Source organism: Pseudopipra pipra, chromosome 3, assembly GCF_036250125.1.
Source record: "Pseudopipra pipra isolate bDixPip1 chromosome 3, bDixPip1.hap1, whole genome shotgun sequence".
NCBI lineage: Eukaryota > Metazoa > Chordata > Aves > Passeriformes > Pipridae > Pseudopipra > Pseudopipra pipra.
Genome location: NC_087551.1, coordinates 57,737,749 through 57,809,837, shown reverse-complemented (window position 1 = coordinate 57,809,837; position 72,089 = coordinate 57,737,749). Strand labels below are relative to the sequence as shown.

General features: G+C 40.9%; 2 protein-coding genes across 4 annotated transcripts; both read right to left on the bottom strand.

The window, feature by feature from the left end:
• Nucleotides 1–18,178: 18,178 nt before the first annotated feature.
• On the bottom strand, nucleotides 18,179–23,963 carry IL22RA2 (interleukin 22 receptor subunit alpha 2). The gene is given in 7 exon segments (XM_064649374.1): nucleotides 18,179–18,607; nucleotides 19,685–19,863; nucleotides 20,298–20,467; nucleotides 21,735–21,913; nucleotides 22,742–22,892; nucleotides 23,848–23,923; nucleotides 23,925–23,963. Coding segments are annotated over 6 exon segments (771 nt in total). The 3' UTR covers nucleotides 18,179–18,607; nucleotides 19,685–19,707.
• A 6,427-nt stretch (nucleotides 23,964–30,390) lies between these two features.
• IFNGR1 (interferon gamma receptor 1) lies at nucleotides 30,391–55,857 on the bottom strand. 3 transcript variants are annotated; one of them, XR_010429222.1, is made up of 8 exons: nucleotides 55,655–55,813; nucleotides 45,989–46,103; nucleotides 45,416–45,600; nucleotides 43,848–43,996; nucleotides 42,964–43,135; nucleotides 41,815–41,927; nucleotides 32,337–36,103; nucleotides 30,391–30,813 (listed from the first exon to the last, which is right to left on the bottom strand). XR_010429222.1 is itself a non-coding variant. In XM_064649372.1 (7 exons), exons 1-7 carry the CDS (start codon nucleotides 55,740–55,742, stop codon nucleotides 35,600–35,602), a joined length of 1,314 nt encoding a protein of 437 aa, XP_064505442.1. In that variant the 5' UTR covers nucleotides 55,743–55,857; the 3' UTR covers nucleotides 30,391–35,599. The 3 variants fall into 3 exon arrangements, 2 of the variants coding, with proteins under 2 accessions (XP_064505442.1, XP_064505441.1); XM_064649372.1 differs by having other exon boundaries at nucleotides 30,391–36,103; nucleotides 45,416–45,588; nucleotides 55,655–55,857; XM_064649371.1 differs by having other exon boundaries at nucleotides 30,391–36,103.
• Between the last annotated feature and the right edge of the window lie 16,232 nt (nucleotides 55,858–72,089).

Here is a 72,089-nt window from a genome sequence, read left to right as displayed (position 1 = left end):
TCCAAGTGGAGCAGGAGCATGCACAGCTGATATGACATGGTACTTCCCATCAGCTGGTTCAAGCTGTGGCACGCACCTGAGATATGGTTGTTGGCATTGAAGGGCGGCTGGATGCTGATTGACAGAGAAGGTGCCATGGTTGGCTGCTGCACAGCACCTTAGTTGAGTCAGGGGGGTTTGCTGGTTTGTGGTAAATTTCTGAGTCTCTACTGAGACTCAGTAGAGGCAGAAGACCTTTGGCACTGCAATGTTGAGGGCTGCTGTACCACAGTGAACAGTTCAGGAGGGTGAACTTCCCCTTGGATCATTTTCCCTGAGTCACAGAATCACAGAATCGGTCAGGTTGGAAGGGACGACAGACGTCATCTGATCCAGCCTCCCTGCTCAAGCAGGGTCATCCCAGAGCACATTGCACAGGATTGCAAGATAGTTTTTGAATATGTCCTGTGAGGGAGGCTCCACAACCTCTCTGGGCAATCTGTTCCAGTAAAAAGTTCTTCCTCATATGCAGGTGGAACTTTCTGTGCATCAGTTTCTGCCTGTTGCCTCTTGACACTACCAAGAAGAACCTGGCTCCATCCACTTGACACTTTCCCTGAACAGTCCCAGCTCCCTCAGCCTTTCCTCATAAGAGATGCTCCAGTCCCCTCATCATCTTTGTTGCTCTCTGCTGAACCCTCTCCAGGAGTTTAATGCCTTCCTTGTGCCGGGGAGCCCAGAACTGGACACAGCACTCCAAGTGAGGCCTCACTAGGCCTGAGTAGAGGGGCAGGATCAGCTCCCTGGGTCTGCTGCAATGCTCTTCCTAATGCACCCCAGGGTACCGTTGGCCCTCTTGGCCACAAGGACACACAGCTGGCTCATGGACAACTGCTTGTCCACCAGGACCTCCAGGTCCTTCTCCACAGAGCTGCTTTCCAGCAGGTCAGCCCTCAGCCTGTACTGGTGTAGGGGGTTATTATTCCCAAAAAATAATACATTAATAGTAATTCTTCCCAACTACTACTACTACTACTACTACTACCACCAATTCCTAATTCTAATTTGTCCTCTCTGAAAGAGTGGCAGCATGACAAGTACCCAAACTGAGGTTCACAGCAGCTTGAGAGGGCCGCAGGAGCTGGGCCGATGGGTTTGCCTCTCTCAGGGTTAGGGGTGAACTGTGCATCTCCACTCTGCAGGTACAGTGAGGTGAGAACCTCTGGGATAATGGTTGATAAAACATTGACCATTGAAACATACATATCCTGCTGACGACCTTTCACACCTCCACAGACATTCCTTTCTGGATCAAGGAATTTAAGTCCCCCATGTCTTAACTGAATACGGTCCTTCTAGGATCAAGTAGTAAAGGTGGTTGTTGTCACCATTTCCATTTTTAATTGAACTCATCAAGGAGTGTCACAGAAACAGAAGGCTTAGTTGAAAGAGTTAGATCATAGAATCATAAAATCATTTAGGTTGGGAAAAACCCTTAAGATCATTGAATCCAACTATTAACCTAACACTATCAAGTCCACCACTAAATTATGTCATCAAGGCTCCTGCCTTGGCACGGTCCAGTCTCCCAGGTTTGGCATGGTTTGAACACACTTTGTTGCCTCCTGAGACTCCTGCTGAGAATACATTCCCAGTAGTCTTGGGTGAGAAATATGTGCTTGGGCATCACCTGTCAGCAAAGGCAGAGGTAGAACTGGACAGCTTCAAATGTCTCATCGTCTTGTACAGGTCAGACTCACTTGTTTTCCTGGCTGTGTACTGCTCCTTGGTTGCCAGGTGGAAGGTCTGGCTGACCTGTGGACAGCTGCAGTTGTAAGTAAGTACTAATCAACATGCACAGAGGAAATTGGGGTAGGTCGTTCATGAGGACAGCAGTAAAAAGGAAAGATTTAAAAGGATGTTGGAGGGTGGTCCTTGGCTGGAACAGGGTTACCAAGTGGAGGGTTTTCTGCATTGCTGCAGCAAAAAGAGACCAGGGAGATTCTGAGGTGTCTCAGCATCATCTGAAGAATGTAAAAGAACAGGTAAACAATGTTTTGTGCTGGTTCCTGAAAAGTATGATATTAAGCCCAATATCCTGATGGCTACCTCCTCTGCAATGTAGACTTTCTGAGATTACTGCCTAAGTCCCGCCTGCATTTGATATGTCTGGATGTAAAAGGAAGGTAGGGCATTTAAAGTAACTTGATGAGTGTTAATTGGCCTAGAGGTCTAATAAAATAATTCCCTGGATTTTTCTTTCGTTATTATTTTTCTTTACCATCAAACTTTCTTGTGGCAAGGAATTATGGGAGTTGTAGTTTTCCGGGTTCTCACACATGCTCAATCAATACTTGGTTGTCATTGGTTGGAAGATCTTGTGACATGTTTAAGCGCTGTATTTAAACCGAAGTGTTTTGTAATAAACCTTAATTCTGCCCTGGCACTTGATTGTGTCACCGGTGGGGTTCGTGCCTTATTCACCACCTCACTTCCTGACTGCAATAAGGCTTTACCCCCAGTAATTCTTTGGATCTGGTTCAAAGAGGTGATTTGCAGTCTTTCATCCAGTGCAATTCCTCATGAAGCCTGCAACCGTATGTCCTGGGACAGTCACATCCCTGGCTATGTTTCTTAGGAACAGGACATGACACACTACTTCTGGAAGACAGCTGTTAATTTGCAAACATATTGGCAATGATCATAGGCATCTTACTGTGGACAAACAAGGAAATTAGAATAAATTAATGGCTTAATTAATAGACTGCATTCTACTGCCACTGCATGCGATAATTGTTACTACGATGCACACAAGTCCCTTGAAACCCATGGAAGTGGAATGTGATTCTAAAGCTCACAGAAGCAGAAACAGTGAATGTGTGCATATGGAGAAGTTTAACACAGCAAAAATGTATTGAGGCTACTAATTAGAAATTACTTATAAAAATCACAGCCCTGTTTTTCAGAGGCTAGAGGATGAGTTTGCATTTATAGAAGTAACAGCAATAAACTAAACAGAAATTTTGCTTCCATTATAGTTGTTCAGAAAATGAGCAGATCTCATAGCTTCTGAATAAAGTTTCTGTTGATTTCATCTTCCCTGCTTAACTCCAGCATCAGACTATTAACCCTTGAAATAAAGTTTTTAGAAGTATTTTGTTGCTGCAGGAAATTGAAAAAAGAAACAAATAGCCTATGAAGAAGCCATAATGGTATAATTTTGAAAGCATTAGCTATAACTCACTGTTAACTTCTGAAGGAAAAAAGCATTGTTGCTACTTGATTTCCATGCACTGATAAAGAAATCAATATGACCACACAAATGATTGATATCATGAATACTCGAGTCATTGTAAATTCTGTTAAATCTGTTTTTTAAAATGTCAGCAATTCATCCTTTGGGGGAAGCTGCAACTTCTGCATTACATTTATCAACATCAATGTCATGCAAAACGTATTTGCTACAAAAATCTCAAAGAGCTTATGGATAATTTTTATTTGTGTTTTCTTACTATACCAGCTCTTATTTAAAAAAACCTTACTGGAGGGATATCAGTATTCATTGCCTTAGATCAGTGTTATTTAGGGAAGTTGTACTCAATGCATCAGTTTACATATATAATTAAATACTAACCAAAGAGGAGATACACAGCAAAAGTTGCAGTTGCAGTTCTGAGTAAGATTAGTCTCAAAATTAACGTCCAATTAGCCAACTGATGAGGATGTGCAAGCCCTTTGCAGGTCTCAAATGTCCTGTCAAATAGATGGCAGCATTAATCTCACTGAAACAGCAAGAATTACTTAAATGTAGAGAATGGATATGTGTTCTAAGTTGGCTTCTCTTCTTTGTTGTTACGATGTGAAGACCTGCCCTTTAATTTGCTTTTAATTTTTGCCTTTCCATATAGAAGAATCTTTGGTTTTTGACTAATAAGCCTCCTTTTCTCAAGAGCTTATGTGCTAATTTGAGTCTTAAACCTGATTTCTGCTGAACTTGGTGAAAGCCACTGAATGTTGTTGGGTTGACATCTGCCTTACTATGTGTCTTTGACTCTATGATACATGTTTTTTTTCCTGCTACCGATTCTGCCACCATTGGCTATTTCTAGGCTTCTGCAGCTTCTGGAGTTTGCTCACCTGGGTCTTCCTCAATGCAAAGGTTTGCAATAAACCAGTCCATGAAGAGGTATTGAAACTCCTTCTGATGATCCCACATTATGCCATTTTATCGATTACTTTCATCTCATGAAATATTTATTGAGCTGAAAGTGGAAATGTAGTTAAAAATAATAAAGACACAGTAGGACTCCACAATTTGGTTTTTTCTTTAGAAGGCTCATGTCATCATGCTTAGTACTTTTTTTCTGGGATGGAATCACTTTCTCAGTCAGAAGGAGTCTTAGAGTAAAAGTTAGAATTTCTTACCTCACTCAGATAGATATGTCTTTCCAGGATGGGCTTCTAATATAAAAGGTTTTTTGCTCTATCAGAGTCCTTGCTTCTTTTTCTCTTTTTCTAAAATGTCCAAATTAACTAAAAAATTTACCAAAGTAACAATTGGATGCCATCATTTTCTTTCAGTATCTACTGCACCTTTTTACTGCAATATTGCAACTCTTCTGGGTGGCCCACAAACCCATAATACAAGCCTAAAGTCAAGGCAGACCAAGATACTGCATACCTACCAATGAGGTCCTTGGGGACTCACTTTGAAATTAAACTAAAGTAATTTTCAATATGGAATCGTTTTATTGTGTGGGTGCATTTGCACATAAAGTTTACTTTGGGGTCTGAACAGCATATAAAGACTTGTGAGAGATAAATTAGACTAAGTAAAGCACTCATCATTAATCAGAGTACTAAACAAGCATGAGCGCTAGAGAATGAACACAGCTGCCGCTTCATTTATCTTGCTGTCAGAAGGTAACTCTCCTACAGAGAGAAGCTCAGAAGTGGTAGCTTTAGGGTCTTTTGTGTCTCTCAGCTTGCAGAGAATACATATGCTCATATATAATAAATACATATCTACATTACACACATATACGTTTTTATATTCACAGACAAATATATAAGCACATTTTTGTACCGGTGTGTGTATACTGATGTTTATGTTCTCAGTAGTGCTAAACTCTAGTTTGGAGCAGAGAGGTGAGAGATATGCCTGAGTTTTTTGATGAAAAAAAAATGTATTACTTTTTTTTTTTTACTCTGAATTTTCTGAGTCAATAACAGAAACCTTGGCTACAGTCTTATTGCGGGGTTATCTTCTGTGATAACTTTCCTCAATTCGCTCCTCGTGAACATGTGATGTATATGAAGCTGATATGGTAAATCAGAGTGTCATCTTCCATTTCAGAGTGAGTATGAGATTCTGGAAGGCAACAGAACCTACTTTCTCATTTTCTTTGGGGAAAAAAAGAAAAACAGAAAAGCGAAGTACAAGTTACTGAAAGCCTCCAAGTGTTATTTTTATAGTAGCTGTTCTATGTCAAAGGATGTTTTGAAGACAAGCTAACAAATGGCTTGTCATATACTAAACTTATAGGGCAAAAGACTCCAGTGACTGGTCTTCCTTAGTCTGACCTTTTGCATGACAGCAATAAATCAGTGAGCCTTCCATGTCTCCTGTATTGTCCCAAGCTCTTGGGAAAAGGATGATTGAATAGGAAGAATTAGTGCTGCTGCATAGGATTTAGCATAATGGATAGATCATTAACCTTTTAAGTCTGGTATCCTGGCTTCCAAACTGGCCTACCATGGCTGCTTCAAGTAAGCAAAAATCTCCATACAATAGCGGGGTGGTCAGTGCAGGGAAGGGGAAAGATTTTGCCGAATGGAGTCATGAGAACGGGTTGCTGTGAGGCCCAGTGGCACTGCAGCCACAGTGGGACAGCGCTGTGAAGTACACAGGCCCCAGGAACACAGACAGGGACATGACATGTGTGTCCTCAGTGCAGTGACTTACTCCACACTGCATGACCAGAGCTATGCACTCACTGTGCCAGGGTTATCTTATCCCAGTGGCAGCTGGAGGCCAGGCAGAATACCCTCAGTACCTAAAATGTACTTGCTTCCCTGATTTAGGCAGCGACATCATGTCCTAGATGTATGTTAACAATGGAGTCCTATTACAATGAAATTCAGTGTTGAAAATGAAACAAAGCTTCTAGTCTCTTGGATGTTTAGTGTGAAAGAGGCTGTGGAAAGGTACAGTTTCAATTCCATTTGATTTGAACTTACCTCATAGGATGTGTTTCAACACTTGAAAACATATGTCAGAGGATTCAGCTTGACAGGGTTTTCTGCAAGAGAAAGCAACTAGATGTAGACAAAGATCAGTGACACATAATCAGATCAACCTCAAAAGTACCAGCTAAGCATCTTCTTCATTTCTGGTAATTCTGATGAGCCCACACTGAAAACATGTCCATAATGTAGTTCATCTCTGTAAAGTCTATGAAAAAAGACTTTATGGTCCAGGAGCTTTAATTCATGTCTTAGCAACACCCTACACTGGTCATTACAATGCTTTGTGTGTTGTCTTGCCATCTGCCTACAGAGAGAAATTACAGTCCCATCACATTATGTTGTTGGGATCATGCTAAAATGCAAGAAAATATCTGAGAAGTTTTCTGCTTGGTTGATGCTCTGATATTTTTCAAATAATGATAAAGGTAGTAAGTGTGTCAGTTTGAGCTGACTTACACCTTACATTAGAAATGTCATGGATATCTCATCATGGTATTTTGTACTTCCTCCTTTCTTACTGCATGTTACTGACAAGCAGCAGTAGCACAAGACATCAGAGAGACAATCTGACTCTAAAGGAACTGAAAGGAGACATAAATTTGTTTCTAGGCACAGTGACACCTCTTTCCAACAAACCAAATGGCAAAGTGGGGAATTTACGGGTGGAGCAAAGCTGGAGACTGACTGCTGAGGCTGTCTACTTCAAAGGTGATCAAGTATCTAGCCAGATAATTGGCTGCCTGAAGTGTGTGCGTGTTCACAAAACCCTGTATAAAATCTCTAGGCATATATATGGTAAAGGTTTCTATTTTAAAAATTGGCTTTTTCGTGTCTAGCCCTGCCTACCTTTATATGACCCCCTGAGCTTCGTTACTACCTAAGAGCAGGTATGCTGCCACTTGCCCATCACCTGACTAATCTCACCTCAAGAAACTTTCTGTTTCTGTACTATGTTCAAATCATGTCCTTACTGGTCTGGTTCTGCTGCTGCGGAAAAGTTTTTAGCAGTTTCACTAATAGTGTAAAGGCAAATTGTTTAAATAGGAGCAAGCATCACAAGCATCTGAGTTTCTACCAGTTGTCTTCTGTCACTGGCATGTGTACTCATAGCATAACAGGTTTCACTCTTGGGAAATCAGATTTCTAGCTTCTACCTCTGTTTTATGCACTGTGAATTTTGCTGTATCAGAGGAGGAATTGAGGACCTAAGCTTGTTCCATAAATGAAACTGGAAAAAAATCAGAGCATAGACCTAGCTGTATGGGGAAACTTAAAATTCATAAATCACCCATGGAAACTTCCTTGTATGGGCAAGGTTTGAATGTCAAGAAACCAGAGGACTGCCACAATGTCACTTCCTGAGGTGTCCACCTTCAGAGGAAATGCCAAAGTTCAAGAGGAAAGCAAGGCTTTTTGCCTCTTCAGGTTTCTCTGGAAGGATCATGTATACTGTATCTAATGGCCAGATTTGAAATGCTAATAGAATTTTCAAAGCAGGTTCTCATTTTCAAGCATTCGAATAATACGTTTTTCAAGCTAACACATGTACCCTTACAACAAATCACAAGATGTTCTGATGTGGTCTGTTTTGAGCAGTGGTGGGGTGGGTTGACTCCTCTGGAGACACCTGAACTCCTCTTGTCTGCTTTCTGCAGAGGGTTGCTAGTCAGCACATGGCTTGTGTAAGCCTTTATCTAAAAAAATCTTCGCTTTTGACAGGGCTCCATGGGGTAGGGAAACAAATAGGATTCACGGACTGCAACATTTGGCATTCAACATTGTAATACTTAGTTTCTAGGCATTGTGACTAGCACAGTGCAAAATCTCCGGTAAAGTGCCTGACTTGCTGGGGAGAAGTCTCACTACTGTCATTGTCTCTTTCTTATTGCCATAGTCCCACACCAGAATTTTTCTGTGTCTTGCCTGTCTTGTGAATATCTGTCCTGTCAACACTCCCTAACTGCTGCTTTCTTACCCTAGCCTTCCTAGCATGCTGGAGAGCCTGTAGGCAGTCTGAAGCATTCCACGCATCAAGCTGTTGAAAGGGAAAGGTGACAGAGCAGTTCCTTCATCTCCCCTCTGTTTTTTGGAGGACCAGGAGTCTATGGATACTGGATGAATGCTGCTGCTCCCCTACAGGTACAGCCTTTAGCACAGTCTGAGAGGAGCCTCTGCATTGCTGGCAGCTGTACAGCTCTTCGAGAGGTGAAGATGGCTATCACAAAAATCAGGCTGCTGGCACGGTGGTGTGTGCCAGGGGGCTGGCCCAGTCCCTGCTGGGCTCCCCCAAGACAGGGGCAGCCCACTTACACAGTGGTTCAGTGCACTCCTCTGGGATGTGGGCAGTGGCATGTACAGAGAGGGAGGGTGAATTGGGCTGTGATAGCCAGCATGTTGACTGGAATGGCTTTCTCTAGTCTTGCAGTAACATAAACTTGCTGTTTTCTTCCAAGTAGCAAAAAAAGGAATGGTCTTTAGTCACTCTAGGATTGACTGAGAGGAAGGAGTGTCTTTTCTGTTGCTGAGCCAGCTGTTCTGTAACTTCTCACATCTTTTGAAGCACAGCTTGCCAGAATGGATATTTCCCCTTAAAATAAGTTGGCACTTATGATCCCTGCTGACCTTTAACCACTGAGACTGTTGACTGTGATGTAGGTTTAGCAAATCACTTAGTTCAAAGGGGATTGGCTGCCTGTATATCTTTACAAACACTTTTGAATATTTTTATAGACCAGATTAGAGCCCTTCCCTATTTCACATGGATACTGCTAAGACAAATACATTAATGGGTTTAAGGCACTCTGAAACTAGGGGTATTTAGATTACTAACTCTGATTGAAGTCAGTAGTTTCTGAATAATGTGTTCTTCACAAGAACGTTTCCTCTTACCTAGGAAAGATAAGCTCTGCTAGCTGCCTTGCTGTTTAAGTAACTGTGGTCTTCATGGTCCTACAAAAGCATTCCATGTTTCAAACTTCTCTCATAGCCCAGAAGGAAGGTGCACCAAGTAACTCTGCAGAAGTCTTCCAGCTTGTGCAACTGATGGCATGGTGGAACTGTGATTGGTCAACCTTGGTTCATGTCACCCTTTACCTCCCTACTACAACTATTCACTAGTTAGGATGAGTTGTAGCTCTCCAGCACTGAGACTGATTCTTGTGACTCTACAGATGAAAAGGCTTTTTAAGTCCACACTTGAGGAAAAATTATTGTCAGAATTCATTAGGGAGCAGGCAATATTTTCTTATGAATGATCTAAGGCATTGCTGTGAAAACAAGAGAGGTTCCAATCAGTGACCAGATCACATCAGGAAAGAGAGGTACCCACTGATCATGCTCAAAATATATTTTCAGGCTGTCTTTTCTGAAAGGACTAGAGTTGTTAAAAATGTGATTCTGAGCTCTGCAGGCTGGGGATGTCCTGCCCGATTGCCTGTCCCCATGTCCAAGGGGACTTTCAGTCCAGAGAGCTTATTCATTGCCACAGTTCTGTTAATTATTTTTTTCTGCATGGTCTTTTCCCTCTGAAAATGTCACGTCTCAGGGCACAGCTTGTGCCTGAACTTCTTTTCCCAAGTATCAGTGGTATGGGAAAGATTATTCAACTGAGTCATTCAGGAATAATTCTTTGGAAAACAAAGACCTTTTTGGCTGGATGAAAGCTCAGAGTTTGGAGGCCTCCAAATGCACATCTGCAGCTGTGTGGGGTGTAGGGCTTTCAGCTATGGATTCACACAAGAAAGCAATTTGCTCTGCATCTCTGTTATCTAGACAAGACTTTTCACTATGCTAAGATGTGGAAACTACTTCATTGTTCCATATACCATGGTTAGAAGCATTGGAAGGATCCAGTGATGCAGTCTGGTTTTTTTATTTTCTCAGTTTCCTTGTCCCTGTCCTCAGTCTGGGACTGAGGACCCTAGACTTCGCTCTTCTCTTCAGCCATAGGGAGGAGAGTAGCAGAATAGCTGATGGTCACGAATGTGATTAAGGCATTGCATTACTTCTGTCTTGCCACAGTATGTCAGTATAATCCCGTATATGGTTCAGCCAGACCTTTTTATAGTTCCCTGGTTTATTTAGAAAATACTGCCTTGGGATTTGGAATTTTGCCCTTCTTTTCAGCTTTTTTCTTTTTTTTTTTTTCATTCTGTGAAGTAACAGCGGCATGAACCAAGTAGAGATGAACAAATGTGCCCTTTTTATGCTCTTATTTAAAAAAATAAAGTGCAAGTATTCATGAAAGCCTCAGTTCTGAAATGTACTTTTCCAGGACCAGCTCATGACAAGCTAGATACACTTAGCAAGTAAAAAGAAATTATACCTATGACTGTGGATAGAATTTTTTCTTTGTATTATTTAAATTGAGATTCTCTTTACCAAGTAATTCTGATTATTCTATGGCCATGAAACATTCATATCTTGTGTTTTTATGCAGACCATGGCTAAAATGCTGTCTCTAAGCAAGTGAACAGATGACCTGTGTCACTGTGTGAAGTTAGCCTTCAGACTGTGAAAACTGGTTCTGATTTTTGCACAGCCTATAGCAAGCAAAGAGTCTGTCTCTACTTCTGCTTCACAGCCTCTCCAAATAACCGTGATACCACCCCAGATTTATGGTCATCCACACCCATTATGTCCAGTACCACTCAGCAGTACTTGCTCAATCCTTGCCTAAAACCATGAGTAAAGTTCTTGAGAGGGTTAAATATGCAGCCTCCTGAGTAATGACAGCAAATGCAAAAAGGCCAAGAGGGAATAGTGAACTTCTAATTCTTTTCTTCTACTTTGCCAGCAAGGAACTGTAAATAGCTCTGGGGAATTCTGTGTTCTCCATCTCCTAAGGATGTCATAGGATTTGAACCCACTGGACTGGCTGGCTTTCTCTTGTTGAGCTTGTCCATGTTGTTCTTCAGCTAATAGAAATGCTGTAAGGCTGGAAGGGACATAATCTGCAAAAGTGTCTCAAAACTTGCTTCTACTTAATAAATATTATTATTCATACAGTATATTCAATAATACAAGCAGCTAGTTTCTCTGTTCTGTTGTGCCTGCAGGTTGCTAACTGCATAATTCAGACAAGTAATTGGAAATCTCACAGCCTGGAAAATTAAGGACACAGGGTTGTTGCCACAGAGAAAACAATCTTGTTTTGGTTTTTTCACTTGAAAAACATAATGTTATGAAAGATATTTTAATAAGTGATATTTTTTCCCCTCAGTAAAATTCCAGTTTTTCATTAGGAATGTTTATACTATTCACATGCACTGGGAGGGCTTAAGAGAAATCAGCTGAATCTTCTCCGCTATTCAGTTTGCCCTCTCCTGTTTGTCTTATTTCTCCAACTTATCCCATAATGTGACTGGCTATTGTTGTACCTTGAGAGGTCATGTTTCTTGCCACAGATCACCAGGTGTTGGGTTACCAATGCTCAGCTCTTTTGTTTGGTCATATTGATGGCCTCACTCTGAAATGTTACTTTTCCTACTTCATCTGGAAGTAGCAGAATATTTTTTGTTGTAATGGTTGGTCATCGTAAAATCAACAGCATAATGTTTCTTTAGATGGTTAATGGTAATATGAGTTGGTGCTTTCCTCCGTCTTTAATATACAGCAGGCATGAAATTTATGGAAAAAACCTTTTCCCAGCTGGTTCTTTTTTGAGGTCATAGCACAGCCTGTAGAGCAAGGAGGCGTATGCCTTGAACATGTAGAATAATAGAGCTCCCTGTGCCCCCCAGTTGTACTTCCTAGTTGTGGGGATGTGCTGCTCAGCTCTTCTCATTGCTTATGCTTTATCCAAGCCTCTTTCATTTGAAAACTTAAGCACTCAAAGTACATTACACTTTATGTCATTGTGTGTCCGGTTATTTCTAGAAATCTATCTTTTTGTGGCAAACACCATTAACTGGCAAGAGATAATGGCCTTGTGTGCTCAGGGACAGCATAATGATGCAGCTTGTGCAGCTGAAAGGATTTAAGTTATTTAGTATTTTTGTGTACTTTTAGCATAATTTTTCATGGTATTTATGAGAGTGGAGCAATATTTCAGTGAGTGAGAAAATCAGCTTCAAGGCAGTATTCAGAATGAATGTGCAAAAAGCAGTACCAAACTGGGATCTCATTAAATTTCTGCAGTCACTTCACATGCACTTTTCAGAGTTTCACTCCTCCTACTCCATTTTCCACAGGATCATTCAAATTTAAAAGTGATAATTCAAGCATAAAAGTAATCATTCAAGGCAAGGAGAAGGCCTTTGGCATTAGAAAGGCTACTGTGCCTGAGGCACTCTGCAACTCCATTGTACACATCAACGTTTTCTCATCTGTGTTTCACCCCAATAACCAGGTTTTCTTTTTGTATTTATTAATGTAACCCTACAAATCATATACACATGACTTCAGGGTCCAGCTTATACCTGGTAAATATCCCATTAGTACATTACAGTAGTATTTCAGTAACTGGGATAGAGCTTCAGTCACCCAAGCATAGATGTTGAGTGTATAACTGTGGGATGTCCCGTCATGACTTCAGCTGCCACCCTCAGGATGTGAGGGTCTCATGCGGATCCCTCGCTGAATCTGCCAAACATGCATGGATTTCTCAGTCTGGCTTTTCCCTTCTCGGTGATGGCTTTTCACCCTCTGAGGTTGCTGCTGAAATAGCTGAAATGGTCTCTGTGATCAGAACACATCAGTATTGTGTCCTTATAGGTGTATCTTCCCCTTGACTATGGACACATATGAAGTAGTTTTGCTCCATAGAAGTATATGGCTCCCTTTCTGAGGCAGAAACTGCTTAATGTTTGTGTTGTTGGCCAAATCACTTTGCTCCTATATTGAATGCTCGTTGCTCTAATGCTGCAAGTTCTCTGCTTCCCAGCCCCTCGATGTGTGCACTTTGTCTTCTTGCCTTTTCTGCCTTTCCCAGCAGTTTCTTTCCCAGGTTTGTCTCTCCGATTCTCATTCCACTCAGGGCATGCTTAGTGACTTCACAGGCCCTCTGAAACTGTTTAAGTTTGATTTAACAAAGACAACCCTATAGCTTGGGGTTTTTTTTGATATCTTTTAGGAGCTTTATTGTTTCAAGTATAAGATTTTATATTTAGATGTTAGCCTAGAAATAAGGCCTTAGCCCAGTCCTATAACAATCATGTGCCTGTCAGCTATTAAACCCAGTCTCATAACAAGCAATGTTAAAGAAATACTCATCTGTTGTTAGAAAATGAAAAACTGTTTCTTGGAGATTTGTGTGATTTCTCACTCCCCAAAAAAGAAAAAAAACTATCAGAATGACAGTGCCTGAAATGAATTAATTAATGACAATTTTGTTGCTCTTTTGTAGATATAGAAATTAGCACAATGGCTCTTCATTGTCATCCTGTTCCTGCGTTTAAAAGAGTCTAATCCTCAGAGCATGATACCACTGGGCTGCATTTTGTCCTTTTTGCGGGTATTTGGGCAACTCAGCATCAAATCCCCACTGCCTTAGAAAAGAGCACAATGTTTAAAACTTAAAGACTATCTTCAGTATAATAATAATAATAATGGCCAGTCTTCGCGAGCGAAGATTTTTGGGAAAGGTCATTAACCCTTCCAGCCTGCGCAGTGGATTTTTTTAGGTGAGACACAGTGTGCGCTGAACTGAGCCCACCCTTTAGTCCTGAGGTTCATCTGCCGGGGCCGAGCAAAGCTTGGACAGTGGCAGTGAGGTCCCCAGGATGTAGGTTTGTTTAGAGTGACCTTCTCTTAGGTGGATTGCCTACCAAGGCTGACGAGCTCCACCTGCCCAGGGGGCCGGGAATCGAACCCGGGTCGCAGTGGTGAAAGTCAGGCACTCTAACCACTAGACCACCAGAGGCCCCTGGTGGTCTAGTGGTTAGAGTGCAGGACTCGCACTGCTGCGACCCGGGTTCAATTCCCGGCCCCCCGGGCAGCTGGAGCTCGTCAGCCTTGTATGGCAATCCAGCTACGTCCTGGGGACCTCACTGCCACTGTCCAAGCTTTGCTCGGCCCCGGCAGATGATCCTCAGGATTAAAGGGTGGGCTCAGTTCAGCGCACGCTGTGTCTCACCTAAAAAAAAAAAAAAAAAAAAAAATCCACTGCGCAGGCTCGAAGGGTTTATGACCTTTCCCAAATCTTCGCTTGCGAAGACTGGCCATTATCTTCAGTATTTACCTCAGATGATGGAGCTTTTTCAAGTATTCCCTTTTTGAGCTTTCCTTGTAAGCACCAAGGCTCAAGCCTCTCATTTTTCCTCATCTCAAGCCAAAATTCTGGCAGCAATGACCCCTTGAACTGGGCCTTCAGCAGACTAAACACATAAGACTTACAATAAAACAGCCAGTTACTTCATCATTTGGGGAATTACATTTTAAATGTTTTTTTTCCTTGGAAAACTTTTATAAAAGATTCTGAAAACAAGTTGCAAAGGAGTCTGTAGCTTTCCTAGCAGTGAACACTGATGTCTTTTCTTTCCCTCCCCTTCTCAAAAGAAGTACTCTTGTTTTGTGTCTTGTGTCCTTTGTGACAAACTAACACTCAGGAGTTTGGGGTGCTTTTTTTTTTTTTTTTATCAGCCAGATTTTACAGATTAATATCTTTGTAGCAAACATTGAAATCCATAGAAAACCCCACCTATTTATGATTAATTCTCTGCAGGCTGGAATATTTGATAACATCTAATAGATCTGTGGCAAAAGCCAACACCATTTCACAACAGAGCCCCACCCCTGGGCCATGAAGCGGTTCTCAGCAGAGATCAAGTCATACAAGTAAATAAACCCCAAGCTCACATCTGATTAAAGCAGATATATGGGCGGTGTGAACAAGACTGGCCAGATGCTACATCATATGATAAACATCAAGGATCATGGCATCATATAAAAATGGGCATTTATATGGTACAGCTGGCTATGCATAATCTTCTCCTAATTTATAAGGCTGGAGCATCTGGTCCATTGCTGTTTCTCTATCAGCTTTTCTGGAGCCCTGTTCTTGAATTTCTGGTAGCTGAATACTGCTCTTGTGAGTGCCAGCAGAACGGGAAGATAAAGGCATTTATAGTAGGAGATAAGCACTTATTCCACCCAACAGATAAGATAATGTTCAAACACTGTCATGAAAGAAAGAAGGGTAGACCCTTGTGGGATGGGCTCCACTTCACAACAAAGTCCATAATCTCAAACTCTCCAAGACATAGTATTTATTTCTCATTAGAGGGACCCTCGGCTGTGATACAGGGACCCAGCCAGATGAGGCTATTGTGAAAGGCAGACATCCCTCAGCAAAGTGGCAAGTGAGAACTTACAGAATAGGTTGCACAAGTCCTAAGTCCTGCTTTTGTTACACTGCTTGGTCTTCCCCACCCAGTGCCATACCCTGAAAAGTCAGCATTTATTTATCTCTTTTCTGAAACAGAAGCTGGTGCTTGGGTAGAAAATGTCTCCTCTGTAAGTGACTAAAAAAACAAGAGAAGGGTGTTTTCAGCTGGGCCTTGCAAACTTTTAGCCAGAAGGAGCCAAGCCAACGATGTGAAAGCATCCTGAACTGAATGGTGTACATGCGCATGAACCACTGCAGAGCTGTGTGTCAATCCAGGCAGTTCTGGAGATGGTCTGCTTGTGCCCATGAAGAGAAAGAGAAAGGAGAGGTAGAGCTCACTTTTCCAGGTATTTCCAAACTGACTTGCCTGCAGGAAAGTCCCAGCTGTAAAGAGAACTCTTTCTCCATTCCACCCTCATGGAGTCATAAATAGCAGTGCAGCATACAGTCTAAGGCACAATAAGTTGTTATTAAAAGTTACAGCATTGCCAAGGCTATCTAGAAGATGTGGGTGCAGATCCTTCAGCCTTTGTGGACTAAAAAATACAGCACCAAGCCCTTCCCTGGTAAAATTACATGTCAGAACAGCACTGAAAGGAAATTTGCATTTCAAATGGAAAGGGAAAATCTGCTTTTGCAGAACATCATGGGGCTGGCAATGATAAATCATGGTACTGTCAGAATGGAAGTGAGTTCCTGCAACTCTTGCACTGCTTTCCGTAAGCCTGTGTTGTTGCTGAGGAAGTGAAATCTGGTTAGCAACACAACTGTGCAAGACTTCTTCAGATCTTTTGTTGTTTTTCTCAGTATGCATGCTGCATATTTTCATAAGTTAATAAAATTGAAAAACTTTCAGATTTCAAATGTCCCTGTGGCTCTGCTGCTTCTTCTTTTCTTTTTTTTCTTTTTTTTTTTTAATGTTTTCTTTAAAAGAGTTTCACCCTCTGCATCTGACAAAGGTACAGTATTTGGCATTGTCTTCTCTGGCTGGGGTTAGTAGATGTTACCTTAACAACACTTTATCTTTGTGTAACAGTGGCAACATGAGCTGCACTAAGGAAAGAAGTGAATTTGAGAAAGAACTTGAATTACTACAGATATTATTTTCAGGCTGTGATGACCCACAAATGGATGAAGTCACCACTGCTGAAATATAAGACAGGCTATTTCTTAATAGTTTGCCTAGTCAGTTTTACTGTTGTTCTGGCCAGTGCAAGAGGGGCAGCAGGGCAGTGCTTGATCTGAGGCTTGTCTTGGCACTAGGTATTGTACAGAGATTTAATAAGACTCACGTCCTAAAAAAACTTACCTAAATAAAGAAACTGTGGGATATGGGTGGGGAAAGCAACTGGAAGAACTGGGAAAGGAGTGAAAAGAGGAAGTGTGGTGAAAGAAACCTGGGGTTATGGACTAGATATATGGACATGGCTAGATGTCTGCAAACTTAGTCATTCAAATATATAATGTATTAAAATCAGGTGGTGGAAATATTTATTTATGGAATGATCTCTTTCATTTTGGTAAAGGCAAGTATGATGAGCATTCACTTCCTTAAGCACAGCCTCTTCCCAAACACCTACTGCCAGCACCCTCATGCAGTTGTCAGCTGTGATGCTTCCAGCTGAGGTGTTAGTGACAGACCATGAAAAATGCTTTGGATGTGGCTTAAGAGAACTCAAGCTCAGTTACTTAAACTGAATCGATTCACCTTTGTGTATATGATTTAAGGGAAAAGTAGATAGTGATTATGTAGCAGGGAGCTCCAGTATTCCCAGGGCTTGCTTTGCCCTTTTGTGTCTGCTCCAGTCTCTCCTCCTCTCATTTCATCTGCAGTAAGAGAATGTAGTTAAGTACTAATATTGTCATTGTCCTCGTGGTACCTGCCTTTGAGATATTTATATGCATTGATAAGATCCCCTCTCAGTCTTCTCTTCTCTAGGCTAAACAGGCCCAGCTCCCTCAGTCTCTCCTCCAAAGAGAGATGCTCCAGATCCCTAATCATCCTTATGGCTCTCCGCTGGACCGTCTTTCTCCTTGTCTTTCTTATACTCCAGCAGCTCCTTGTCTTTCTTATACTGAGGAGCCCAGAACTGGACAAACTACTCCAGATGGGGCCTCACTAGGGCTGAGTAGAGAAGGAGGATCACCTCCCTCAACTTGCTTGCCACACTCTTCCCAATGTACCCTGGGATACCATTGGCCCTCCTGGCCAGAAGGGCACACTGCTGGCTCATGGTCAACCTGTCATCCACCAATACTCCCAGGTCCTTCTCAGCAGAGCTGATCTCTAGTAGGTCAGCCCCCAACCTGTACTGGTTATTCCTCCCCAGGTGCAGTTCCCTACACTTGCCCTTGTTGAACCTCATTAGGTTTCTCTGTCCAATTTTCCATCCTATCAAGGTCCCACTGAATGGCAGCACAACCTTCAGGTGTATCAACCAGTCCCCCCAGTTTTGTATCATCAGCAAACTTGCCGAGAGTCTCTTCCTTTTAATTGTCTTTCATCAAGTGAAAGAAAGGATCTTTCCTGTTTTCGTTTAAATGAGTTCCTGGCTAATCACATACTGTTTTCACTGACAGAAATGTCATGTTGAGGGTACTAGGAAGACACTGTGAGCACGGGTGTACTCCTGTACTGTACATTTCTTATTTTAAAGAGAGGACACTTTTTACATATTCTGTTGCAACCGTAGTTCTAGAAGACATAAAATATCTGAAACTTCTATTTTATAAATTGTATTTTAATTCCAAGGCTTAAAATAGAAAAACCCTAGAAGGAATCTTAAGGATATTTCCACAAATGCTTTTTGTACGTTTTTTTTATATTACAAGACTGTTTCCTTTGAAAATGCAAATATATACCATCATAAATTGTAATATAGGACATACAAACAATCCTTGACCTTCACGTAGCATAAAATGATTGCGAGGAATCAAATAATTTAATGCAGCAAAGGTTAGTTTAAAAAGTGTCCAAGTATGTATTCCAGACATAGACAACAGATGTTGATTTACAGCTGGATCTGTGATGGAAAGCGTCTTCTGCCATTATCCCTGTAATTGGGAAGAGAAAGATAATTGCTGCTGGAGTGCGCATTTAAGCTGGGTGGTATTAAACTGAACTGACACTGAACACATGCCATTCTCCTGCATTCCTCCTGCACCTCTGCAGGTTGTTTGGAAGTCCAGCTCTAACCTGAGCTTCCAGCTCTTTACAGTACTGGGAAGGTGAGCAAAACTGCAGGAATGTCCCCTAGAAATGGGCTCCCTCCTTAGCCTAAGTCCACTGACCAAGACTCAAGAGAGATCAATGTTATGCATCATATTACGAAGCTGAAGAAAGGAAAACTTTTATAGTTAGGGTATAACAATTAGGGTAGAACAGAAGCCCAGGTTCAAACTTCGATGCTTTTTCAGTTTCCCCCTAGAAAGGGCCCAGATATGAGCTTGCTAAGGCCAATTCCAGTGAAGTCAGCTGTGGGCTAAGTCTTTGTACACTCCGTGCCTTTGCACCTGCAAGACAGGATTGATGGTAAATCTCTTTGCTGGGCATATAATACTTGAAGATAGTCTAGTGATTGAGGTAAGTAAAAAAAACCAAATTTTCAGACCAGCTAATGGAGCTAACTCTTGCATTTTGGCCCACAGGAACTTAGGAAATTTTATAACTGATTTATTTTTAAAAAAATTACACTGAAGAGTGGCTACAAAAAGGGGACAGGCATATTTTAATTAATCCATCAGATCAATTTCTGAACAGAATTGAGATGCAGAGCTTGCAGGAGAACTGCATGTTAAAAAAGTTGGAGGTAACTCATTTTCCTAATTAATTCTTACTTGACAGAAAAATAAATGAAAGTAATACTATTTATAACTGTTTAAAGAAAGGCACGGAGATAATTTTGAGGACAGTGCCAGCATGCAAATAATTTTCTATCCCATTCTTCTAACCTCCTTGGCCTTAACATTCTTGCCTGGTGTGCAACTAACCGAGATTATGTAAGAATTCTAGCTAATATTGTCATAAGGGATGGCAGTTTCTATGCCACACTTTATTTTCTCCTTTTGGAGAGCATCTGCCTTTGTGATCTTGACTTCCAGAGTCATCTCCAGTTTCAGCTAGTGACTTACCTGTCGCGGAGGCGCCAGCCCTGTCAGTGCAGCACGGTGCATTGCCTGCTGCTGCAGGCACTGCTGCGGTCCAGTATGGGCACGTATGTTTTAGCCACGATGCAGTAGCTGACTCCAGGCCTCAAATCTTTTATTTGAATAACCTTGTCTTTTCCTTCATACACCAGGGCTCTGTGTTGCTTCACACACGGTGGAGAAAAAAGAGCCAGTCAAGCACATTTCTCTAGCAAATGTATTTGTGAGTAAAGTTTAACAACAGAGGGTGTAGAACAGCGTGTGGACTTACACAAAGTCCACAGCATTAATAATTTATTTATGATTTTAAAAGAAAATTCTGCCCCTCCCCTCAAATTCCCCTCCTGTCTCAATTTTTTAATATATATCTTAGAGTATGAAATACTAAGTTGATGATAAATAATACAGGGAGGATTTACAACTCAGCTCAAACAAATTTTATTCCTGAAAAATAAGCCTACATTGTTTACAAATGCCTGTGCGGTCATCAGTGCTCTCACAATCCCAGAAGACTATTTCAGCTGTAAAACAAGAATGGTGTGCCCATACTTTCCTGGCTTTTCAATGGTAAAGGGTTCATATTTGAATATACACTTACCTCATCTAGCAAGTTGTTAATTATGAAGACTTGATACACCAGATCATAATAATTTGTCATTGGTATCTTGCTGCCTTTCTTCCTTTTATATGGAGAACGGGGAGGCTGGAGCTTTACTACAATGGATTTGTTGCTATGAACCACAGTTACTATTGGAGGTCCTATCATAGCTAAGGAAAAAACCCAAAGCTATAAACACAACTCTAGTTTATTAATAATATTTCATAGAATGCAATTTGAATCCATTCAACAAATGGTCATATTACCAACAATATATTATTCTGTATTTACTGCTAAAGAGTCACTTTATAAATTCTTCCTTCTTGGTGGTTATTGCTTGGTTATTGCTATTTCAGGGGTGACATTTCCTGTGTTTGTAAATCTAACTTTGAACCAAACTTTTTGAAATCTCTTAGAGCTGCATGTTGCTGTGTGCTGCCTAGTCAAGCAAAACGCTTTGGATTCTTTGTCCTGATTTTCTTTTTCCCTCATATTTGTCTGTGTGCTCGGACTGCATAAAATATCCATTTGAATCATTTCAGTTATGCCAAGAATGCAGTTTCCATCATCACGTTAAAATTTTTTGCAATCTACTTGGTTAAACACAGCTAAGGGTTCAAGATAGTGCCTGCATACCTGTGTGTGCAGCCCAGAAATGTGGGGAGACAGGGCAGCAGCTGCCCCATACATCTCTTTAGGAGGAGGAGGTGGCACAGGACAAGATGGGCTATTGCTGCTGCAAGGTACTGCTTTATATCAAAGCTTGTGGTTTCATTTGTGCAGGAGGCTCAAGGTAGTTTGCACTGCAGAGCTGTGAAGTCACCCACGCTGACAATTCAATTTTGCATTGACCAGTGAGGAAAAATTGGTTAATCCATAGAGAACTTTTGGGTAGGTAGACTGGTACTGTTCAGTGTTTGGACAGTCCTCCATTTCTAACATCCTATGGCATTATAATGACAGAACTAACTAAAAGCTTGGCACATGTCTGTTCTATGTCCTTTGCTGAAGTGAGGAAAACACATAAATGTGAGGAGAATAGTGGCCACACAGCACTCAGCTCTCTTTCCGCCCCAAGACGGGAATGTTTCCTTTTTTCCATCTTGTGTCCTGTCCTTCTAGCAGCTTGAAAACTGGCTGAAAATAATTAATGTAGTTCCATGCCCTGAGGAAGAGGGCAATGTGAATTAAAGGGAGCTGGGCACTTTTGATCTCCTAACTATTGGTAAGTGCCCATTTAGCCATAATTGGTTGGCTTTCAAGTGTGGGAAAAATTATTTTAGCATAACACTTCACCTGGGAGCAATTGACTTAAAACTTCTTTACGTACAGCTTTGCAGCTAGAAAAGGATGCTTGCAAATTGTGAGCAGAAATTATGCATTCCATGCCTTAGAAGATCAAATTCCTTTCTGAGAGACCCATATGTTTGCACTTACTTTCTCGCCAGGGAGTGAATCTGCAGCTGAGGCTCCAGTCGGAATAGACACCAGCCAATGCGGCTTTCACTCTTCCATAGTAAGGCTCCCGGATGTCAGAGGTCTCATGTGTTAGGTCACAGACATGGCTTTGAATTCCCCAGCAGTCATGTTTGTTTTGCCATGTGGTCTGCCCATAACTATGGAAGAAAGAGAAGGAGGGATGTAAACTTTAGCTACCACCAACTGGGTCCATGCAGATTGTTAGCCCTCTGTTTTACTTCAGTGTCACTGACACCGGTGGAAATTTACTGCTTTCAGTTTGATGACAGAGAAGGTTGATTTCATGGGCATTTGGGAGCTACAGGTTTTCATTTTTTCTGAAAGATACCTAAAGCAGAGACATGGGTCACCAGCCCTGTAGGAAGCCACCTCTTACTTGCCCTGTGGAAGAGGCAGGCAAGCTTTGGCTTAGCCAGTGTGTTCAACAATGAGCAGAATGCCAGATTTCACCAGGTAATTTCTCAAGGGCAATGATGATTTCAGGCACTCACCAGGTGCACCAGGGATGGGAGCAGACCCTGAGGACCAGCCCCTAGTGTTGCCTCAAGCTTGCCATCCAAGACACCCTGAGACACTGTCGTGGGCAAGGTGGGCCACTGAAACACCTTTAATGTCCTATTGCAGAACAACTTCACCTAGCCAGACATGCTTCCGGCAGGCTGTTGGATCCAGCGACCTTCAGAGGTGCCCTGCAACCTACATTTTTCTTCAACTCTGTGGTGCAATGAGGATACAGAGCATATTGCTGGAGGTGCTTGTTCCTTGTCTGCCTCATGCTGCTTGGCTGCACCTTATGGGATATTAATTGATAAGTGCAGTGACAACTGAGAGCTGGCAGCCAAGCAGGACATGGCTGTTCCCCAGGTATGAGGAGAATATCCCATGTCACCTGAGAAATCCTTTTGATGTGGCCAGCAGGGATAGGCCCTGGCACAGTGGGAGGCTGGAGTTCCCCCGGTACTTACACTTTATACTGCACAAAGTAGAGTGTGTCTCTTGCCTCTCTGGCCCACCCAGGCTGCCAATGCAAAGTGCTGTTGAAGTTTAACGAACGAAACTCTACCTTCTGTGGCTTAATCGAGTCTTGCAGGCCTTGGTTTTCCGTAAGTGAAAGTGCTGCAAATAATATGGAATGATAACATAACGTGTTTGTCCCAGACACGCTCCTCTGTATTGAAATCATGGGGGTATTGCCATAGACCATTTGGTTTCGTGACTAGCAGACCACAAAGGGAAATTAAATCTCCTGGATGTCACGATCAAAATGTTCCCAGTCCTGAGATCTAGTAGTTACAGAACAAGCACATTTAGTACTATGAAAGGAACACTTTTATGTGGACTGTCTGGGTGGGGTTTTTTTGTTGGTGGTTTTTTTTTTGTTTGGTTGTTTGTTTGTGTTTTTTTAAATTTTTGTGGATTTTTTTCCTTAGTGAGTTAACTGCTGTGTAAGATGCCTCATGCACATCCCAGGAAACAAATCCTTTGGATCTATTCACAGAGTCTGCAGTAAGCAGCCCATTCAGTAGTTAAAAGTCAAATGCTCTTTCCTCTGTGTTCAGCTTTAACCTGAAGAGATTATAGCTCTTTTAACTGTTGCCACAGTTGCATTTACCAGCTCTTGCCTAATAAACAATAACCTGAGATTCACTGCTTTTCCTGTCTGCACTACTGGAAAAGGTGTCTGACAGTTTTTAAGGTCATCTGTTTTCAAACTGCAATATTACTGACAGAATCAGTTAAAAACCTCTCTGAAACATCCTAGTATTTTTCTGGGTTTTGCAACCTAGATGACAGCAGCTTTTTCCCTGGCATATCACAAAGTCTGGTAAGACTTGTAGTGGCTGAACTGAAACTGGTAATACAGCCACGAAAAAATCTAACGGGTAACATGCTTGTTTTATCTGTACTTCAGAACCTTGAAAGATAAAACAACAGACTAATTTGAAAGTGACCAGACTTTTAAAACCCAGCAAAACATCCAGAGATTTCTTGACTCATCCAGAGATTCAAAAACAGGACCTGCCCCCTCCCCCCTCCCCACATAGGAAAACAGCGAAAAGCCCTTACTTACAAGTTATCTCATCCTGAAGCAGGTGCATCAGTAAGCAGAGGAAGGAAAGCATGATCCTCCTCATGCTTAGAAGAGCAGCTCCATGACTGAAAAGCACCTCTCTTCCTCTTGGGCATGTCTTATGAGGAAGTAATTGTTAACCACTCCAGACTTCCCCTCAGTAGTTTTCCAAATTCCCCGGTTTGGTTTAATTTAGCTGGAAAACATATGAGTTGCTCTAAATTAAAAATGAGCAATTGTTCTTACTTGGCAGCTGTGGTCACACTGAAGTTTGGAACTAATTATGAAGCAAACCATCATAAATAAGGTCCTTTTTTAAAGACACTAATTCCCAAATGATGCCTGTCAGTATTGTTTTATCCCATAAATTTATCACAGAAGCTTGCTTGCTTGCCATCCTTTTTATCGATTAAATTATTAATCTATTTATTTAATTATTTATTTATATTTCAGCTCACTAGTTGCTCACAGATGAGGAACACAAGAAATTTTGCTGCAAACATATAAAAGACCTACCTGAGGGTTGTCCTCTGGTTTGATGGACTGTCTCTGGGTCAAATGCAAGAGACAAGAGTTTGCAGGTGTGTTCACAGCAGGACATCATCTAGGAGTGTATCATCAGAAGAATGAGGGGCTGTGAAATTGCTGCTGGCTGTTGGGCAGCACGTTCACACCACATGGGCTGCTGGACAGATGATGGGAGGCTGCAAGACTACCAGCCTCCTAACAGGGAATGAGAAGGTAAGCCCAGCCCACTGGGCCAAAGTGCCTCTCTGGGTTGGACTTTCACATTGCCAGTCATATGCCCCAACTGGTGCAGGTGCACTGCAACACTGCCTGCACAAATATTGGCATTTGTCAGTGCTGTCATCTGAATCCTGTCTTCCCAATACGTGCATCCCTACAAGCTTGACCCCAGGGCTGGAGATGCCAAGGCTCCCAGGCAAAAAAAAATATCTCACTTTGTGCTTACTAGTGCTTTAATGCCACATGCATTCCTGCCTGGTGGGAGAGGAGTTTTGTGCTCCTGGGACGTATGGAAAACTCAGCCAAGTCGGTTGCTGGTGGTGGATGTGGTGCTACTGGAGGCAGCTGGGAGCTTGCTGGCCCTCCTGCCTGGCCTTGCCCCTCATGCTTCCTTCAGAAAATTCCCCGATGCTGACACCCACCAGTGCTTCGCTGCTCATGCACTAGTACAACTAGGCAAAGGTCAGGATTCTCTTTTTGCAAACTCAAGATGACAAGCAAGAAGAGAAAAATGCAAATTTTGTATGACTTAACGCAGCACTATGTAACAACTCCCACCAAAGGAGTAATGGATGTGAAGACCATCTGTCTGCAGACAAAAAAAATTTGTCAGAGAATCATCTTTGCTTTGGGAAAAGGTGGAGGCAAAACACTTGTCCGGTTGAAAAAGTGCAAGTTCTGGTTCAAATGAAGATATTCTTTATTTAAAGGCAACCAGTTATATTCAGCAAACTGGACAATATCTAATCAAGAAGCTGACCTTGGTCAGACAGATGGGCACAGGCTCTCAGTTCAGCTGATCACCTATACCTCATTATACAAGCACTAAATCTGCAGCAGATATACTAAAATGCTAACTGTGCAGCTTTGAATAATTAATTAGTCAAACCAATTAAGGGAATTAAAGAATTGAGAAGAAATGAAGTGAAAAAACACCTGCCAAAATGAAGGCAGAAAGCAGAAAGTCTACCCTGGCTGTAAATTTTTTATCTATCCATTTCCCAAACACATTTTCAAAACTCAGTGACCTTTAAGTAGTTCCCCACACCAAATGCAATTAGTATTTCGTCATGTTATACGAGCTCAAGTGCGGGAATAGGGAACTTTTACAAACCAATCACTAGACTGAAAGGTCATCAAAGTTTAGTCACAGATCACGCATTTGTTTACTCGAATAGTATCAACACACCTTCCCATACCCCACGTAACAGCTCATTGCCAGGAGCTGAAGTGTGGACCTTTGCCAAAATTGCTTTTGATGGTGGTTCCTCCTACGAATGCAGAACTGAGGGCCAGCCTGCCTGGCGCCGGTGGGTTTTGCTCAGAAAAAACCTGCTCTGCCACGTGGTGAAATGGGGCAAGAAACACCTGTCACATGGAAAAACTCATGGTTTCATGTGTATTGCACTCTGATAGTGTTTTATCTGCAACTGGGCTCAGCTTTCTGCATTAATTGGTAACTAACTCTTTATATAAATTTGGTTGTTATTGTAATTATAGCAGGTTATCAGCATCTGTAATGTTGTGCTACTCATCAGCTTCAGTCATGCTGCTTCAGGGCTTCCTGTGATAAAAATTACTGCAGTCAAAGAAGGACCAGCTACACACACACATATAGATACGAGTTTCATAGAATATGTATATAGTACATTTTAAAAAAAATTGAGGAAGACTACAGGATGATGTGCACTGCAATGCCATTTAAAATACAAGAATTTTTAACAACAATATTAAGGGCGCTCTGAACTTTATGAAGAAATGAAAAGTCAATATACATTACTTTCTCCAGCAGAATCCACATAAGTAGTTATGCTATTAGCTCATCCTAGCTTACACACTGAAGCGCCTTTTTGATACAAACTACTGTGAAACAGCAGAACTGATGTTTTTGTGAACCAATATAGAACTCTGGGCATGAGGATCTTTTCCATTCCTGGAATTGAAACCTATCAGAATGCTGGGAAAACAGCTCTTTTTCTCTTGAGGACAAACTATTGCTACACAGAGGTAAAATACAAGTACATTCACAGGTACATTTCACAAGTACATTCTTGCTGAAAGTTGCCTGATTCATCCCACTTCATGGCACCATCTCCTTGGTTATTCCTTTTCTTTCTTTTTCCCTTGAATGAGTTATTTTCCACACATAAGAGGAGACAATTTAACCCTGAAACTGTTCCTGTAGCATGACCTTTGGCTGTGAGTCTCTGATATTTGCAGTGGATATGAGGGTGGGTTTTCCTTACATACCTGAATGAGTGTGCAGGAGGATGAAGAAAGGGGAGAAATTCCCAAAGCATACAGAAAATACTTCTAGTAACTGGCAGAGGCCTGGCAAGTCTCTCTCGTGTAGCATTTCACACAAAAAATTAAAAAATGAGTAGTTCACATTGCTCTGGACCTAAAGACTATTCACAATTGGAGCCAGAGTTTTCAGTCTTTTCTAAACAGCCAGTGTGGACTCACAGGAAAACCTGTCTTAGGACGGGACTCTGGAGGTCTTTCAGTCCAGCCTAATGCTCAGCACAGGGCTAATGGCAAATTTATCCTATACTTAATCACTTTCAGTGTGAGTTTCCTCCTGCATATCCTAGTGGGATTCCCCTGCTGCAATTTATGACAGCTGGTTTTTGTGTTTTTACTTAGGGCCTCAGAGAAAAATCCCTCATTTCTGCAAATATTTGTTATAATTGGCTACTGCAGTTAGATCTCTCCTGAGTGCCACCTCTCCTGGCTGAAGGGATCCAGCTCCCTCAGCCTCTTCTGGTGTGTCAGGTGCAGCAGGGCTTCACCAGCTCAGTGGGGACAGGGAAAATGAATCTCTACACTACACACAAGAAAAAAAAAGAAAGTAAACACCCACAGTCAGGCAGGAGGGACTTTTCACATTTTTCTTCCCTGCTCTTTAAGGAAGAGGCATTGCATCACATGAGTTCTCACACAGAAGTTTCTGAGGAAGAGAGGTAGACTTTCACTGCACAGTGCGTTCTTTCCCTGCTTTCTGCCACAGGTACAACCTCTTCAGCACTCACTGTTAAAGGGCTTGGGTCAACATCTTAAAGATTACAGTTAGAAATTCCCAATGCTGTAGCTGGACCTAGATAGTAAGACATTTGAACATATCAAAGATGAAGATCTGCTGAAGGCTTGCAAATAGCAAGTCATTATTTGCACATAAGTATTTATTTAAGAATGTGCAAGACACTGAATTGCACCAGGAAGTTAGTAGCCAACACCAACATTTATTAGGAACTGAAATTAATACGAAACCCCACAATAGCTCAAAACATTTTATTTAAATGACAGGTTCCCTTAAAAAATTGTCAGTTTTTCCTCATTTGCAAAGCCATATGATTATATTTTTCTACCCATAAGGAGTGCTGTAGTTTGTTTAAGACATTGAGAAAAGACCCACTTTTCTTTACATTGTGGATCCCTCACCAAAATTATCTGCAGACAAAAAAACTACTAACTTGGAGACACGTGGAATTAATATTCCACAATTTGTTGGGTTTGCTTAAGTAATCTTAATAGTATAGGAAAGGTACCAGGTGCTCAGTCAGCCAATAGAAACCCCAGATAAGTCTGGAGAGGTACAACACAAACATTGCTCATGCTTTCTTGGTCCACCTACTGAAGAAAGGAAGGCTCAAAGCCTGGTAGTGCAAATTCTCACTCTCTCTGACACACTGCCACCAGAGGCAGCTGAGGCAACTCCTGAAACATCAGTAGTGTGGGTAGGACACGACTCACACATTCATCTTGTAGGCAGTGGCTGGAAATCTCTGCACCTGATCACCACAGTCCTGTCTAGTCTGCAGACTGCACCAGGCTGACTCACCACAAGCATAAGAAGGCCAAGAGGCTGGAAGGCAGGCATTCAGAGAAAAAGACTGGAAGAACTGGAGTGCCTGTCTCCACATCTGTAATCAAAACTTCTGGTAGCCACTCTGGGCAATAAACCTTGGAAAGATCCAAGCTCCAGGGGTTTCCCTGGCCAAGGGAAAAAACCACCGGAAATAAAAAAAAAAACACCTGCCTTTCACTCATCTCTTCTGCAAGTAGAAGTTTTTAAGCATCACATGTTCTAGCCTGTGGCTCAGTTCTGTGGTTGTGTTTTGAATTCTCAGTACTCTCTATCTATCATCCAAGGAGCACAAACTCTAGACCAGAAGTCTATTTTAACAAGTCTTTACCACCACTATCTTCAAATTACTATTGAATATACACACTGTAGTTTTACAAGCCTTTTTTTTTTTTTTTTTTTTAATAAATACAATGTTTCAGATCTTGTGTAGATATAGTTCCTGAGCATTCAGGAATCAGCGTGCTGAGGTTTTCAGGACAGAACACTCCATACTTAGCGGAATTGGTTTTCACACTTCTCAGAGGTGTTAGTTTCGAGTCTACTGCAATGTGACCATTTAACCAGAAAATTTTGATCACCATGTGATTCTTAATGACAAAAAGCTTTGTTCCATATTCTTCTTAGAGGAAATGAAGTTTTGTGTATGTCAAATAAAATTGCTAGTTTTGCCATGCACCCTGAAGCAACAGATAAAGTAATTCTTTGTACTTTCACAACCCAAAGTCACAGTGTTCTATGGCAACTTCTATTCAGATTTCAGGGACAGGTAGGAACTGGTACTAAACTAAAAGCTGATATAAGGCCAGACTGGTACCTGGGATGAATCCACATGGAAAAAGGGACTGAGGAATGGCAAAGGTGCTCTCTACCTCCTTGCTACCACTGCCCTCTAGCCATTCAGGCAAGCTCTTGCAACCCTTCCTTACTTGTTATAATTTATCTCACATTTAATCGCATTTGCAGCAGGTCATCATAGGCCTCAACTCTACCAAACCTGGTAACAGAAAGCACACAACACTACTTATGGTTCCTATCTTCTGGAATGGGACTGCACATGCCCTCCACCCTTCCTATAATTAAATGAGCTGCTATTAATTTGCAAAATACACCACAAAACACTCATAACGTAACACAAAACAGTCATACAGAAAGAAAATACAGTGTATTTATTTGTAGTCTTTTCACTCTGTATTTTCAATCTGAAAGGATTGTATTTACTCTCTGTGGAAGGGTATTTTTGAAGGGCTGTAAGTTGTTTAAGCAGCCTTTCTGAGTCTGTCTTATTCAAATGATGTCAGCACAGGAAAAAGCCAGATCAGACCTGACATTCTACTGTGCACATTGCAAATACTTGACAACTGCAGGATTAATTTTGCAAAACACATAGCGAGCTGGCTGGCAGAACCACCTGGTTTGCCTGCTCATCATCTGTTTGTAATGCTTTTCCTCTTTCAAGGTGTGGCTGGACAGCAGAAATAAAAACACGACACAAATAAGACTTCTGTGATCATTTAAATTTCTGTTAGTAAGAGTTTCAAGGAAGGTCAGCTTTCCTCACTCTGCAGCAACTAATCCATTCAAATGGTGCAACCATTTAATCATAATCCTTGTCCATAATTTTTAAATAGAACATAAGGAGAGTCTCCAGGCTCAATTAACAGAACTGGACTGAAGTTACTGCAGGCTGCATCAACACTGTCAAAGGGCAAAAAAGAAATTGCAAAGCTGATGATATAGCTGGTAAATAGAATACAGTAACTGGCCACATCTAATTAGGCACACATATTTGCCACACACATCTCCCTCAAACAGTGTTTTGATTTTCAATAATGCTCAAGCATACACTACATAAGTAACATGAACTCAGCCATCTTCAAAAGCAGATTTAGTCTTCAGAACAAAAGCTAACAAAGAGGCAATGACACACATTCTTCTTTTGAGATTATATTTTCATATAAAAACATTTCAAATGTACAGTATTTACAACATTTCAATTACACACTTCGGCCCAATGGTTGCATCCATTTAGAGAACATAGAGTATTAATAAACAAGGACTTCATAGTTAGAGGACTAAATTATAAAAAGAACACTGAAGAAATCTATGCAAGTCATTTATTTCATGAGATGAAAGGTGCTTTGTATTTGGTTTGTTGTTTTGGTTGCGTGTTTTTGCTTTTTGGGTTTTTGGTTTTTTCTTAGGCATGCTGAAACTATTAATTTGAATCAAGTTACAACATCTTTTACTTATTAATACTCAACTGTTTAGATGGCATCACTTCAGAGCAACTGGTTACTCCTATCCCTGAGAAAAACAGGTCTTCTCACGCAATTTTCTTTTCCTGCAATCTTCTAATGAAGCATTACATACAAATATGCATGTCTCTTCTAGGCAACCAGGACCCTCCATAGTGTCTTGTTTCCACAGATGTCAGTAGATTTGACAAAAATTATTTTTTTTAAACTACAATGCTGATTCAGGTGGAAAACCATATAAAAGCAGAAGATTTGATGCTTCTGTGCCAGCACGCAGTACTGCCACATTACTTCACTATTAATTGCAGATCTAATGATAAAAAATTACAATGCCCACTCAAGAACAAGCACTGAAGAAGTTCTTAGAAATGTTGTCAAGCATTAGGTCACATTTTTGTGATGCAATTTCTTTTACATAGGATATGATATTTTGGAGTCCTATATTACATCGTTTACCAAATCGCCTTTAGGAGAGAGGAAGGGAGGAATGCTGAGCAGTCAGGACAAGAGTAAAAATCACCTGAAAAAGTCTGAAGTAGTGAAACTTTCTAAGTGTGTCATACTGAATAGCTGATAGGTCTGTAAAAGGCATGAATATTAAGTTATTTTGAATGTGTAAATGTTAGGCACTTTCATATCCTATGTCAAGGTGCTCTGCACAAATATCCAGAAGCTCACCTCTTCATCACAAGAATATTAATTTATTAAAATAAACTAACTTAATTAGGTGAAAATGCACAGATAAATACTCCCTGACAGCTTCCCAACTACACGTACATTGCTCAGGTACTTGGTATTACAGAACTGCAAAAGCAAAGCTAACTAGCTGTAGCTAGAAAGACATTCCAACTTCCTTGCCCCAAGAAGTCCTCACCCCGCAAGCTGCTGGATTGTATTCTAACAGAGATACTATGAGGCACTTGCCCTGTTTTTAGGCTCTCAGTACCACTACTCCCAACTGCTGAAAACAAGACTGGGAGAAAGAGAGCTTAATGACCTGGAAAGACATCCTTGTCCCACTGTGGCCTCACATTTTCAGGTAGTCACAGCTAATAAAAGAATCCCATGCTCTGTGCACTCTTGAACTTTATTTCACAATTATAAAACCTGTAAGCTGGCCTGAACAATTTAAACATCTAAACTATTCTTGTGCTATTGGCTACTTGTTAAGTACACAGTACATAGAAGACAGATCTGCAGGGATGGTGCTAATTCAGGGGCTTTTGTAATTAGAGTTCACAAATTTTCATTTAAAAATACATTTAACCTTGTGATATTACAAGAGAATGTCAGCTGTGTGCATATGTGTATAGATATATACATGTGGTACAGTAAAAAGCACTCATGTTACTGTCCTTGATTTTCAGCTTACAAAATAACAGTGCCTTTCCATTACACGTGACTATCTGCCATGCCAAATTTTTCCCGTATGTTTATGATCTATTTCTGTGTCATTTCTTATTCATCTTATTGATCTTAACACTGTTGTTCTTAATTATCTCCTAGCTCCTGGCTGGGTCGTTTTACTCACACACGACTACATATGACTTGAAAGACTGGGAACAATGTACAATGTAGTCGTATTGCAGGAGGAAGAGAAAAGAATCTGAGACAGTCACTTGGTTTTAAAATGCATCTGTCTGCATTCATCTTCCAGTGTGGCAGCAAAGGAGAACCTTCCAGAATGTAAAACACCTAGTGATCTCTTATGTTCACACAAATCTAAGATGCTGAGTCTCAGCTCCTAGCAGTACCAGGGTTTCCACATGCACTGCTAAGAATGTAAATTTAATTTTCCAAGAAATTACATGCTTCTCACAGGATCTTGGCTTTGAGGCAGATATATCAAATGGAACTACAGCTAATTCCTGCCCTTCTTGGAGAACATCAATATATTTTTGGGGGGCAAGACTGACAGAAAGAAAACAAACTACTAATTGCAAGTAGATATAATACTCTGAGCAGTTGCAAAGAAGATACTCAGCAAACTGTCTGATCAGAAACTTCTTCCCAAAACCAAGGTAACTTCACAGTTTCTATTTATCCCTTCTGAGTGAAGTTTAACTTAAACAGTTACCTGACATTTATAAAGTCCTGAGGTATTTATTACAGTTCATATTTATCCACAAACCTCCAAACCCAGAAAGAAATTACATCAACTCCAAGCTCCGCACAAGACGCAGCTGCTCATCTCCTTAGCAGATAGACAGCTAGAAGCTTCAGATACAAACCGCATCATTAACTGAAGGGTCAGTTCAGTTGTAGTTTCAAATGCAAATTAATGCTGATTTTTAAAAAGCCTTCTTGTAACACCAAGAGAGTTGTTTTCTGCACTTCTGCCATGGAGATACCTACACATTAATGGATCCCAAGCAGTAAGTCACTGAGCATTGCCTTCTAGGAACTCAACCCAGGACATGACATTGAAAAAGCTGCTAGGCAGTCTCACTATGTTTGAATATAATGCAGAAACAAATCACAGCCAGCTAACAAATACCGAAGTTTTTTGAGTGGGGTTTTCCATTACAGCATAACTACAGAATTCACGTGCTTGATTTGGCTTTTCCTATAATTATCAAAATCCTGCTAAGCAATCTGTTACCTTCCTGTGGGTAGTGATGTGAAAAATAGCTATTGTCTTTAAATCTTTTGTACCATTGTGGTCAATATCTGATATATGCAGGAAAGGAAGAAGCCCAGAAACTGCTGTGTAGGCTAACTTCATCTTAAGAATACTCATATCACTGAGAAGTATAAGGACAGGAGTACTACGACACTGGTTTTCCTTCAAAACCATCTGCTCTAACATGTTAACACTTCTGATAATCCTATAAAAATATCTTTTAAAACAAAGATACAATTCTGTACAAATGGACTAACTTGTGTCTGTAAAGCATCCTTTTGTTCTGAACTAAGCTCCATTAATAATTACTGTAAACATATCCTACAAATAGAAAATACCTATCAAATCTTGACTAAGGGTAAATAAATGGAATGCATGGATTTTAATTATTAAAAAAATATAAAAAGATAAGATCCTTATCCCTCAGTTTTCAAAACTACAATCTCTATACTACAGAATTCAGAAGGCTGTCAGATGACAATAGCTTATGAACTATAACTTTCCACATTATTTTTCTGTTGTCTTTAGAAGGAGGTGATTTTGTGTAGTTCCTGAGTTACATCATAAAAAGGGGAAACATGGTAATAATTTTCAACCTACTAGAAAACACGTTTGGAAGAAGTCCTATTGATTTCTATTTAAGGATTATATTGTTCTAAGAATCATGATAAATATGCCCCAGAAGAAATAGGCTTTTGAATTTTGAAAACATTTTCTGAAGAATTTGTGCAACTACCCATTAGATATTTTTTTCCAATAATGATCAGCCAGCATGCTAATACATTCCAGAATTATCCAGAATGTGGCATGGTTACGCAATGTATTTAGGTGATCCAAATGGATGTAGCCATACTCAAATAACAGCAGTTTTAAAAACAGGTAGGTTTTTTTTAGTCACAGGACTTAAGCTACAAAGGATAATGTCTCCTGCTAATTAACTGAAATCTACGAAGCAATGATCCTGAAAGAGTCCAAAGGAGGGCTACAAAGATGGTGAAGGGCCTTGAGGGGAAGCTGTATAAAGAGCAGCTGAGGTCACTTAATCTGTTCAGCCTGGAGGAGACTGAGGGGAGACCTCATCACAGTTACAACTTCCTCATGAGGGGAAGAGGAGGGGCAGGCACTGATCTCTTCTCTGTGCTGACCAGTGACAGGACCCAAGGGAATGGCATGATACTGTTTTGGGCAGGTTTAGGTTGGATATCAGGAAAGGGTTCTTCACCCAGAGGGTGAAGTGGTTGGGCACTGGAACAGGCTCCCCAGGGAAGTGGTCACAGCACCAAGCCTGACAGAGTTCAAGAAGCATTTGGATGATGCTCTAAGGCACATGATGTGATTCTTGGGGCTGTCCTGTACAGGGCCAGGAGTTGGGATTCGACGATCCTTATGGGTCCCTTCCAACTCAGGATATTCTATGATTCTAATAACATATTTCTAGTCACAGGAAAAACTACAAGTAACTGGTTCTTTCCCATAGTCAGGAAATCCGGTTGGAAGGTACCTCTGGAGATCATCCAGACCAACCCCCCATGCCAAGGCAGGGTCACCTAGAGCAGGTGACACAGAACATGTCCAGGTGGGTTTTGAATGTCTCCAGAGAGGGAGACTCCACGACCTTCCTGGGCAGTCTGCTCCAGTGCTCTGCCACCCTCAGTGTAAGGAAGTTCTTCCCCATGCTGAGGTGCAACTTTGTGTATTTTTAGTTTATGGCCATTACTCCCTATTTCTTTAACATGGAATCAAATTCTTAAATTATACAGGAACAGCTTAAAATCATACTTGTCCTTAAAAGAAATATTAGCATTTAATTTAATAAAAAAATACTCAAGAAGACAATCAAGAGGGCACCTCCAATAATGGCAAAAACTCTCAAACGTTTCTTGCACATCTCTATCATAATCAAATAAAGGACTTCTTAAGCCCTGTGTTCATTGACTTAATTTTGAAAAGGATCTGAAACGGAAGTGACTAATGGTATGTTTACTGTAGAGTATTGTTAAAAAACACAGAATACTATTTCAAATAGGAAATACTAAATTATATCATACAAAAACACTGCTAAAAGTGGTTATTATGAAATTTCCCTACATTTTTTATGCAATTTTCAGGCACTACTTTCACTTGTGTACTGGTTACTTTGGTTGGATCAGAAGAAGTACAACTTGCAGATGTTCACGATTTAACCCAGATTTTCCATAATCTTCGGTAATGCTGTTTTTCCTGAGTTAAACCTCTGGTTAAACACTTCGGTTATCCTGGTTACTCAGTTGGCCTGTAAGTATTCACAGGCTGTTCTTCACCAACATCTATCATCAACATATCTAATGGAACATGAGGCTTGTCATAGCCAGAAAACTTGAAACAGCTGCTTGGAATGACTTTTTGCTGTGTTTCTGTGGGAGAAACCTCTGTACCTGAAGAGTTACTGCATATATCCATTTGGCTACCGTCAGAAATGAAATAACTCTCTTTTACTTTGTAATTCTGTTCATCAGCATCAAAAGATACCTCCTCTGTGGTTTCCTGCACAGGCTCCTCTTCTGCTTTGGCTGGTGCCTCTGGGGTAGGAACCGAAGATTCTCCTTCGCCAGAATTCTTAGGACTAACAGTTTCTTCTTCTGGCTCTATCTCCAGCAAGGTTACTTCACCATTCACTGGCAGTGCTGACTGGCCTGACATGAAGCTTATTACAGATATATACTTTCCCTCCGATTTTGGCCTTACAAGTAAGGTGTCTTTATTTAGGTTTCTCATCACACTGACCTTAAATGAAAAAAAAAAAAAAAATTACTTTCAGTTTAGAGGTTAAAAAAAGATACGAGTTGATAATACAAATTTAAGGTCATTATAAGCAATCCCAAAACAAATTTGCAAAATTAGAATCGGGCACAGTCATTAGCCTATATCCATGTTTTCCAACTGTTTCATTGAAACTTTAATGCAATTTCTCAAAAATGCTTTCTCTGTGCAAACACATTTGCAAGGATCAAACCCATTTCATGTCACCCACTGTATTTTAAGTCATTTGAAGTTTTCAATGTAAAGGAAAATAGCAAAAGAAGAAAAAGACATAATACTCTTCAACTGGCTAGGGAAAGCTTTCATACTCCATAGTTAATGAGTGTAACTTACAATGACTGTAACAATTTCTGACAACTGTCTCAACTGGGAGGGGGGCAAACTTTAGAAAGAGATTGAAAATGGCACAAGAACCTTTATGTATACCTGATATCAAGCCCCTCAAGATTTGGATCAAACTTTAGTTGTTAATCAGTAGCTGTAGCTGGACAGGTATGATTAAGCAATTGCATGCAATTGTATGCTTAGCTAATCTTTTATTTTAAGGAAAAGGGAAGACAATCTCGAGATGAATGGGCTGTCTGGAAGAGAGCTACCAGGAGTGAAGTCAGCAGAGCTGACTTTCCCCCCCTTACTGGGGGAAAGGTAATTCTGGCAGTAGAGATCATGACCACCAACTCACTGACCACCTACTCAGAATGGACCCCAGACTCAAACGGAGGGAAGAACTGCACATGCAGAGTAATCAGCAGGAGAAGGGAGAGAGATAACTACCAAACAGGGGGTGAAGTACTAATTTATAAAAAGTTATGTAACTGTAACCAATGACTGCTGATGCCTTTTTTTGTTAAAACCTATAAATACTGTAAATTTTTGATGATCGGTGAGCCAGCCTTTTGTAGGTTACCACCTAGCTCATCACTTTGCAAAAATTAGAATAAAAAATTGAAATACCTCACCTCAGTGCATGAATTGGTGCTACACACCAGGTAATGAGCCTGTGTTCAGGACAACATACCCAGTAATCGTATCTATGACAAAGTTTTCCTAGTTATTTCACGGTGTCACTAAGCACTCCCTCAAATGCTGCAACAAAATTCAGTGTTTCGCTTTGAAATCCCTCCACAGGGTGATCATATGAATTCCTTCAATGGCCAGGCTCCAGCTTGTTTTAAGCAATTATGGTACGCCTTCAGGCTGTTTAGACCCTTCTAATTTTTTTTTAATGAGTTCTCAAGAAAACAAACATATGAAAAACAAAGTAGGGCAAATTTTCAGCTGTTTGATGGTGTTCCCTAAAGATAACAGAATGCCTAGGGAGAAAGAGTTAATTAATAGTACCCTTTTCCAAATTTTGTAATTCCCTATATAGATGTGTCACAGACTATCAAGTATTATAGATATGCAAATTTATTAATAAAATACACAATCCCTGTTTTTTAGATACTTTGTAAAAAATAATCTCACTGAAATTTCAGATTGAGGCAAATTAGGAAGAAAGGGATGTAGGTAGGAAGAGGAATGGGAAAGAAAAATAATGTTAAGAAAAGTTACAAACAGGCATAAAGACCTCCCAGTCTGTATTAGTCTAAGAACTGAGAGGGGCATCAAAACCAGACGATCAAATCTAACTGTGCTATTCAAGAGTCTTCCCTGATCAAAAGGTTGTGAGACTTAAGCTTCACATTCATACCTTCACAGTGTGCCAACTTCATTAGAACTTGCCTTCATCTCTCACTTCAGCTCTGTTATCCTTCCCCTCAGTAGCCCTGATATCTGTTGATGCTACTGTGGTTTAGGCTGGATTGATGAAACCATTGCAATTTAGAAAAAACAAGCAACCAACAACAACCACCAGAAACCAAACAAACACTCCCTGGAGAGCAGTTATTTGTAATCTAAGTGAGTTTTACAAACAGCTGTGTGAGCACCACCAAGGTGAGACAAACCCTGGGGAATCAAGGGCTATCACTGAAAAACTTGTAAAAAGTGCCTTAAGGTGGCTCCTGACACACTGCAACCTAGCTGCCATTCAGCCATCAGTGTATCTAGATCTTCATTTTCTGTTATGTGGAGACAGTCAGAATACTATATGAAGAATATTCAGATTAATTTTCATGAGAATTCATGGAAACCACTAATTCATAAGATGCAGATGCTTAAAAGTTAGTTGCAAAAATCAGAATACAGTCAATAATGGGTAGATACTGAAAATGCTAAGAACAGCTGGTAGGATAATTGTACTATTTTTAAAACCTCTTTATACAGATATTTGAAAAAATATTGGATATTCATGCTTACAACACTGACCTTGAAGGGACCAGCATTTATATTTTTCAGGCAGGAGGGGGTGTAGTAAAAATCTAGCAAAAATCCCAGCAAGCGACAAGAGAAGATAATTCTCTGTGTAAGATGGAATACTTGAGGAATGTGAATTAAAACAAAATATTAAAGAAACTATTGCTAAAACCTTCATTTACAACTTTCCATCTTAAATCAATGAGTACTTCTTTCTGTCCCTTTAGGATTTTCACATGGCTCTAAAAATCACAGTCCTAAAATACGGTAAGGGATCGCCTTGTACTCTTATACAGGCCCTGCATTTCACAGTGAATATACTTAGAGAGTCTGAGGATAAAATACCTATTCCCTGTACAACTACATCCAAGACTTCTCAAAAAGGAATCTCATTTTTCTCTTGGCAAGTTCCTGACCAACGCAAGATGGTGCAAAGGCACTCCTATTCCCATCCATGAAAGAAGGAAGCGATTAGAAGAAAAAACTCCTGGGGATTTCCCAGTACCAAAGCTTTTCTAAGAGTCACTGAGTCATGACTACAACTTAGCAATTCATACAGTTGTTTCTAGCTTCAAAGATAAGAATCACATCTTATTACACTAACTGAAATGCCATTCACAGTATCTCAAGCAACAAGTGTAATTAAGATATGGTTGCTATTGCAAGAAAAGTATTTGCCATAGGTAAGTTAATATTTTTTCTTTTTTTTCACGTTATCTAATACTGGCAAACTGACAGCCAGTGAGCTTAAGATGGATGTCAGCAGTATTTCCTGGCATATGCAGGTGCTCACACAACTTCCTGTCTCCAATGAGAGCACCTGAGCTTTCAGGACTTTCACTGTCTCAAGAGACGAGGGAGATATACTGCAGAAAGCCTGGCTCAAGAATACAGATAAATAACATCTCCCAAGCAATCTGTAACACTTAGTGTAATTAACAGATTCTGTCTTAACTTTCTTTTCTAAGGACTTATCCATGTATGAATTCCCAATAATTTTCAGGTGCACATTTTCTGGAGGAGAGTTTGAAAAGTCCATTTCGAATCTTATTAGGACGGTGACAAAAATCTGCATGGCCTTTGCATGATTTCACAACACACTAATGATGTGTAAGTTTACAAATAGAAGACTACGTTACTGCTCTATAGATGCTCGCAGGAAAAAAAAACGTTTTCGCAAAAGATAATGAAGCAGCTTCTCTCTTGTAAGATGACAATTACTTGTGGCAAGTATAAGTTAAAATTTACAGGAACAATTACAGTTTCTCTAGATGAAAAATACATGTTGTATAACTAAAAAAAACAGAGCTGCAAAGAATATCCTGATTTGGAAGGGACCCACAAGGATCAGAGTCCAACTCCTGACTCCACTGAGAGCAACCTGGAAGTTAAACAATACATCTAAGAGCATGGTCCAAATGTTTCTTGAACAATGATGGGCTTCGGGTAGTGACCACTCCCCTGGGGGACTTGTCTCACTGCCTGACCACCCAGGTAACAATATTTATAAATAGTTATAGGTCTCCCTCAGCTCCTTAGCGATAAAGCATGACGTAGAATGTGAACTACACTGTGGTACACTGGAACCTGGGAATCACAAGATAACATACAGCCCAGTAAAATGAGCATATGGGCACACAAATGAGTTTCTGCAAGGTGAGCTCAAACGTGAACTTGGAGCACACATCAGAAAGCTCACAGGCATTAAGGAGCACACATTCTACTTGTGCATCCTTTAGATGTGATATCACAGTGGTACTGGGAAGCCAAAATAACTACGGATCCATTGAGCACAATGTCGTTCTGAATGAGCCATCTTTTGCTATAATGAACTTCACAAAAAATTACTCTTCTGCGCATGTAGGACATAACTACGTATTCAGACAATTACGTACTGATGTGAAGATGACAAAAACTCTGCAGTGTCTCTACAGGCCCGTGTGTTTTGATATTGGGGCCTAGCTGTAGATTCCATTGTAGAGGTTTCTCTCATCTAATTTTTTGAAGTCTGCAGTGTGAATGGCTATCACCAAACTAGTCTCATGGCTCCATCACAGTCCATGGAAAGAAAAAGGAATTTTAGAGTGCATTTTGTCTGACCAGAAGTGAATATTATTTTAGAACAAGATGAATAATCTTGTGCTGCACAGGTTGATGGACTAGATTACTGCTTTATTACAAAGGGACCTTACTCTGGCTTGTTAATCTCCATTTAGTCAGAGCAATCTCCTAATGTTCTATTCCAAAGAAAGCAGGGTCCAGGGGGATCTTAGGCATTGAGCCAGCCCTGCACTATGGAGGGGTCATTTTAAAGGGTCTTGAAATTGAAGAACATGGAATCAAAGATCATGGGCTACTCTCTCTATAAGCTTTATGAGACTTCCTACACCCACTGAGAAGACACACTTCCTTTGATGACTGTTTACTACCGCCTCACATGGCAGTTCTTTAAAGCTGCGATTGTTAAGCTGTGACTAACTGGGCCACCAGGAGGACCTTATAACAGTACTTGTTAGACCCTCCACTCTTGCCTGGTGTGAAACCAAGGAGTGCTTCTGCTCTTTAAGGAACATCCACTGTTTCCTAAGGACAGCTACAAGGAGCTTTTAAGATAGAGCAGCTGCTGACCTCTCTTGCCTGTGACTGCTCAGTGAGAGAAAAGACTTCTCCTAGTTGTTCTTCCCTCTTCCTACAGCTCTATTACTCCCTCCCTCCCCTTACTCTGCATAACTCTAAGAACACTGCAGCAGTTAGCAGTATTGCAATATTACCATTAAATGAAAAGAATCTCACAGCTGTCCAGTGACAGGACAAAAGGAAATAAGCATCACCTGAAACACATGGAATTTTATTTGAATGTAAGAAAAACTGGGAGGGTGGTTAAACAGGTTGCTCAGGTTGCCCAGGGCAGCTGTGGAGCCTCCTTCCTTGCAGGTATTCAAAAGTCATCTGGATATGATCCTGGGTAACCTGCTCTTGCTGAGCCTGCTTGAGCAAAAGGGTTGGACTAAATCTCAAAAGTCTCTTCTAACCTCAGTGACTTTGTGGTTCTGTATCTCTGCTACTAGGATGAACACAAACCTGCCTAGGTACACGCACATTGAGTTTTTAAGAACTAAATTCTCAAACTAGACCAACTACTGCTACTTCAGTTACAAACAGACTGAAGTCTATCTAAAAAAAAATAAAAGGCATCTGGTTGCAGATGCTATCAGAATGTTAGACTAGCATAAATTCTAAACATCTATTACACCATGGTAAAAAACCCCCAAATTCCCAAACAAACAAAGAAAGAGATAGGCATAAAGATGTGGTAGTTATACAAGTTAAATAGCTGGATATTAAAAACCTGATGCAGATAAGAAGTCTGAACTTACCAAAGATTTAGGCAGCTTTATGTCCTTTTTCCTTAGTCTCTTGCAGCCACAATATACTATCAAGATTACGCTCAGGCTCCCAATAACACACACAATGATGATACATAGTACACCTAAGAAGTTAAAGCAAAATCTACTAGGAAGTTTGGAAAAACAAGCTCCTGGTGTATCATTTAGAATAACTTCAGAAATTGTAGTAGCTCAGAATGCTTAGCTGTAATGCGTGAACGTGTCAATTTACTACCTTTTCTTACTCAAGAAAACTTAACTGATTAAACTTTTACTGAGTAAATAAAAATTAGCATGACAGAAGATTTTCAGTTTACATAAATATAATCATGTTTTTATAGAAACAAAGGAATTTTATAACTAATTTTTTGTTCCTTAAGAGATGGCAGATGGGGATGAAGAGATCTGTACATTTTCCCTGTGACAGCATATTAACTAATTACACATAGTTTATGTACAATAAAAGTAAAATGCGAAATTTTCCAAAACATAGAATTCTTAACTTTTACCAGTAAGATTCCACTAGTCTGACTCTCCTTAATGTCCTCCCCCTCACTCATACTGCACCTCTTGTGTGTACAATAAAAGCACAGCTGCTTCTATCAATTTTATCTCTTTTCTCTACTGAAATTTCAGGCCATAATAAAGTAATATTAAAAACTTCGTAAGAAGTTATCAGAAATATAAAGTTGGGTCACTAGCTGCCTTTTGTTCTCTTAAGAGACAAATTTCATGACCACAAGTTTATAGTCGCTTCAAACTCAAAAGTCTGCATACAGTGATTGGACTGAGCAAAAAGTGAGTTGTTAGAAGACACAAAACCCGCCACATCTAACTCAGTGAATGATTCATTTGTTATTTGTTTATTACACCAATGATCAGGTGCAATGGAAACAGGTTTTGTGATACCAATGAAGTAGAAGAAGCAACCAAAAAATGTCAGGGTTACTTGAAAATTGTACTTGATCTTCAAAGGTCTTTAGAACTGCCAAAGTGCACCTGGAAAAGAATGATCATACTTTCCCTGTTTTTCTATTCTCCCATAGGCATCCCATGGCTATATCAGAGCTCAAATACTTGCTAGATCAGATCTCTGGTCAGATTCAGTATTTTCTTACTATAGTTTCAAAATCCTCTTACTCAATGTCTGCTCGACAGGAACAAGAATGCAGCTTTCCTCTGATGGGGTGCCAATCATCAGTTCTTCAAAAATTCCCTTTGCTGAAACACAGTAAGTAGAACCTTCAGCAGGAACTGTGATGTTGAGGCTACATTTATCCATTGTACAGTTGTCTGCATAGAACTCTTCAATCTGCAAAAAAACAGAAGACACATTATATGATTTGACTCGAGAGAACAATGTTACAGCACCTTCCAACACTTCCAAAAACATTAAAACACTATTAGATATGTTTCCTACATTACCTATATACTTTGCAAAAGCTGTGTGAACTTCAGCTATCAGCTTACTGGCTACCTTAAGATGTTATATTTGATCAGAACATGCTATTTTCCATCTAAAATTTGTGCTGTTCATAGTCTAGATTCACATTCCTAATTCACTTATAAAACTTGAACCAGGATGCATATGAAAAAGGTAACTGTAAGTAAACATACCTACTATAATTTTTCTCAAGTTCACCCTCCATGATTGCTAAATAAACTGTTATCAATACCTTGAAAGGTAATTTTCTTAAATGAAAGGTCTCTCTAGACAAGTGAAAGGGGTCTAAGTAAAGTTACCAATATTTTAGCATGTATGTACAAACAATAGTGTGGAATCAAGTAACTCTATCTTGTGTACAGCTAATGCAATAATATAATTTTTTTTAAAAACCATTCATTTGGACAACTAAAATCCAGACCTTCCAGTTACATATCTCACAGTAATGCACTCAACATTTTAGGATTTCAACTTTTTACTTGGTATCTGTTTGCTCCATTTGTCATAGGAGGAAATCTCCTGTTTATGCATTTACGGTAAACAAGTGGTTTTAATCTGAGATTTTATTTTCAGAACTTACCTCATTTTCACTCTTCCGAAAAGTCACCAGGTACTCGAGCTTTAAAAAAATGTCTTCAATACAAGAATGAGGGAATAAAAGATGGTAAATATCAACCACGATTTTATCACCATGCCTTGAGAGATTCAGTTTTGGTGGTCCTATTTTTCCTGCAAGACATTGCACCATAGCACCATTAGGCCAAAGCTTTTAACATAAAGTATGTTATTTATAGTTAGCTTTCCAAACTTCATCAGAGATTTGAGAAGAATTACATGTTTATTTCAATGCTGTTAAATTGCATAGCTGTGCTCAGACCTGTCTGTTGCTTAGAAGTAGTGAAGGCATTTGGATACATTAATGAATTGGCTTCTAAAACGAAACAGATTGTCCATGAAGAATTCCACTGTTAAGCAATTCCACTCTCCTATACACATAAGGCCATAAAAATTCGGCTGACAACAGAAAAGACTAACAGCAATTTTACATACACATGAACAAGAACCAAACATGATACTGCTGACTAGATCTCACCATAAATCACCTCAGCTAAAACCAATATTGTACTGAAACAAAGACTACACAAAAAGCCAAATACATCTCACCTTGAGGAACAGTACTTTGGAAACCTGATTTCCCATGGCAATGGCCTTTGTGAATTTTTGGTGTCTAATGATCTGACCGAACATGAGTTTCTTGTTCAATGGGAAAAGGACTTTTTCTCTTTTCTCCATACACAGCTACCAAGTTTCTGCAAACTGTCAAACTCAGCATTATTACCATGACTTCTGTCCCTTAGTTAAACACTAGAAAGCAGCCCCTATTTCAAGTCATAGGACTACTGGATGGGGAAGGAATCATAGCAGAAAACAAAGAGGGACTCCACTCCTTCAGCTCCAGCATTGCAGAAATCAAGCTCTATCTAAGGCATAGCACTAGTAAGAGAATTTCGTGGGCCAAGTTCTGCCTGAAACGTGTATGTTGAGAATGGAGCAAGCATGAGAGGAATTCTCTTGGTCTTTCCTCACTCTGTAACATTTCCTTTGCCTGCCACACGGTACTGCAGTGGCCTGGATTCTAGACACAAAATTTACTTTTACAGTATTGATGTGAAAGACTGATTTTTCCCAAAGTAGCCCAAAGGATTTACATGAAAAATTGGTAACTTAGTTATCCAGGTACAGTGATATCCCACAGCTTCTAGATAGTACCCAGTATCAAAGTTGTCAGCATATGGCATTATAGTGTCAAGCAAGGCATAACTACTTCAGTCATGCCTAAAGGTCCATAGTGTCCGGTGACAGTTTCCTGCCTTAAATTGGTGTCTGGGACAGCAGGGAAGAATAAGGAAAGGATTCACAGAGTGCACCACCAGCATCGCCTTCTTGCCTTTAGATGTTTTGAAATAAATATTCAGATACCACAGCTAACAAGTACTATGGAATCCTACTAAACAATCATCAGGTTTTGTTTCATCGCGGCTTTAAGATATTCCCAAATGAGACACAATAATACAACAAAAAAGGATAATTATTAACTTTCTAAATTTTGGGAAAAAATTAAAAGGTTTAGGTTATGATGCAACTTACCATGCCTTTGCAAAATAAATTCATTTGTCTCAACATATTCAGACTGTTGTGACCCAATAATAGCTTTAAGTCGAAGCCAGTGAGACGAATAAGGCTCACATATTTCCCCTGAGAGATCACAAAAATGAGCTGAAGTGTTCACACAAGTTGAGATGTTCTTATAGTCACCAAAACTGTAAAACAGACTGAGTAATAGTTAACACAATTCCAATTGCAGAATGCTGTACAATACACTTCCTACCACAAAAAACTGTGAGCGTGGCCAGGTACTGGCAGATCGCCCAAGCAGGTTGCACAGTCTCCTTCCCTGGGGATAATCAAAAGCTGACTGGATGTGGTCTTGGACGACCTGCTTGGGCAAAGGGGTTGGAACAGATGACTTCAAGAGGTCCCTGCCAACCTCAACCATCCTGTTATTTGACTTAATTTTGCCTTAATTTACACTTGGACAACCTTCACCCTACACGATTTCACTACATAGACACAAAACTGACTGAAATTTAATGACTGACTGCTTTTATGTGCTTCCAGAGAATATAAGGTACAGGAAATGACAAAATAGTAAGAACTTACTTGTAAGGCTTGATTTCCACAATAAAATGAGGAGTTTCAGACACAGGTGGATACTGCCAATGCAAAAGAGTTTTGAAATTTTCAGATCTTACTACAATCTCTGTTGGTGAAGGCACTAGAAGAAAGAGAACAATTGCACTTTGATAAACAGACCTATTCAAGTACAAGAACAGTCAAATGCACTCCTAAATTATTTGGCAAAGGCAACATGGTAGGCATAAAAATCACAAATACTTCCCCCTCAATGAACTAGTTTGTCACCAGTACAAACACATAAGAGCCCTGTAAGCTGATTTATTATTCTTTTTCCTACAGAGACAGCTTTCATCCTGTTTGCAACCCAGAACGTCAAATAACCCATGCCCATTGAAAGCAAGTCCATCAGATAGCCCATATCAGGTCCATAAGCTGTGATGATTATACCCCATGTTGGTATTTTACAGATATATCAGCAAGACAGATAGTATGCATTTACTCAAGTTAGAGGAGATTAGCCCAGCTCCTGTAGGTTTCTCTTTCCATTCAGAAATTCAATTGGAGCAAGTGGAGGGTGAGGGGGGAGATACCAAAGCTAGACTATCAAGGCCAAAAGACAACAGGCCTGCTGGGGAAAGCCTGGATTCAACATGAATTTTTAACAATGACTTCTACCACTCCAGCAGTATTTTCAGTAACATGTGATGAGAAAAATGAATTACAAACATTTGTAAGGAATTTGAACCCTGAAGCTATAATGTAGTTCCATATACAAGAAAGCATTCAAAGTACACTTAGTAAACAGCATCTGAGGCAATGTAGTAAAACAGCACAAAAATAAAAAGCAGCATTGACAGTTTTCCTTGTGCAGTAAGTATCTCTTCTAAACACAAACAGTGACACAGGGATATCAAGGGAGCAGCTGCAGGGGAAGAAAAATTACAGGATCCTGTAACTATTGAAGGCTGTCACATGACAGGAAGAGAAAAGAAATGAAGGTCACTGAACCAATTTTAACTGTTACTTCTCAGCTTCTCAATGCCTAGTTTATCATCTTTAGTAATCTCAATATAGCTTGTATGAAATGTTGACAGGTAACACATATTTGATCTGCTCTAGGCTGCTGCTTGTTCACAAAGCAAGTGCTGCAACTTCACTCTGTGATATTTTGAGGGAAAGTAAACAATTTTCACATCTTGAGAGCAAGACCACAAATATAACACATTACTGAAAGTAATACACAGAGGCTGAGATATGCTATCAACCACCAAGGTTTGATACATGTAACATAGATACTCCGTAAATGGTTCTGTGGTTTATGCTTTAGTACGTACAAAAGTGGTATTTCAGCTATTGGAAAAAAAGAAACACAATCATCAAATTCACAACCACATGAAGAAAAAAGTGACAAGTTGACAGAAGAGGTGTCAAGTACACAAATGTTACTTCAAATATGCAGTTTTAAGGCACAGTGTAGTTAGCCTTACTAAATTTAACTTTTGTGTACTATTATACAAACAAAACCGCTTAACAAAAGGGGTTGATCCCAGAGCACTGAAGGCGGTAGTAGATGTTACACTAGGACCCTTCCATCATCTGCCAAAGGTTTGGGAAGGTCACCGCTGACTGCACACTAGCCACTATCTCAGTGTACAAGAAGGGCATGAGGAAAGACCCAGGAAACTACAGGCAACCATCACGAACAGTCAACAGGAGTTCACGAAGTGAAAGTATGTTTAACTGATTTATTATCCTTCTACAATAACGTCATCTGCCTAGTGGATGAAGGGAAGGCAGTAGATGTACTTTTTCCAGATTTTAGTAAGGCTTTTGATAGTGTCCCTCACCACGTCCTGAACAAGTTGTGGCATGTGCAGGTTCACAGTGCACTGAGTGAAGAACTGGCCGAAGGGCAGAGCTCCAAAGCCTGCAGTGAACGGAGCTGCATCTGGCTCATGACCAGCAGCGTTCCTTGGGGCTCAATCCTAGGGCCTGTTCTGTTCAGTATTTTTACCAATGATATGGATGCAGGAGTTGAATGCACCTTTGGCAAATTTGCCAGTGATACTGTAATGGGAGGGGTCGTCGACCTTCGCAAGGCACGTGAGGCCTTGCAGAGGGATCTAAACAAATGCTCTTTATTGTCCAGCTCACAGCCACTTTACTCAGACTGGCTGACTTCTAATCGTTTCTCCTCCAGCCAGTCCAGAGATCGAGCCTTGGGAAACCCCAGCCTCATTTCATTCAGGCATCAAGAGTCTAGACCACAGAGGACATTGTGGATTTTCAAAGTTCTAATGTCTAATCTTTCTAGATGCTACTTCTGTCTATTGCCAATTAAAATGCATAATACTTTACATGAACACTGTTTTACTTAACCCATGATGAAGAATTCTTTTTTTTTTTAAACATTACACCATGTTCTATGTTGTTCAGCAGGCAAAACTGGAAGATGATGACATCAGCTAGTGCCACAAAGGTCACTTTTAAACATAAAACTCTTTTTAATTTATAACAAAGATAAATGCAGCAACATTCAAACCATGACAAAGGTGCAAACTCCAACAGTGAGAAAGTGTGGAAAAAGTGAGAAGAAAACTGATCAGCAATTCATGTTGTGATGCATTATATAGAACACTCAACAAGTTCTAGTTTTCCTTCAGTTCAAATGAAGTGATTTCCATCCCCACTTCACCTTGCCTTGTAAGACAGCAATACTGGCTGACAAGAAGCCAATAGACATGGCAGCAAGAACACTCAATTTCACAGAAATTGAGATGTGTATGTGCATTGTAAAACAACGTAAAAGAACTCCAGACAGCAGCTCTACATCCAGAGAATAAAGGAATAAAAGAACAGAAGGCGAATCAGAGTTACAATTTTTTAAGCAAACTAAAAGAAATTAAAACGTGCTTGGATTTTGAGGATAAAGAATTGGAATGCTGGAAAGCAAAGGTAGAAGTAAGAGAGGGGTAAAAGGAAAGACAAGCATGGTCACAGGGTGACCTAGAAGTTGAGCATTTAACAGAAAACAGACGTGGAAATGCAACTGCACAGTTTATCTTAGCAAACTCACACCTGCATCAGTTTATAACTTGGACAGAAATATATTTATTTATATATATAAACAATCCAGATTACTGCTGCCATATGCCATGGCAAAGACCCTGTAGGTGTGACTACTGTGAGATGTCTGTATACAAATAATCAAACATCTTCTCAATGTGCAATTATCTTAACTAATGTATTTAAGATTAAATACGCATTTACATCTTTAGCAAACTTGCACAGCAGACATTAAGGAAATAGATGCCACCAGAAGTGGAGTTTTTTTTACTGCAAGTATCTGCTGCTGCTTGATTTCAGGTTGCTAAGAAATAAGGGGGATGTTGGGCTGGGTTGTATTTTTGTTCAAAGTAACAGAAACAAGCGTAGCTAGTGGTATCTTCTAAGACTAAGACACTAGTTAGAACTAATCCACTACTTACACACAAGATACGACGCAGTTCTGCTTCAAAAGCATCCATCACAAAGTCAGAAAATGCTTGCTTTTATCTACAAGTGTAACTTGTGAAGAACAAGTCTAACTTGTCTTATTTAATACATTCACTTCCCCAAGTCAAGAACATCACACTGCACATCTCTCACAAATCTCAGCTGGGTCAGACATATGCAGGCCATAGAGACATAAAGAAAGATTTCTATAGTAGTTTGAAACTTGACTATCTTTTTCACTTCTGAATAATACTACCAATGGAAAGTACTTACAAAATACAAGTTTGAAGCAGCCATATATCCAATAAAATCTATTCTTAAAGCATATGCAGAAGGACTTAATTTTTTTTATATATGTAGATGTTCTAGCTGTTCATTGAGCTTCAGCAATTCATTGCCCAACAGCAAAAATTAGTTCAATGAACTGGACAACTGAGAGGTGTAAAAATGAGACAGCCTTTCAGCTGCTGTTTATACCTTATGCAACTCTGAAATTCCTTCTCTCATTCTGGCAGAGGCCACGAGGCATTCCTGTATACTCAGAGGCTTTCATCATCACTGTTCACAAAAGTGGAATTTAACTGGAAGTGCAATAATGCACATTAACAGAATAGGGCCTGATGAATCCAAATGCAGACTTTACTGTACAGCTATCTGAGACAACAGTGACCCTAAGAGCCAGAGAGTTGATTTACATTGTATGTGCCTTTTAAACATCATTTAGACACTGAAATACAGATAGAAAGCACAAATTGAAAGCTTAAAAAGACTAAAAAAAAAACCTAAGTAAAAACATCTTTTGAAAGCTTGCTCCTTTTTTAGATTTCCATTAAAAACAAACTAATCCTTATAATCTGCAAGTGATACATCATACGAAACCAGTTTTAAGCCACTTCAATAGGCCAAGAGGGACAACAGCTTGAACTCTGCTGTGGATTCATGCCAAGTGGGTAACTCATCATTTAAAGACAGACAGCTGCAACGCTAACAGATCAGTCCCTTCTGGGCCCCTGACTGGGAAAACAATGTGCCTCCCTTGTGCCAGCCCTGTGCTCTACCTGAGCTCACACATCCACTTTAACTCCACCCAGAAAGGGTAGTAGTTTTGATTACTTCACGAACGTAAAAAAGTCCTTCTCCTTAGCTTTCACCATCACTGAAAATGAAGACAAGGGAAAAAAGATCAGAGAAATTTGTACTACCCAGAATGCTTCTGCAAGACTCTGCAGCCACACACAGTGAAGAAAAAAAAAATGGAAAAAAAAGGGGACAAAAAGGCAGCCAATACTCTGAAAAGTGGATTCAGAAGGCAGCAAGTCAATGCTAAGGATGAAAAATAGCAGATAAAAAGAATTCAGTGTCTCTGAAGGCTGCATTTCCTTTGGGTTTTTTTGGACTTGAAGGGTTTGAGACAGTGACATATTTGATTGGGATGTACTAGATTGAATTTATAGCTGTTAGTGCTGTTTAGCTAGTAATGAGCAGGCCCCTGTGCTTGCCATGGGGCTCGCTTTCCTGACAGTATATAAGAGTCTAGTGCTCACTGCTTGCCATACTACTTATCAGCTTCCGTTATTCCTTTCCTGGGAACATTCTCATAACAGCCAGAGCAATGCACCAGGGCCAGCAGGTGGCCAGGGTATTGCTGCTGCTTTCTATGTTCCTGTACTGGACAGGAGCTTTGATGTGAACTTGAGTTGAAGGTACTGTTACATGTGAATGAGTCCAAAATGGAGCAGAGATCCACCTGCAGCCCATGGAGGACTCCATGCCAGAGTAGGTGGATGCTTAAGGAGGACTGACCCCATGCTGAGCAGGTTTACTGGCAGGACCTGTGACCCCACTGGAGACACATGCTGGAGCAGTTTGTGAAGAACTGCAGCCCGTGGGAAGGACCCACACTGGAGAAGTTCAAAGAGGAGTGTCAGTGGAAGACCATGCTGGAGCAGGGGAAGCAAAGATTCCCTTGCAGACCATGGTGAAGACCGTGGTGAAGCAGGCTGTCCCATGAAGCCCATGGAGGACCATGATGTGGATTACACTAATGGCAGGGTCTAGCAGGAACCCCTTTTTGTAGCCAGGCTCTGGACAAGGGGAGGAGTTCATTGCAATGTTAAACCCAATAACCTAGCACAAAAGGAGCAGGGGTGAAGATTGTAATGAATGTGCCTTTAAACTGTTGTAAGCCATGATTTGTGTTACAGGAATTACTATAACAAGAACCACCAGAAACAACTGAGAAGCCTTACAAGAAACAGTTGCAATGCAGCAGTGCCCTGACCTGGCTTTGGTGCTCACTAATTCTAAGTAACACATCACCCCTCCTGACCCAAGAGAACATCACAACAGAGTCCAAAATCATAGTATTTACAGCATGTTTACAGCTTCTATTTACGACAGGATTTTATTTTCTTTGGGCTCAAAGGTTTGACACTGTTCTATGGAGCTTTTAAAAGCACTGTTTACGATAAAAATCTCCACAAGATGGTAAGTTGTATGGAGATGAGAGGCAGACTCACATCACCATCTTAAAAAAACACAGCAAGTTGCACAGAATAGACACTAAAAAAATGATGTAATAGTAGAAGCTAAATATTGTTTTATCTATTTTATGACTATTCTTCACTTTTATTATAGATGAGAAGTCATTATAATAGATGATATCTAAACACATAACTTTCTACCATATAATTTGTTTTTGTTTTCAGCTGGACAGACAATTGCTATGACTGCCAGTAACCTGAACCATAAAAGAACAAATCAAGACCACCATGATTATCACATATAACAGGAAGTCAGCTGCACAAATGAACTACACATGCCCTTGGAAATCTGGCTTTCAATGCGCAAAAAGCACCTGAACTGCTACCACAGCATCCAAATCTTCTTCTAATACTGTAATCTTGACCAGAGACCTCCTCTGGCAGGATACTAAAATAGAGACTGAGAGTTCCCATCAACAGGTGCCTAGCTCCACTGAGGAGTCACAGTTGGCATCAATGCAAATACATTAGACACTCAGTTGTAGGAAATGCAGGAGGTGTTGCAACACCTGCTAGGTTGTCTGGCTTTTCTAAGGAAAATGGTGTCCTACAACAGAATGTGAGGATGACTGGGCGTTTCCCCATTACATACTCAGTCTTGAGATAAGTATTACACTACTGGCATATGGAAAGCCCTGCTAAGACTTAAGAAAAAAAAATCATACAACTGTTGCCAATGAAATTCTGGATTCCCCAGTACAAGAGAGACATGGATTCCTGGAGTGGGTCCAGCAGAGGGTTCAAAGTTGTTCCAGGGACTGGGGCATCTCTCCTATGAGTAAAGCCTGAGGGGACTGGGTCTTTTCAGCCTCAAGAGGAGAGGACTGAGAGGAAACTTCATCAATGCTTACAAGTCTCTGAAGGGAGGGTGTCAAGAGGATGGAGCCAGGCTCTTCTCAGTGGTGCTCAGCAATAGCACAAAAGGCAATGGGCAGAAACTGATGCACAGGAAGTTCCATATGAACATGAGGAAGAACTTCTTTACTGTGCTAATGACCATGCACTGGAACAGATTGCCCAGAGGTTGTGGAGTCTCCTTCACTGGAGATATTCAAGAACCGTCTGGACATAATCCTGTGCCACGTGCTCTAGGATGACCACGTTTGAGCAGGGAGGTTGGACCAGATGTGGTCCCTTCCAATCTGACCCATTCTGTGATTCTGTGTGTGAAAGCATCATAAACATCCTTCAGACCTCCCCTTGTACTTCAACTCTTCCACTGTAAGTAAGCAAATCTGCTTGCATCAATATAATCATGATAAGAACATTGTATTAGTCATTACACATTCAACTAATATACAGCAATATCAATTAGAATTCACTTCATGATTTTTTTTTCACTGAAAATGTAAGTTTTTACTTAAATGATGAAGTCTCTGAAGGGCATGGTTATAACTGGCTGAGACCAACCCGAGTGCAAGTCATCAGGAAAATGCTGCTTGTTTTCAAAACCTAACTCAGAAGCATATTCTGCTCCTTTGAGCTGAGGGTTTGCTACACTCATAGGCAGAAAGACAAGATTTTTGCTTCTAGGAAGCTTGCTACATCACCTACACCACAGCACTGGCTGTACTCTTACACAGAGTACATGTGTTGTGCTGGATTATAGCAGATTTTTTTACAAGTGATTTACTGGTATTGTGGTTTTTACCTTAAAAATGCTTAATACAATGTAGAAATGGCATGGTTTACTAGCAATAAAAGCACACCCTTAAAAGAAGTTAAGTCAGATCATGGAAGACTGTATTTAACATACCAAGTTACCCTACCAGTAATAATAATAATGGCCAGTCTTCGCGAGCGAAGATTTTGGGAAAGGTCATTAACCCTTCCAGCCTGCGCAGTGGATTTTTTAGGTGAGACACAGCGTGCGCTGAACTGAGCCCACCCTTTAGTCCTGAGGTTCATCTGCCGGGGCCGAGCAAAGCTTGGACAGTGGCAGTGAGGTCCCCAGGATGTAGGTTTGTTTAGAGTGACCTTCTCTTAGGTGGATTGCCTACCAAGGCTGACGAGCTCCACCTGCCCAGGGGGCCGGGAATCGAACCCAGGTCACAGTGGTGAGAGTCAGGCACTCTAACCACTAGACCACCAGAGGCCCCAAAATAATGGCCAGTCTTCGCAAGCGAAGATTTGGGAAGGGTCATAAACCCTTCGAGCCTGCGCAGTGGATTTTTTAGGTGAGACACAGCGTGCGCTGAACTGAGCCCACCCTTTAATCCTGAGGTTCATCTGCCGGGGCCGAGCAAAGCTTGGACAGTGGCAGTGAGGTCCCCAGGACGTAGCTGGATTGCCATACAAGGCTGACGAGCTCCAGCTGCCCGGGGGGCCGGGAATTGAACCCGGGTCGCAGCGGTGCGAGTCCTGCACTCTAACCACTAGACCACCAGAGGCCCCACTCAAATGTGGAAAAGAGGGGATTTTCCCCTGCAAGATTTACAGGTTAACAATCAGCCACCAACTCATACAAACTGGATAGTCAAGATGTAAACTACCAAGGGACAAGAAAGCAGGCAGATTACCATTTTTAGTACTCTCAGTCCACATAAGATAAATTTAAATAGACTTCCATATGGTGTGGCCCATCCCCAAGGGCAAGCAAGTTCAGTCACTTCACCTGGGTACGGCTCTAAACTCCAGGACATCTCCATTTGCAGAATCCAAGGAGCCTAGGCACATAGCCAGCATTTCTGTGACCTACTGCACGTAGCGTTTTAGGTAAATGGATCTTGCTTTGTATGTGAAGCTAAGGAGAACACTGCTGCATTTATCTAACGTGTGGGCATGCTTCCTATATCGAGTCCTTTCATGAAGGGCATGATGTGCAACACCTGTATACAGCTCTCAATACTGCTAAAAATTAAATCTATGTTCTCGTTTGACTTTGGATAGCAACCCCTGGTTTTAATGAGCTGTTCCAGTTTGAATGTAAACTTGAAGCCTGACCATTTCTCTCATAATTTACTTGCCGCATCTCTGCACAAACATCTCTCCGCTGGCCAGCCACCCCTTCTCCCCGCCAGCACTTGGCCGAAAGGTTCCCCCACACGCGTGGTCCAGGCCACGAGCCCGATGCCTTATTTGCGCTCCCCAGTCCCGTGCTCCCCATTTTCGCACTGAAATTCCCAGCTTCTCTGCCTCTTTGGACATGAGAAGTTAGAAAGCACAGTGGAGCACGCCTGTTCGATGCACAGCCTGCTCTGGCTTTGCGGAACAAGACGCCCGAACACCCGAAACAAGGGCTGATGCCAGCACCGCACGGCTGACGGTGCCGCGCTCCCACAGCCGGTGCGGGCGCTACGAGACGGCCCCTCCGGTAAGGCCGAACCGAGAGCGGGCTCGGCCGGCGCCGGGGCTCCTCGGCGGGACAGCACGGCACCGCCCCGGGGAACAGGGGGGCGACGCTCAGCAAAGTGGGGCGCGGCTCCCCCTCGCCGCCGCCCGGCTGCTCGCACTCCCCCGCGCCCGCAGAGGGCGGCGGCAGGACACGGGCCGGCGGCCCCGCCGGCAGCGCTCGGTCACGGAGCACTCCGGGACGGGGTGCGGCACCGCCGGTCCCGCCGCCCCTCAGGAGATCCCTGCTGACCAGAGATAGATCGGTCGGCCTGCCCCTCCCGTCCCGTCCCGTCCCATCCCGCCCCCGCCCGCCCGTTACCTGCGGGCGGCTGCTCCCCGCGGGAAGCCGCGCTCCGGCGGGGCGCCAGCAGCGCTGTGAGCGCCAGGAGCAGCGGCGGCACCCGCATGGCGTCCGGCAGCGCCCAGGGGGGACCGAGCGGAGATGGCCCCGGCTCCTCCGGCCCCGGCTCCTCCGGCCCCACCGCGGCCCGCTCGCCTCCACCCCGCCCCGCTGCGGCGCCTGCGCCCCGCCGGGAAGGGGCGGGATGGCGGCGGTGAAGGGGCGGGATGGCGGCGGTGAAGGGGCGGTGCGGAGGTCACTGCCGGGCGGCGCCTGGGGGGCGCCGCGGGAAGGGGCGGAGGCGGGGGTTGTGGTTTGGAGTTGGCCCCGGGCCGAAGTGATAGACGCGGATGTCGGTCTCTGGGATGCCTGCCCTGACTTTGTTAAGGCTGTGTTTTAAGTGCTGTGTCATATCTGTCAGCCCCAGCCGCTGGAAAAGCCTCGTCCTCCTCCTCGTCATGTTGGGACTTGTGCTCTCTCCCCATTTTTAAAAAAAAACACAAAGCGTTTACCCTGTGCAGTGTTTCAGAAACAGTACTCTGAATTAATACATGTAGAGGATTTATTTATTGAATTGAAAATAAATTCACATTAATTTATGGTGAGAGGATTTATTCTATTTTTGCAAATGTGTATGCACTTCAAAAAATTGAAGTGCTGCAAAAGCACGATGGAGACTTCAACTTTTTCCACCCTCCTGTTTCTATGTCTCCTATCCAGTGTCGCAATGCCAGGTAATTCTGCACCTTAACCTTTCAGACTCGAGGCCACCCTGGGCCAGATGAGTAGATGAACACAGAAGAAACCTCTTCTGCTACGCACCACCCCAGCTGTGAGAAGGATGTAGCAACTTTTTAAGCCCCTGTCAGACATTCTGCAAATGACACATTTTCTAAACCTAAAATGGAGGCACCTTGAGGGATCCTTGACACCTGCACATCTCAGGCTTTCAAGGAGATAGAAAGGAGGAAACAGAGCCATTATGCTTACGCTTTCTCATACCTGTCTTGGAAGAAGTTCAGCTGTTCCCTTGCCCTTATTTCCTGTCCCAGACTTTGTCTCACTTCCTGGGGAAGGGTGTGAAGAAATTGATTTTTTTGCCACCTACCGTCCATATTTGCAAAACTGAGAAGATTTCACAATTTGCTGTGTGGGGAGGAATGAGTAGCAAGGGGAGGGGAGATCAGAAGCCAGCACTAGATACTGAAGAAAACACATCACTGTTACAGCCTCAGAAATTATGGTGTTCCCACAGGTGATGAGGTGGTGCTGTGGGGTGTAGGATCAGCATGGGATAGAGAGCTAAACCAGCTGTGCTAAGGCTGAAGAAAATGGATTGTGAAAGTACACTGACATTATGTAGTCACACTACACTCAGACTGACCTTCGTGCTTAATACAAGTGCAATAACAAACTTAATGTGAGTACAACAAGCGCTTAACTGTCTTGATTGAAGTATTGACCACTTGCATGTGAATTTTAACCTCCTGCATGGTGACATGCTTGCCTGATACTTTCTAACACAAAATGTGTTTTCTGACACATAATGACAGGACGAGAGGAAATGGCCTCAAATCGCATCAGAGGAGGTTTAGGTTGGATATTAGGAAAAATTTCTACATTAGGGGGGTTACCGAACATTAGAACAGGCTTCCCAGGGAAGTGTTTGAACCACCATCCCTGGAGATACATAAAAGAAGTGCAGATGTGGCACTTAGGGACATGGTTTAGTGGTGGACTTGGTACTGTTTCATTTGATCTTAAGGGTCTTTTTCAATCTACGTGATTCTGTGACTCTATGACTGAAATTATATTTTGCACAAAACTAAGTAGGAACAAGGAATCACTAGCCCTGGATAGAGGTTAGGTGTTCTAACAGTCGTATCAAAGGCTAACAGCCTGTAGTTGTCACATAAACAGAGCTTAATAAGGTTGTGGGTTTTTTACGATAATACTGCACAGACTTGACAAAACATGAAAGGTGAAGGCAATGAATAAAAATTAAACTGGATTTGTATGGAAGAAGTAAATGTAATTCCAGTTATGAGAGCTGTTCCTGGCACACCTGCTGCCTGTGCCACCAGAACCTCTGTGCAGTCAGTGGAGTTCATCCCCACTAAAACATTGCAAACTTGATAAAGTTTTTCCTTGTCTTGTTACACACTGGAAAAGAAAAAAAATTGCCATTATGTAAAGCATCTCTTAACTTCCTCCTTTGCACTTCTTCCCATGTGCAGCCCAAGCGGTGATCATGTGTCTTTCTGTCAGAAAAGGTCCTGACGAGATAAACAGCTTCACACGTTGTGGAACAAGTTTCCACAGCCTTTTGCTTGCTTGTTTGCTTGCTTTTTTAGCTATCACTTAGTTGTGTCACAGTTATTGTGCCTTCACATGCACATGCAGCAGCATTTTTGCTATCCTTGCAGAAGTAGGTACAGGACTTTTGCTTCACTTAGTCTGAAATGCCTGCTTCTTTGATTCACTGTGACAGTCTTTGTGCCGCCTTTTCCTTAAATGTCATCATAAATAGAAATCACAGACACAAAGAAGTTATCGCTAACCAGAACTTTTCTCTGTGATTAAAAGCACTACCTGTGTTCACCTTCAAAAGGCAAAAGCAATCAGACACCACCTCTCCCCGCAAAAGAAATGAAATAAAAAAGTGCTCATTAGTAAACATTTTGCTTCTATACATCCCATTAATCTTTCAGGAAGTTCACTGATCTTTTCATACAGACTCATGGCAAAAATATGCATTTTGATCTTCCAGGAGTGTCATTCCTAACTCTCTAACAGTCATTTCAAATTTATGCACATTTTTATTCTCCTCAGCTACCCATTCTGTCCAAATTCACAGTTCCAGGAGCCACAGAACTGAGTCAATGAGCCTTGAAGCAATCTAAGCTGTGCTCTTATCAGAAACTTCTGTCATTCACTCCAGAGGAGAAAGAAAATGTCTCACTACTCAGGAAATTATCTCTATCCTAGGATTAGAGCTCTTTTAAATGCCCATGCTGCATATCCTGTAATTAACCTTGTAATTAACCTTGTAATTAACTGAATCCTAAAGGAAGAAGATAAATAAAGCACTGTGAAACTTGTGGTATCACCAATTGCTTTACTAGTCTGGTGGCAGCTAACTAGGGTGGCTGCCTCTCCAGCAACAGTGAACTCTACTTATAAGTCAAACATCAAATCAAAGACAACAGGTTTAAATGAGGCTGAGGAAGGTACCTGCTAGAATCGTAAGGGGAAAGAAAACAAAGAGAGAAAGGCAGCATGGATAGATTAGAAAGATGGGGTTCTGTGCTGATGAGAAAGTCTCTAAAAAGCTGCAGCGTTTTCAGCATGACGGCTGCTCAGCTGTAGCTGCTGCACTGGCAGATGACCTCTTATGCTCTCTTACTTCTGTTTGTCTAATGCATGGCTGATCTGATATGCACCCTGAGACAAAACTAGCATAATGGGCAGTAATGCAGACCAGCTTTTGCATGGCAGCCAGACTACTGTCAGACTGGGACAGGTATGCTCTGATGGTTTGGGATAGAGAAAAAGTAATTAACATTCATCAAGTAAAGGAGAGGGCGTAAATTTAGTTGGATCTGTGAATAAGGTAAAAGAAGAAAAAAACAGGAGCTTCTCGCTTTCTTAACTATATTTGAATGTTCTGAGACCCTTAAGAAAAGAGAAAACTTTGAGACAGTAACTTAGAGACAGTTACTGCATTTGGGAGGTGGGCGTTTGTTGATTTGTTTTGCTTTTTGTCTCCTTATACTGTAGTCTGTTGTGCTTTATATGTTAAGTTTAAGCACAAACCTTCCTTTGTGTTAGTATGGTTGCTAGTCATATCCCCAGATACACGTCTGAGTAAAAGGCTAACCACCTTGCTTGGCAAAAATAGCATTGTTACAGGAATGAGACTAATCTACCTTTTTGGTTAAGAGGTGAGTTGGGTTTGTGTGGCAAAGTTTTGGTAGCAAGGGTGCTACAGGGATGTCTTCTGTGAGAAGCTGCTGGAAGCTTCCTCTGGGTCTGATCCAGCCAATACTTTTGACAATACACATTTTACAGAATAAGATATTTTATGCAAAAAAAAGTGAGAACCATAAGGTATTTTTCAATCCTCCTGACTGAGTGAATTCAAACAAATTTATCTACGCTTATATTTGTTGCGATTTTGCTGATATTCTTACTTCGTCGGAGGCCCCTTTATTTTAATTTAAAAGTAATCTAAGAAACATTTTCCAGTCAGAGCGAGGTATGCAATATATTCTCTTTGGCAACAACCACAAGAACATGATATCTGAGTGACTGTGGAGTGCTGAGCCAAGCAGTAGGTGTGTAACTCACATCAGCCATTTGAAGTGCTGGTTTTGCGTAGTGAGGGTATTGTAGGAGACAGGATGTGAGAATGGGACTTGGGAATCAGCAATGTAAATCCATAGGAAACCAGGCTTTGTTAATTCTACTGGTCAAAAAATTTTGTTATATGAATATGAGTTTGCTAAAGCAAGCTCAATTATCTGAAAAGGGAGGAGGCCAAATAAACTGTAACTGAAAAGAGTAACAGAGGAAGAAGGTGGGGTCAAATAGAAACATCAAGATATTAAAATGCCAATGTGTATACTGGTACTAGCCAAGCTTTTGTTTCTTTTTCACAAATATCCAAAGAGAATTAAACAACTATTGCAATAGGTGTTGTACAGTTGACCAGCAACAAGAAGAGGAAAATGAGGATTTTCAGATACTCATTTGTGCACAGTGTTATGATTTTACCCTTAGGTGAAGTTGAGATGGGATATGCCTCAGTTCAGGAAAAGGGGTATTCCTGAGCCCAGATACTGTTAGGCTTGTCTAAGGACATGTGTTGCTGATGGATAGCCTCAGAGAAATCTCAAATGACAGACACTAGTTTTCAATTAATTTTTTTAATATCTTTTACATATGCACCCACCATTCCAAATTTATCAACAATTTTTTTGTTACCTTAACCTTTTGTTAGGTATAATTTGTTGGGCTTATGCTTCTGTTGTTTAAAAATAACTACTAATATTTGATAAATTAGAGGTGGGTTAGGAAACTGGCGCATCGACTGAAGCCACAATGAGTACATGGTCTTTATTCTATCCAATAATTTCTTTTGTTGGGAAACTTGCTGTTACTGAGCTGTGTGCTAATTAACAAGACTGTGGACAATGATATCAGATGGTTTTTATCAGCTATCAGGCTAATAAAGTGTAAATGTGTTGAATTCAGTAGAAAGAGGGAAATAGCAATTCCAGCACTTGAGGAAGCAGATAGATGCGTTCTGCAGCATTGCACTGGGCTGCTCATGTCTCCCAAGAGGACAATGCAGTCAGGAACAGGGGCTGAAAGGAGCTATTCTGATCAACAGTTGAAAGTGGTATCCTCTCATCTGAGGAGGGGCTAAAAGTGCTTGTCTTGTCCAGTCTGATAAAAGAAAAGGCTGAAAGAAAAGCTCCTCTCTGTAAATATTTTCATGTTTTTTAAACCAAAAAATAAAATTTACACAAAATCAAGAAATAGAAAATGTTCCTGCCAGAATTAAGGCTGAAAATTCGAAGAAGGTTTCTGATATTCACAAGATTAAAGCTTGGAACAGTTTCCAGTTAAGAGTAATGGGAATTAAAATGTGGTTAGTTATAATAAAGGTTATTTATGTTATAAATAATTACTTGACAACACTACCTGCTATAGCAGTGAAAAGTGTTCTGGAAGAATGTATTAGCTGCTAAGAATATTGTATTTGAGAACTTGTTTTTCTTGTAAAGTGTATAATTGATATCCTTCAACCCTTTTTTTTAAAAAAAGTTTTGTAGGACAAAAATCAAACTACACCCCCATAAGAGAAAAAAATCTTCTGACAATTCTTTGAAATAGTAGTGCCAAAAAAGAAATAAAACCTGATGAAAGGAGAAAAAAACCCACTGGATTTAATAAGGAGTCTTTCTGATTTGTACTGGCCATGGGTTTAATTTTTAAGTGTACTGAAACAAAATGCTCAGCAGAGCTGCACACAGACTAGATAGTTCAAAGATCTGGCACAATTCTGACATAGCAAGATGAATAAATGAATGTATACATACACTGTATCAATTAAGAAATTAGTTGTAAAAACAAAGATGTCAAGAATGGTTTAGATTTTGTAAGACAATTAATTGTGCATGAGACTGATCTGTAACAAACTTACACAGCATGTAGGATGTAAGTAATTCTATTGCTTATTCTATTGTAAGTTATTGCTATTCAACAAACAGGCAACTAACCAACCAATTAGTAGTTTGTGTGATTTAGTTTTCCTGAATTTTTCCTCACAATAAATTTTTCTACAGTTCTTTATTTTTTTCCCTGAAGAACAGCATGAAACTTGTGGTGGTTTTCTGTTACTGGGAGGAGAATCAGATAAAGCCAAGGAGTTCAACGTCATGCATATGTCAAAAAACAGGAAGTGATGTTGGAAAAATAAATTATTTGGCGGTAGAATTTCCTTGTTAAGGTTTAGGGCTTGATGTGCTTCAATGATCTCAGACCAAGCAGGAAGTTAACAAATCTTGGGAAGAAGGATGTACTACTGATAGCGAACACAAAGAATACCAAATTTACAGGAAATAAGGACATTTGGCAGAAATCCTTCTCCTTAAGGGTGGATTATCACAAATTCCCAAGGCAAGAAAGAAACTAACAAAGCCAGCTCAGAAACTGTGCTGAAATCAGCTCCAACTGGATAAAAGGTAATTCTGATGGGGAGATCATGACCACCAACTCACAGCCCACCAGCTCAAGAAACCCACGGACTCAAAAGAAGGGAAAGACTGAGCATGTGCACTAATCAGCATAAGAAGCGACGAAATAATTTGACCAGTAGAAGGTAGAACACTAATAAGAGAACTAGGTAACTTGTAGACAATGAATATTAATGCATTTGTTTGCTAAAATGTATAAATAGTGAAAAGTTTTGATAGTCATTGTGATGACTTTGTGGATTTGCCACCCAACATCTCTTTCTACATAGAACTGTAAATAAATCAAATACCTCAGCTCTATGTGGGGATCAGCCTCTTGCACACCATGTGAAAGAATCTATTTTCAAACAACAGGAGGATCTCAGAAATGATGTGTAAAGATAAAACCACTCCTCTAAAAAGTGTAAAGCTGCCAGGACCAGACACGTATGGTTTGTCCAGACTATACAGGTACATTTTCTTATTGCTTTTTCTCTAAACTACTGATGTTCAGTTGCAGAGCTAATAATCACTTTTCCAGGAGAGACAGTGGGAGCCAGAGATCACAAAGGGCTGTGTGTACTGTAGATGTAACACCATCGGAATGTGATAAGTGAAACAACAGCTTTTGCATTCCAGTGCATTTTATTTTGTGGAGCAACTTTCTATAAACTCCAAAACTTCACTGCAGCTGGCGGACACAACTGTAGTTGTGCACCAAGGATATGCACACCTTTTATAGCTGAAACAGTCAGAGCTACTGCTCAAACACAGGCCACTATACAAGTCAGAAGCTGAGCTTTGTGAACGTGGTAGTAAGGGGCACGTGGCAGAAAACAATACTCAGAAGCACGTGGAGAACAGGAAGGAAAAGTAGAAAAAACCCTCTAACTATCTACGGAAGAAATAATTAATAGGGAATAAAACAATGACCAAGAACATTCTAGGAAGAGCAGCGCTTTGGAAACAGCTTGTCTGTAATAAAAAATACCTTTCTTCTTCTTGTTTGCTTCTTAAAATGTTCAGGTTCTCTTAGAAAAGTAACCGTGGCTCAATCTTCATTTTTTACTCCTAAAGGAAACCAAAATCACTGTAAGATTCTGCAAGAATCAAAAGGAGTAACAGTGTGTTCAGTAAATAAGAGCAGGTATGAATAAACAATGAAGACCCAAGACAGCACTTCCAACACTGTGGATCTTGTTAACATAAAGTAAATGTGAACTTTGTTTTTGTGTTACAGATCAAGGATGAAATCTTCATTTTTATATTGGTTTCACAACACTAATAATATGGTAAGAAGCAAAAAATGCTCCTTTTTGCATTTTCATCCTTTTTCTCCTGATGTTATGCATTTTGAGCAAAATTTGATAAATGTTAAGACATGTAATGAAAGCCCACTCAGATTTTAAGCTGTGACATTAAAGTTCTTATGAAGAGACTGCCTTTCACAGGATTTTCTTTGTCAATGAAGATACTTTTGGCCAATGAAGTTCATCAGCAATTTTTGGCTGCAAAATGGTTCCTGTACCTTCTGTTAACTTTTGTAGTTTCTGGATGAAGGCCAAAAAATGTGTCTGTAGTTTTTAATATTTTTTTTTCTATGGCAGCCTATGTGCTGAGATGTTTCACCATGTGCTGCAAGCCCAGCCTTCATATATTTGCAACGCACTGTATACCGCAGAGTTTTGAAGAGGAGAGCATGAGGTGTTTGTGCTGTGCCTGCTGTGGCTGGGAGGGGGTTGTCTTTGGCTGACAACACATGAATAAAGCTGTAGGTTACGGGAAATGGGGAGTGGGTCTAAAAGGGAGCCAGAAATAATTACTTAGTTTTTAAAAGCAGAGATGTAGCAGAGGACTGTGTTCATTGCCAAGTCTTTGAATGATTTTGACGAAAGAGGAAGTGTGTATTTTTTCAAGAGGCAGAAATTATAAACAAGCTTTTGCCTATCCAGTTGCTGCTTTTCTGAAAGATCAGTGACTTGAGTCACGAAGCTGAATGCTATTCTTTGTGCTGACACTTACAGGTATGAAGCTTTCTGCTGGAAAACAAATGTTAGCTATTTATATGTTTCAAAGCATAAAAAGTAGATTACTAGATTTAATCCTCTATCATAAAGTAGGTTATTCAATTGTTTCTGTATTTAAATGAGTGGTCATAATATATGCCCCAAGAGCTGTAGTCCTGACATCTGTTGGTGGAAAAGGGAGGCAAGCAGGCAAAATATAATGATTGAAACCACCATACAGACTAACACATATTTGCAGAGGAAAATGAATGTAAACCTAGTAACTACCCTTCTTTACCTGTCTGAACACATGACTGAGTGATCTGTTTTGCAGACAAAATTCTCATAGCAAAGGCTTTGCTATGTGAATGTATCTTGGGGGATAAACAGAAGTGGGTGGCTATGGTGAAGGGGCCTCTGCCTTTTCCTATGTGTCTCTGTGTGGCTGTTGCTATGACTGGCCACAATGTCTGCTTTCTTTTCCTTATGAACTTGACAAATGATGTGGATTTCCTGTGATTTTCAAATTCATGGCTGCCAGTCTAATGTATGATCTTCAGGACAAACAGAATTATTTCCGAGGAAGCTGTGAAGAGTCTGCTAGAGAACCAACAAGGAATGTTAACACAGTAACACCCAGGCCAGTCTCGGGTGCACAGAAGAATTAAGAAAAAAACAGCTAGAAGGGTATTGACTGAAACACTTCATGCTTCCAGAGGCAAGAGTGCAGAACAGAAACTTTTATGGGATTTTAAGAGCTGCCCAAGTGTGTAAGTAAAAAAGCTAACTTGCTGGTATGACCTGTAAAAAGAGAGTAAGCAGTCAAAGTGGTGTTGGTTTGTTGGGTTTTGTGCTTTGCTTGTGGGTTTTTTTTCCTCAGAGATCGGGAATGTCGGCCACAGTCTGGTAAGAAAATTTAAGGGAGAAGACCTGTAGATATCTTTGTTGGTTTCCTGCTTTAGTCTTGCATGTGTTGTAAGTTCAAGGGAAAGGATAAATAATGCTTTAATATGGAGAAATGGATAACAAGTCCCTCTGAAGCGGTGTCAAATGTTAATATGCCAATTCCTAGGTGAATCTGACTACAAAGTGAAGGGGTACCTGGTGACTCTGAGACCTTCAAAGTCAGAGACTTTGGGATCACAGATTTATCAAGGATTACAGGGGTTTTTGCTCATTAGCCCTCCTTTCATCTAACTTGATCTCCTCATCCCCACTGCAGTACAGGCAACTCATCCACACAGCACTGCTTCTCAATCCCTCCAGCTTCCATCATGCTCCTCCACAGCTACCAGCCTGCACAGCATCTTCTGTCACACCCAGTCCCCATGGTTTCCCCCTTTTGCTCCAAAAGCCCATTGCTTTGACATGTGTGACAAATACAGTAGTCCCATTTTTGTTTCTTCACGTCCAAGGGGCTCATGTTCCAGCCCTCATGTCTGGAACATGTTTGTTTTTAATCTCCAGCAGTAGTTGTTTAGATTGTAGGGATAGATACAACTTTGAAAGAAATTGTAATGGAAAGTTAGGAACTTGGTTTTCACTAGGAAGGCTTTCTGCTTAAATGGTAACTCTTTCTCAAAGGCAGTTTCAATGCTTTCCTCCGACCCTGCATAGCAGGAGAAGTTCTCAGTCTCTCTCTCTGATATGTGAGAGGAGAGAGATAGCCCTAACAGACATGCACAGAGGTCTTGGGAAGGCAGAGGAGAAACAGAGAGGATAAAAGGGGCCATGAGGGGGCGGGAACTTGCCTTTTTTCCCTGGATGCCCAATGCGCACCACATTATAAAAAAGTGGTCCTTGCATCTGAAATAAACCTTTTTTTAAATCCTTCCACTGCCTTGGCATTCTTGGGAAGAATACCTGCATATGTTTGCCTTACAAGATGTACCTGTGCTAAGGAATGTTATGGTTGGGGAATCACAGAATGGTTTGGGTTGGAAGGGACCTTGAAGTTTACCTAGTTCCAATCCCCTGCCATGGGCAGGGACACCTTCCACAAGACGAGATTGCTCAAAGCTGTATACAACCTGGCCTTGAACACTTCCAGAGAGGGGCATCCACAACTCTGGACAACCTGTTCCAGTACTTCACCACCCTCACAGTAAAGAATTTCTTCCTTATGTCTAATATAAACCTTCCCTCTTTACGTGAAACATGCCTGGTGTACAGCTGAAGCATCTTGCCCCTACTAGTGACTCTTTCTCTGGGGCTGTTTTGCTGCTACAGCCACTTGTTCAAGATCATTCTGCTAACCAGCCACGCACCACTAGCTACAAGTGCACAAGGAAGTCGAATTTGTTTCCCTTAGCACTAAGACTCTGCGAATTAACATCCCGTCTTCCTGCACTGTCACGAAAGACTGAGTGTTTCAGCAGTCTGTTCCATTTAGTCTTAGAAGGATTTGTAAGCCCTGCTGTGAAATCTGAGGCTGCTGAGTGAGTGTGTGCTGAACACGTCATTATGTGTCTTTCTACCTGTGCCCCCAGAGGCATTTGTCGGATCAAACTGGAGAACTATTTGTACGTGATACGATACTTCCTATGGATTGAGGGAGTACTTAAAGCTGGAATTCTAGCATTGCAGCATTTGTAATGCATCTAAATAGAAAAGAAATAGCCTGATTTAGAGAGTAAAGGAGGTACAAGAAGAAGGGAAATATGAAAGCACTGGCCAAGACTTGGGAGCCAGGGTTCAATTTCTAGTCCTGCTGCTGGCCTTGTCAAATGACTTTTTACAGCTAACATTCCAGCACTTCCTCAGTTTCCCCTCTTTCTAATGAGAGGAACTAATAGGTGCTATCGTTAGCATATATGTTGTGTAGTAACTGTGGAAGAAATCAAATCTGTGTTTGAAAGGCAGTGAAAAACCCACTGACTGAATTACATTTCTGTCTACAGCTGGATATCCTTGAATTTTGCATTAAAAGAACACATGCAGGGAGAAAAGGATGTAGCTACTTCACTAATGTGCATTTTTAACATAGTAAAATCTGCAAGCTAAGCACTGAAGGACTGCTTAATCTAACACAGCGGTTTTACATCACATTTTAGTTGATTGACTACAGTGTCATTATTTTAATAACATATAAACATTCTCAAGAAATAGATTCTGTTCTCAAACCTGGAAGACTAATAAGATCCCATCTGTATGGTCTTCTGAAGGTAAACGTATGTTTGGCTGAAATTACAGCAACCTTATTTTGTTTTAATTTCACATCACTTGCTTTCTGTTTTGTCCGAGCCAGAGTCTTACTATTAATATACATAATAATAATTCTATAGGAGAGCAGTCAGTGGGTAAATTCATAGATTTATCCTGCTGGTAAGTACTAACAGATCAAACTGAGCTTTGCAGGTCTGACCTTTTGACTTGCTAGCTTCTCCTTAAATTTAGTAGCACTGGTTCCGTCTAGAGTCAAAGCAAAACTCTGTATGAGAACAGACTGAGGCCATCAACTGAATGTAGTTTGCATTCAGGAAAATCTAGAAACGTTATCATTGAACTTATGTTTTGGGGCATATGCTCATGGTGAGGAGTTTTATCTACCTGTGGTAATTTTCTACTTCTAGCAAAACTGTACCCAAATGTCTTTGTATTTTTATAGGGAAAAAAATAAAGTTCAAATTTAAGAGGAAAAAAATCAAAAAAGCACTTCCTCTGTGTCCAGCTGTGACTTCAGAAGTACAGCATGTTTGTGAGGAAGATGTGCAGAATGCTGCTATGCTTCTTAAAGTAACAATATCAAATATTTTCTTGCTTTTCCTTCAAATCAATTACAGTTGGCAAAGTGTATATCAAGTTGCTTATGGTGTGAATAAAAAGGCATTGCTGTCACACTTTTACCTATTTAGCGTCACATGGTGCCAGTAACGGATTGATGAGGAAAACTTAACTGCTGAGTTTGCTGTGGAGGTACTTTGCCAGGTCTAGGCTGTATTATCAAAAAGAGGGTCTCTCTGTATGTGCCCTGTATCACACACCCTATGTGTTCACATACCCTATTCTGAGCTTCTACATGCCCTTTCCTAAGTGCCATCATGAGGATACGGACTGGATGGACTTTTGGTTTTACTTAGGATGCTGATTTTTTGTGAGCTCCCAATAGCAAGCTGTATATCAGAGAGCATATCTCTAACTCTGGAATGCATAAGCAGGAGAACACCGGACATAGAATGGATATTATGCTATGACCATACCATAATTAGGTAGATACTTCAATCTTGTGAATATTTATGCTGCCTAGATTGCTTAAAAATTGTAGAGCATTGAGGAAAGAATAATTTGAGATCTGGAAATTACTCCCGGTAAAAAGAAACCAAACCAAGTCAGTTAGTACAGTTTATCTGACAGAAGGCAAATTGTGGTCTCCCTAGATATGGAAGAGGTTTCTGATAGAAGATAGATAGTCACAGGGAAACTTTCTAAACAGATGCAATGCAAAAAAGTTATCTATATATTTCTTAGCAATATATCCTGTCAGAACAAATTATGCAGAAAACAGACAGGATGTTTGGCACTTGATATGAAATCAAGAGCACGAATCTTTCTTGGAAATAGACCATAGCTTAACAGAAGTTCTAGGATGAATGCAGAAACTATGAAGTGTAATGCAGAAATTAAGAAGTGGTCACACTGTGCACAAAGATGGACTAGGTGATCATGGTCGTCTCTTCAATTATAGAGAATACAAAAGAGTCTGCAAAAATTACCAACTGTGGCTGGTAAAGAATGCTAAAGGCTCACATTGCACAAGAGTGCTACATGACAGAGAACATTTCAATTACCACTTCCCTCAAAGAGTTTTGAAACCCTTGTTCTGTATTGTCTGCAGAACTGTAAAAATAGAAGGGAACCTCTGTTCCTAAATAAGCTGACATTACATACCACAGGAAGAAGAAGACAAAGAACCCTTAGAGATTTCATAAAATCTATTTCTTGCCCCGATAGTGCTGATCATATTGTGCTACCTCTTTTTGACCTGAGCTGCTGATATTGAATGCCAATGTCCTCTAGTAGGAAGGAGAACTGATGACAGAGTATGTTATTTTCCTGACAAAATCACAGTTTACTTGCAATACTATGTCATAACTTCTTTGTAATGGTTTGGTTTGGTTTTAACTTTGATATAAAGAGCTTTAAAAAATCTTGCTGTTGTTGGGGTTTTGTGTGTGTGGGAGGGGGTTTTCCCCAATTTTTAAAAAAATTCCAGTTGCCTCTTTAGATGAGGGATCCTATGGCAATGGAGAGATGCTTGATATGTTAGTTAAATGGTCCCAGGGGTTTCAAATTACAGCTGTAATACAACTTGCTTTTGTCATCTAAGTGTACCTTTTGTACTTTCTTTCTGCTGGGAGCTGTGCCTCACTGCCCAGGACAGTGGGAATATATCTTGGGAGACCTAGTCCTCATGCTAGCTCCTGCAGAAACAGGGTAAAACACTAATGGCATTTGAAATGCTAGTATAATACCTGTCCCTCAGGATGCTATTTTGCTGTTAGCAGACCAAACGCATGCTGTGTCACTGCCTAACAAGTTCAGCACCTGACTATCCTGGCTATGTGGCCCAGAGTTGTTTGGGAAGGTCTTGGTGACTCAGGCAGCAGATTGTGGGGAGTTTTGACTATGCCAAAGACTGGTATCCAGAGGCTGCTGACATGGTTTTCTGCAGAAGACTGCACTAACTCTTTCCCTACTCAGGTGCCCTGGAATCACAGCATGAGCAGGCACTGTGTACTTACTCACAGCTGTTGATAATAAGTCCATAAACTGGACATGGAGTTCCATGAAAGCTGGCTAGAGATCCCTTTTTCTGCTAGCACAGTTATCTCAGGGGCTATGAATGCCATTTTCAGCTCTTGTACAGTTGAGGGATCTGTATTGAAGGGATATTGATGGCCCGGTTTGCTCCTGACCCAGCTACCTTGACAGGATTTTGCACTCCAGATCTCTTCTGGGGAGAGAGGAACTGGTGTTATCAGCCTCTTGAGGGGGCACTGCTCTAGAGGAGGTGTCCTGCCACTGCAATTTGGGATGCTTGCTGCTGGACAATTGCTGCTGGTCATCTCCTGTACATGTCTGTTAATCTATCATACATGACAAAATATCCTGGAACCACAAAAGTGTTCTAGGTTCCCCTTATTTACGAACAGAGAGGAAACTCACCTTATGCATAAAGCCAATAGTTAGTATAAATCAAATCTCAGCAGTCTAATACAAGAATTATTAGTAACTGTTACAGAAAGGGAAAGAATAAGTTCCTGCAGAAAAAGTATCAGTAATGATAACACAGTTAAAATCATTATACACACACTTCTTAGTTTCTACCTCTTTTCACAGTGTTTTGCTCATCCTTCCTGTACACCTCTGGCTACTAGGGTTAGTGGTTTGATTCTGGTGGTGGTGGAGCGGATGTTAAGGAACATTGTCAGCATCTGGAGTCCTTTGAAACAATGCTCATGGTGATGGTTTCTTGCTTTCTCTTTGTATGCTTGCTAACATGCTTTTAAATCTTGCTTTATTTTTGCGGGCCTGCAAATCCACATTACATCTTAATGAACTGTATCTTGTGCCTTTTATGTATGTCAGGTACTATTTCTCTGTTCTCCTTGTTGCCCTAAAATTAATTTTGTCCAAATCTGCATTTCTTTTTTCCGTCTTCTTTCCTGAAAGAAGCAGATATTTCTGTTCTTACAGAGACATTGTTACATAATTGTTTGAGAGCCAGCTGAAGCTGGCAGTTTCATTACAGCTTCTCATCTGGATATTGCTCCCCACATAGATGACCTGCTGAAACAGATCTGATGGGTGTTCTCTGCATTATGAAACTGGACATATTATCGCAGACTTCAACAGTGATTTCAGATAAGTAAGCCAAATTTTTCCAGAAGCAGGTTGAGGGTGCTCATACAACTCATCATTGTTCAGCTTCTAGAACTGGGGGTTACATCTGAGCAAGGGGCAATCAACTTTCCTTTAAAGTTTTGTTTAAAGCATGGGTGTTGGGATCAGCTTTTGCATTCTTTGTCGTGAGTGGGGAAATTTTGTTTAAAAGCTCTTTGTTTTCTGGCCCTTCTGTGGCTGAGAAGAGCCAGAGATTTCATTAATCAATACAAAAACTGAGGGTACAGAGAACAACTGAGATTTCTGCATAAGCTTTGACCTCTGCCCAGTTCTTCTATTCTACACCCAGTTCTGTATAATATCTTTAATATCTTTATTAATGATCTGGATGAGGGGATCGAGTGTACTCTCAGTAAGTTCATGGACAACACTAAGTTGGGTGGGAGTGTTGATCTGCTAGAGGGCAGGAAGGCTCTGCAGAAGGATCTGGGCAAGCTGGATGGATGGGCTGATGGTATCAGGTTCAACAAGGCCCAGTGCTAGGTCCTGCACTTAGGTAACAACAACCCCACGCAGTGCTACAGGCTTGAGAAAGAGTGGCTGGACAGCAGCCCAGCAGAAAAGGACCTGGGTGTGCTGGTCAACAGCCAGCTGAACATGAGCCAGCAGTGTGCCCAGATGGCCAAGAAGGCCCATGTCTTCCTGGCCTATATCAGGAATAGTGTGGCCAGCAGAATCAGGGAAGTGATTGTCCCTCTGCACTCAGCGTTGGTGAAGCTGCACCTCGAATCCTGTGTCCAGTTCTGGGGCCCTCACTTCAAG

Excerpts from the sequence above, each read along its gene's own strand:
- IFNGR1 (XM_064649371.1), bottom strand. The coding sequence starts at position 55,742 with ATGCGGGTGCCGCCGCTGCTCCTGGCGCTCACAGCGCTGCTGGCGCCC. Across the intron at positions 46,104-55,654 it reads CGGGGAGCAGCCGCCCGCAG|TGCCTTCACCAACAGAGATT; the intron begins GTAACGGGCGGG and ends TCTTTCTTCTAG. Across the intron at positions 43,997-45,415 it reads ATTTATTTTGCAAAGGCATG|GAAAAATAGGACCACCAAAA; the intron begins GTAAGTTGCATC and ends AATGTCTTGCAG.